Genomic DNA, 69,606 nt, shown 5'->3' with positions numbered 1-69,606 from the left:
AGACATTGAAACAACCTAAATGTCCATCAACAGATGAATGGATAAAAAAGATGTGGTACATATATACAATGGAATACTACTCAGCCATAAAAAAGAATGAAATAATGCCATTTGCAGCAACGTGGATGCAACTAGTGAAGTAAGTCAGAAAGAGAAAGACAAATACCATATAATATTACTTATATGTGGAATCTAAAATATGACACAAATGAACCCATCTATGAAACAGTAACAGAATCACAGACATAGAGAACAGACTGGTGGTCACCAAGGGGGAGGGGGTTGGGGGAGGGATGGAGTGGGAGGTTGGGGTTAGCAGATGTAAGCTTTTATATATAGAATGGATAAACAACAAGGTCCTACTGTATAGCACAGGGAACTATATTCAGTATCCTATGATAAACCATAATAGAAAAGAATATTTTAAAAAAGAATGTGTGTATATATATATATGTATATATATATATGTATATATATATATATATATATCTCTGAATCACTTTGCTGTATAGCAGAAATTAACATAACATTGTAAATCAACTGTACTTCAATTTAAAAAAAAAAGAGTTGCGCTAGATGGGAGCTGAGTTAGTTTTATTTCACGGAGGTTTCAATATTTCAAGGGTGAGTTCAGTACCTTCCCCTCCAGGGCTTTGGATCTAAGTACTGTCTCTGTCTCTGTCTCTCTCTCATTCTCCTTCTGTTTGCCAGACCTGCCTCCAGTTGATGCTTATTCAGCCAAACCCCATGGAGGAGAACTAGCAGGCCAGCTACTAAGGGGTAGCTTTATATTGGGGGCTCCTCCAGATTCTAATCTACCACATAGGTTTACCCAGTTGTTGAGCGTTTGGACGTTTTCTCCTTTCCCAGCAAAGTCCCTCCACCCGTCAGGCCTGCTCCTCCACTACCCAGTTTAGGCGGTCGCCCCCGCTAGGCAGTATGAAAGCAACTGCCAGTCTCTTCTCTCCTGCAAGGGCTTGATCCTCTCTGTAACATATTTCATTTATACTCTGCTTGTGTGTCCAGAGCTTTCCTATGGCTTTAAAGAAAGCATTTGTTTATTTATTTATTTTTGGCTGTGTTAGGTCTTCATTGCTGCACACAGGTTTTCTCTAGTTGTGGCGAGTGGGGGCTACTCTTTGTTGCAGTGTGCAGGCTTCTCATTGTGGTGGCTTCTCTTGTTGCAGAGCACCGGCTCCAGGCGCGTGGGCTTCAGTAGTTGTGGCACGCGGGCTTGAGTAATTGTGGCTCGCGGGCTCTACAGCAATTGTGGCTCGCGGGCTCTACAGCGCAGGCTCAGTAGTTGTGGCGCACGGGCTTAGTTGCTCTGCGGCATGTGGGATCTTCCCGGACCAGGGCTCGAACCCGTGTCCCCTGCACTGGCAGGTGTATTCTTAACCACTGCGCCACCAGGGAAGTCCCTGCCCCACTTACTGACTGGTGAGCTTGGGCATTTGTTTTCCACTTTCCTGGCTCCCCAGGAGGACCGGCCAGGGCACGGGCAGCAGATGCACCAGTAACGAACAGAGAGCTCACTTCCAAGCCCCACGTCCCCGCTGACCTCAGTCAGGTCTGGGTCCTCCTCAGCGGTAGCAAAGCTTTCCTGCTGCTCCAATGGAACAGTGTCCCTTCCCCCAGAAACACAGGTTTGAAGTTCATAACTGGTACACAAGGTCATCAAAGGGCTCTTGAGAGTGTGTAAGAGAAAGATCTGAGGTCAAGCAATCTTTCAAATCCTAGGTCTGCCACTGATCAGTCCTGTGACCTTGGACAATTACTTGACCTCATGGAGCTCAATTTCCTTATCTGAAAAGGAGGATGATAATAGCACCTGAGATGAGATGGTCCACGTATAACGCACACACAGTGCACTGACGTGTTCAGTAATATCCATTGTCTGCCTCCCTCCTTTCTCTCCCCTGCCCCGGGCCCGAGGAGCTACAGAAACCTGCAGACATGATCAAGCACCCCCCATCAGTGACCTCTGAAAAATCAGAGTGACATGAAAGGTGCCAATGGATAAGTGATGGAGAAATTTGTGCCCATTTTCAAAGAAGGGATTCAGGAACCTGCACACAGATAAGCCTAAATTTTATCTCTAGCACGATTCTCAAATTATTCAACAGCTTTATTTACAAGAGCTGAAAACAGCATCTGCAGGCTCTTCTAGAGGAAAGCAATGGTCCCCTTCCCCACTTTGATATTTGACTGGCATTTGGAGGAGGATATTAGAAGCACAGCATTTCTCAATTTGACAAACTTATCTCATGACGCCCTGGAGGTGAGGTTCACAGGTTATAGCACAATTGCGTATTTTCATAGGTGACTGAACAACTAATTATTCATAGAGTGGGCCTCTGATACTCAGCCACAGGGGACCATCCTGCCCAAAACTCTAGGCAGTGAGTTGGACGGGCCATAGTATGCATATTAATCAACCTCGAGGGTCACACTGGCTGGAAAGGATGGTGCGTTCATTGAATGATGGGATCCAGATTCAAAATTAACCCAAGAGGGTTTCCCTGGTGGCGCAGTGGCTGAGAATCCGCCTGCCAATGCAGGGGACATGGGTTCGAGCCCTGGTCCAGGAAATTCCCACATGCCGCGGAGCAGCTAAGCCCGTGCACCACAACTAATGAGCCTGTGCTCTAGAGCTCTCAAGCCACAACTGCTGAGCCTGAGTGCCACAACTACTGAAGCCCGTGCTCTGCAACAAGAGAAGCCACCGCAGTGAGAAGCCCGCGCACCGCAATGAAGGGTAGCCCCACCTCGCCGCAACTAGAGAAAAGCCCATGCGCAGCAACGAAGACCCAACGCAACCAAAAATAAAATAAATAAAATAAAATTAATTAATTAAAAAAGTTAAAAAAAAAAATTAACCCAAGAGCGTGGAGCAGGGACTTCCCTGGCAGTCCAGTGGTTAAGACTTCGCCTTCCAATGCAGGGGGTGCAGGTTTGATCCCTGGTCGGGGAGCTAAGACCCCACATGCCTCAGGGCCAAAAAACCAAAAACATAAAACAGAAGCAATATTGTAACAAATTCAATAAAGACTTTAAAAGTGGTCCACATCCAAAAAAAAAATCTTTAAAAAAAAAAAAAAGTGTGGAGCAGTGGATGCACTCTCAGACATTGCCACTTTGGGGAAAGATCTGTTAGTTTCTTATAAAATTAAATATATATCTTCCTATGAGTCAGCAATTCTAATATTAAATATTTACTCAAGAGAAGTGAAGATATATGTCCACACAAAAAAGCTTGTACACAAATGTTCTTAGCAGGTTCATTCATAATAGCCAACAACTAGAAACAGCCCAGGTATCCATCAACAGGACAACAGATAAACACACTGTGATATAATCATACAACACTAATCAATGACAAAAAGGAACAAACTACAGGTATAGGCAACAATGTGGGTGAATCTCAAAAATATTATGCTGATTTTTTAAAAGTCTGACACTGCAAGATTCTATTGATTTGAGTTTCTAGACTAGGCAAAACCTATCAAAACAGTGTTTGGGGGCTTCCCTGGTGGCGCAGTGCTTGAGAATCTGCCTGCCAATGCAGGGGACACGGGTTCGAGCCCTGGTCTGGGAGGATCCCACATGCCATGGAGCAACTAGGCCCGTGAGCCACAACTGCTGATCCTGCGCGTCTGGAGCCTGTGCTCCGCAACCAGAGAGGCCGTGATAGTGAAAGGCCCGCACACCGCGATGAAGAGTGGCCCCCACTTGCCGCAACTAGAGAAAGCCCTCGCACAGAAACGAAGACCCAACACAGCCATAAATAAATAAATAAATAAATAAATAAATAAATAAATAACAGTGTTTGCCTCTAGAGGGTTAAGATGGACATTGCCAGGGAAGGGGCACAGAAGAGCTTTCTGGGGTGATGACAATGTTGTCTATCTCGAGGGCAGTTTGGGTTACACAGGTGTTTGCATTTCTGAAAATGTATGTGTCTTTCGCTGTATATACCTTAAAAAAATAAACAAATATTGAACTCTAGTCAATGTACTTGCAGAAATGGTTGGGTGGGTGGGGAAGCTTACTGATATCTGCAACTTACTTTGAAAATCATCCAAAGGTAAGATGGATTGATAGAAGGGTAGAACGATGTATAGATAGATATATGATACAGCAAGCATAGTAAAATATAAATTGTAGAATCTAGGTGGTGAGTATACAGGTGTTCACTGTATAATTATTTCAACTGTTTTGCATGTTTGAAACTTTCATAACAAGATGTTCAAAAAATTAACCCAGCAGGATAGGGAGGTGGCTGAGAGCCAATAGGGTGAAATTGAATGTCAGTGAAGGGCAAGGGGTCTCTGCAGGTGTAAGTGCTCCTTTGCTTAAGCAGGGAATGAGAAAGTCCTGGTTCACCAGCAGTTCGTGTTCATAAGGAATGGGTTTCATCCAAGGTTATTATGAGCACATGTGCTGCTGCTGTAATTGATGTGGAATTAATAGATACTTCCATAATCCTTGCTCATGGAGGGCATCCCATCCTATTCCACACTGCTCACACCCCCTTGATCCTGGAGATCACACTTTCGAGGAGACCTTAGCAAATGAGACAGGATAGGCTGCATTTTATTGTGGTAACAAAAGATGCCCAAATCTCAATAGCTTCTCTCTCACGTGGGTTGGCTGTGGCTCTGATCCTTGTCACCTTTGCTGGGATCTAAGCTGACAAAGTAGCCTTCATCTAGAATATTCTGTCTGGTGGCAGAAGGAAAAGATACATGGCAAACCACAGACTGGCCCTTACAGCTTCTGCTGAAAGGGACATACAGAGCTTCTGCCCACTTATCATTGGCCAAAGCAAGTAACACGGCTCTACCTTGGTTCAGCTGGACACAGATACCCCATCCTCCTCCAGGGAGAGGTACAGCCGACTACGGCCAACAGTGATTTGCTCTACCTCAAGGACTCTACCGGCATGGTGAAAGGTCTGGGAAAGGTGAGGAGATGAGACCCACTCTACACAGCTCCAGAGGGTAGCCTGAGGACACTTCCAATGGCTGGAGTCACTGGCTTTGGGTCACAACAGGAAGCACTTTCTAACAAGAAGGATTGCCCACACTGGGAGCAAAGAGGGCACACGTGACCTGGGCACCTCCATGGCCCAGCACGGTGCCCAGTACTGAAGATCTGATTGCATCCCATCTTCCTTATCCACCTGAAAATACTGGGCCCAGGTGCCCACAAAGCAGTGAGTTCCCTGTGCCTGGAAGGATGCAAGCAGACCCCGATGGCTATGTGACATCCTGTGGATGGAAGCCCTGTGTTGGGAGGGTGGTCAGACAAGAGTGGGGCTCAGAGCTGCCAGCTGGGCTGCTGCAAAACCAAGTTTCCAAACACGCGTGCTTTCTGGGAGGGGCCGCAAAGCGGAAACCCCCCAGTGTTGAGCAGCTGCCCAGGGCCCTGAGATCTTGAATGCTGGCCAGGACTGTTATTGACCATCCCTGCGACCTTGAGCAAGGACCTCGCTGCAGGGGAGGTGGTGCTGAACTAGTGCACTTGTGAGTAATTCAAGCAGCGGGGCCTGGGCTGTGTCTCCAGGACTCTGAGTGCATCTGTCACGGCCAAGCGGTGAGAGCTCTGGCCAGCTGTCCAGTGCGGCTCTCACGACCCACTTAGGGCCTCATCCCTGAGCAGCAGCTCTGGGGAGCTCACGCTCCTACCGTGGGCCTGCCGTATGCAGACAGACTGGCCGCTCTCTCATCATTGATTTGCTTTCCAAAGGTATCAGACCCATCTCACCATCGTAATAACTTTTCTCATGAGAACAATCCCTTCTAGTTTGCAAAATGCAAACTGACAGAGCCTCTGCAGCCTCCAAACCTGTGTCCCGGTCAGGGCGGGGATCTGTCTTGGACTCACATTCGCCCCAGCCTGGGTGCTGGACCCAGCTGCCCATTCTGGAAGGGGATGCAAAAGAGAAGGGTCCACCTTGTAGCCCAGATGCCCGGCTGCCCCCTGGGACCACTCTGCTTGCCCAGCCGAGGTCATCGGATCCTTGGCTGGAAGGCCAGCTCTCCACACCACCTCCCACTCAGGCGGCGTTTAGCAGTTTACAAAGGAAGTTTACCTACCTCACAACTTCCTTAGAGAGGAGGGAAGCAGCTTGTCCAAGCCCACAGCACTGGTAAGCGACAGGCAGGGACGGGGAACCCCTCACCTCCTGTCTCTCTGAGCCCAGAGCACCACGGCGGCCCTCCCTCGTACTCCCCTCGTGGGCTGGCTCTCGGGCTGCCTATGAGTGGGTGGGAAGCCCAGCAGCCTCTTCCCCAAGCCCCCACCAACTCGCACATACCACACAGAGCTGCTTTAATTAAGAGGCAGATGAGATCCAGCTGCGAGGCTTTCACAGCACCTTCCCCTCCCTTCTGCCCTGGGGGTCCCTCCGGCTCCAGCCCAGCCCCCAGCAGAGCCATTGACCTCCAGGGTGGTGGATGTCGGCAGAGGGGGAGGAAGGTCAGGCCAGGCCTGGCTCCGGGCTGGCCGGGGCGGCGGAGCTGCTCACGTCCGCACATCGCTGAGCATCCGCATCGCTTGGCCTGCTTCCAGGGGCCAAGGCTCACACCCCTCTACTGGGGACGGCCGCCTTCTGTGCTCAGCCAGAGGGGGCCCATGAATTCTGGCTGGCTCGGCCTTAAGCCCGACCTCAGCAGAGAAGCACACGGAAGGCCAGGTCTCCAAGCCGTCCCCACCCCGGCCCCGGCCCGGGCACACGTAGTCAGAGGCCTGCACGTCCAATCCTGACCCTCGAGGCTGCTGTCCGGCATGGGGTCCCCTTATCCCCACCCTGCATGTCTGCGTGCAACTCTCTCACACACCCCTGCCACGGCTCACCTTCTCTCTGCAGCCCCCGTGCCCTTACCCACTCCGCCTCTTGCTTTCTGAGTGCCTGAGTTAGTCACGTGCCTCCGTGCAAGGCCCAGCCTCACCTGCAGGTCCTGGGAAGCCCACTCATAAGATTATTCCTAACTCCCAGGGATGTCCTTAGATACACATGTATCCTTAGAACTTTCTAGTATGATTCTCATGTGTTTGTGTATTCAGTTCACAGGAGTGATGTCATGGTATAGCCTCTGTCCATCACATGGTTTTTCATTCAGCACTGTATTTTTAGGATCTCCCGGTAACTGTACGCCACCTTGTTCCTGACGGCTGTGTGGCCCACACCTGTCTGTTCTGCTAATGTAGGAGCATTAATTAAAAAAAATTTTTTTTTATTGAAGTATAGTTGATTTACAATGTTGTGTGTTTCTGGTGTACAGCAAAGTGATTCAGTTATATATATATATTCTTTTTCAGATTCTTTTCCATTATAGTTTATTACAAGATACTGAATATAGTTCCCCGTGCTATACAGTAGGACCTTGTTGTTTACCTATTTGGACCACTGATTTAATCCCACTCTTCACTGTTGTAAATAACACCACAAGAAACATCCACATGCTGGTTCCTACAAACCCGGGTGGGAGCTTCCTGGGAGAAATACCCAGCAGGGGATTGTGGCCCACGGACTTAGGCATATTTGTAGCCTAGGGGCTGTCAGGTGCACCCAGAGTGACTGTACAGCCAGCCTGATGAGAGGAGAAAGGACATACCTGTTTAAAAAATTCTTTGCAACCTGCCAAGGCAGGAGGCAATGTTTCAAAAAAGGCAGGCTTGGGCGACAGGAGGGGCCATGGTGGTGTCTCTCCACCACCACAGAGAAGGTGGGAAATGAGGGAAAACGAGGGAAGGAGACAAGGGTGGGGTGGAGATGTGAACTGAGGTGCTATACGGCAGGAGGCAAGTGAGGAGCCCCCGGGACAAATCTGGGGTTGCCCAAAATGTCATTTTAAAGTTATTTGCTCTGCAGGACTTGGATGACCAACTGCTCAGAAGCATCCGCTGTTCCCATGATGCTTTGTGTGAGGGGGCTTCTTAGGGACCCGCAGAAGGTAGCTGTGGTATGGACCAGACATCATCGTGGGAGCCAAATTGGGAAGAATGGGGGACAGACCATGGGATTTGGGGTTCAAGGCCATCTTATCTAGATCCCAAGGGCAGGGGGATGCTCTTGACACCTGGCTGATACTACATGGCAGGTGTGGGCATTGTTGAGGATGTTGCTTCCCACATGACAGAGTGCCCTGCTGAAGACCCTGGGGTGAAACAGCCCTCTGCCCCATGGTAACCTGCACTGTTTCTGAGCCTAACTCTGTTTTGAATTAATGAATTGTAGATCATGTCACTAATCAGGTTTTCTTGGCCACCTTCAAGGCCATCGCTCACAAGTGTGCAGGACAACACAGGCAGCCTCTGGGTATCTACCTCTCCCTCAGTTCTTAGGTTGTCTTTTCCCTTTCCTGATGGTATCCTTTGAAGCACAGATTTTTTAATTTTGAAGAAGTCCAATTTATCAATGTTTTCTTTAGTTGCTTTTGCTCTTGGTGTCATATCTAAGAAACCATTGCCTATTTCAATGTCATGAGATTTATGTCCATGTTTTCTTGTACGAGTTTTGTTGTTTTGGCTTACATATAAATCTTTGGTCCATTTTGAATTAATTTTTGTTATGGTGTGAGGTAGGGATCGAAATTCCTTCTTTACATGTGTCCCAACACCATTTGTTGAAAAGACTATTCTTTCCCACATTGAAATGTCTCGGTACCCTTGTTAAAAATCAATTGGCTATAAATGTGAGCGATTATTTCTAAATTCTAAATTCTATCCATTGATTGGATTGTAACCTCATGTCAGCACCAGCCAGTCTTAGTTAATGTAACTTTGTAGTAAGTTTTGATATCAGAAAGATCAAATCCAACTTTGTTCTTTTTCATTATTTTGTGGGCTATTCTGGGTCCCTTACATTTCCATATGAATATCAGGATCAGCTTTTCAATTTTCTGGAGAAGCCAGCTGGAATTTTGACAGAGATTGCATTGAAACTGTAGTTCAGTTTGGGGAGTATTGCCACATAACAATGTTAAATGTTCTGATCCATGAACAAGGGATGTCTTTTCATTTATTTGGATCTCCTTTCATTTCTTTCAACAGTGTTTTATAATTTTCAGAGTAATCGTTTTTCACTTCTTTGGTTACATTTATTCCTAAATATTTTATGCTTTGATGCTGTTGTAAGTGGACTAGTTTTTCTTAATTTCATTGTCAGATTATTCATTGCAAGTATATACATGTCCAAGGAGATTCTGACGCCCTCCTTCTCTCCTGTTGTTTGGCCTCCCTTCGCTCTGGGCTGTGGCCCTGAGCCACCCTGGATTCCAGCAGCATTGCCCTATGTCACCAGGGTTTGGTTACAGGCCTCTGTCCCCAGCAGACCATGGCTCCCCAAGGGCCTCATCCCAGCACTGGGTCCAGTGCACAGGACACGCTCATCTAGAGAATGATGAATGAATCAACAAATGAGTAAATGAATGAATCAATCAGTGAATGAACAAACAGACTGACACATTAATACGTGCTGGGTGCTGGATTCTGCATGTTGTGACGCAGCTGCTCCCAGAACTCTGGCCTAGGGCTCTCCAGCTGAGTCCCAGTCCTTCCCAGGAAGTATTCTCTCTGTGCCCTCCACCCACGCTACAGGGAAACGGAGCCATGAGGGACAGTTTCCTGGCACTTTCCTGCAGGCTGTGAGGGGAAGGCTCACTGGAAGCAGAGTTGGGTGAAGAGAGAGGGAGCTTGGCCAGTACCTGGGGAGAGGAAGCCCTGCCAGTGGCCTGAGACCTCCACCAAGAACCAGGCAGGCTCCAGGCTGCTAAAAAGTTGAAATAACCCAAATGTTTATCAACTGATGGGTAGATAAACAAATGTTGGTATATTTATCCAGTGAAGTATTATTTGGCCATAAATAGGAATGAAGTACTGACACAGGCTACAACATGGATGAATCTTGAAAACATGATGCTAAGTGAAAGAAGCCAGTCACAAAAGACCACATATTGTGTGATTCCATTTATATGAAATGTCCAGAGCAGGCAAATCCATAGAGACAGAAAGTAGATTAGTGGTTTCCAAGGGCTGGGGGTAGGAAGTGGAGTGGGAGGTTAGAGATGATCGATCAAGGGTTTCTTTTGGGTGACGAAAATGTTCTAGTATTGATTGTAGTGATGATTGTATGACTCTGTGAACATACTAAAAGCCATTAAAGTGTGCACTTTGGGTGAATTATATAGTATATTATGAATTATATCTCAATAGATATAACTATATGTGAATTATATCTCAATTAAGATTTTTTTTTTAAAAATCTCCTTGGAGGAGCATTGCAGCAGTTTGGTCCTCTTTTCTAGACCACAAAGCTTCAAGAAGAGGAAGGAGCAGCAGATACTTGGGCCAGACCGCAGCAGCCCCACGAACCTGCCGGGTCACCTTCATTAGGCCACCTCTCCTCTCTGGATCTCATCTCCTCATCTCATGGATGAAGGGACCAGGTCATTTCTGAGGGCCGTTCCACCCAGATGTGCATTGACTCAAAACACTGGAGTCCTTTGAGCCAGCAGCCCCAGTTCTGGAAATCTCTCCTGGAGAGTTGAGCTCATGCAGGAGAAAGCACTATGCTCAGAACTGTTCCATGCAGCATTTTCTGTTGTGCTGAAAAAACAGAAGCCACCTGTTTCCAAAAACAAGGGAACAATTACATATACGGCAGTTGTGCCATTTAAAACAGGGCCTGAAAACACTGACAAACATGGGGAAATGCTGCAGCTGCGAGGTTTGGTGGAAAGGCAGGACCCAGAGCTGAGCGAGGACAGTGGGCTAAGGGGCCCCACGAATGTCACCAGAGAGGAGCAGGGACGATCGGAGCTGCTGTGTTGGGGAGGAGAGGGAGGGGAGACGGAGCATGGCTCCCTCCTTTATTTAGAAGCCTGTCAATATCAATGTCAATAAAGGTGTTATCGGTTCCTCAGTATGTCATCTGTGTGTCCAGGTTACCTGCAGGCACCTCATATGGCAGGTGGACTTGGAGGCAAGAAAGCCAGGATGCCCACGGCCACTCCCCAGGCTGTCTCGCGATAGGAGGTCGATGGGCAGAGCTCCCGCGGGGACAGTGGCCGAGGGCCATCGTGGGCTCCGGGGGAGGAGCCCTGCCTGCACACACTGCAGAGAATCCTCACCCAGCTGGATGAGCCCCCCAGGAGAAACTGGGGCTCCATCTGGGGTGAATCGCTGCCCCGCAGCAAACTGGAACCATCCTGTGGACAATGACCTTGGTGTCTCATTCTACGTCCGTCCTTCCCCCTCCACTCAGGCACCACCTGGGATCTGAAGCATCGGTGAAGGAGGCGGAGGAAGTGCTGGAGGGAAATATAGCTTCGAGGTCCAGCCCACACCCCATGCCCCGGACAGGGGCTCCCGCCCCAGACTTACCCGGCAGCTGGGGCGGTAGCGGCGGGGGGCTGGCCAGCACCCACCCAACACTGTCTCCTCCTGTCCTTTCACAGGCCCAGGTCACAACTGAACCAGAAAGCACAGGCTTCCCTCACCGCAGAGTCCCCACCTCCCTTCCTCCCCCAACCCCGCGCCTCCTGTGGGTGGCTCCCACCCTCACCCCATAGTCACAGGGACAGACGAGGCAGCCTCACCGCCTCACCTGGTGGTGGAGGACAAGGAAGAGCATATGAAGGAAGAGAGGGAGGGCCCAGCGTCAGTAGGAGCCCCCAGCCGGCTTGTGTCTTATATCAGGGATTACTAGCCTTGTCCGGGCTTACAGGCCTCAGCTGAGTGCTGCTTTTGCGGCCAGTGGCCCTGACAGCTGCCGTCCTGAGCCCTCAGAGACAGAGAGAGCCCAGGCGGCCGAGAACTTCAGTGGATGAGCCGGGGAGTGGGGCTGAGGCGAGAACGGGGGGCTGGGGGTTCTCTGGGTCAAGGAATGGACCCCTAAGAGTCTTGGAGAGGCTTTTCCACTTTCCACAAGCAGTTTCCCATGAGGGCCTCAGTCCCCTCATGACTCAGCCCTAGCCTGAGAGACAGGCCGGACAAGCCTCATTTTACAAACCGAAGAGCCACTGTGGGTCCTGCTCTGTGCCAGGGTCCACAAGGGCTGCTGGCAGTGTCCAGTCCAGGGAGAGACAGACAGGCAGACAGACAAAATGAGAAGGGTACAGCGAGGAAAACAGCGGCAGAGTGTGTCCGCGGGCTGCAGAGCCCAGGTGGGGGAGCCCTAAAACTGGGGCTCTTTCTGAGCAGTGATGCCCAGAATGGAGAAGGCAGGGGAGAAACAGCCAGGCAGAGGGAACGGCACCTGCAAAGGCCGAGAGCTGATGTCAAACAGCTTCAATTACTGAGAGCTACTAAGTGCCAGGTGCCCGATGTTACCTCATTCCATAATTCTGTGAGGGAGGTATTATCGTCCCATTTCACAGATGAGAAAACTGAGTCGTCTTATGGTACATGACTTGCCCACAGTTTCTCCTAAGATTTTTGTAAGTCAGGGTAGGCCCACTGCTATAACAGAGACTCCCAAATCTCCGTGGCTTAGCACAAATAGCTCACATCACAGTCCTGTGTGAGTCGGGCAGGTCTCGTCCGAGCAGTGACTCAGGGACCCAGGCTCCATTCACACCCTGGTGCCACCATCTTTAGCCCATGGCCTTTGAAGTTGCTGCAGAGGGGAAACTGAGTGGAGGATTTCAGGGAGGAGACTTTTGTGGGCCAAACAGAAGTGGCATGTGTCTCTTCTGCCCAACTCATCCCTAGGTCAAGGGGGCTGGGAAATGTGGTCTAACGGGTGCTCAGGAAGAAGAGGAGACCAAGGATATCAGAGGCATGGATGGCTCAGCCCTGAGCAATCAACCTTGAGCCCAGGTCCTCAACCATAGGCTTCTGCCTCCTGCTTACTTGGAGAACGGGGCAACTTGGGGGCATGGCAAGTAACTGGGGTGGCTCAGACTCAGGGAGTCGGGGAGAAATAGCCCTGGAGGGCTGCAGGCTGAACGTGAGTCCCCAGCACCAGCCAAGGGTGCACTTTGTCCTTGGGCAGTGAGGAGCCACTGACAGGCTGTAAGCAGAGAAGTGCCATGGGCAAGTCTGGGCTCCAAAGAGATAAGGCTGCCAAAGAGAGGGAGGTGGTGGAAGCAAAGGGTAAGGAAACCAGACCAGGAGGCCAAGTGAGCGGCCCAGGGTCCCTGGTGACCCAGAATCTGAGACTCTGGACCCCAGCTCCAGCGCTCATCCTCCTTTGTCCCAGCCCATCACGAAAGCCTTGGCCACGCGGTCCTGGCAGGGGTGCTAGGCAGGACGCCCGGCCCCATCCCGAGGGCAGCTGAAGTCCGCCCTGGCTCCGGGAGGGCGGGTTTGAGGCTGTAATTCTATTGCGAGCATCTGGGAGCCACTGGGGCAAAGGGACCAACAACCACGTTTTCTTCATTGCAGGCGCCAAGGACATCACTCAGGGCCTGCGAGAAGCCATTAACCCAGACCAAGTGTTAGGGAAACCATCTCCCCGCAGCCCCATTAGTCCAGGGCCTGGCAGTGGGAGATGGGGTGGGTGTGATGGGGCCACTGGAGAGCTAGGGGGGCCTCCCCAGGGGAAGCACGGGTGGGGGGGTGGGTAATCTAGCCCTGGACCTCGGCTCTTGAGTGACGGGGGAGAAGGACAGGTGTTTCCTCATGCGTATGGCCCACCTGGTGCCCAGGTGCCAGCTCCCGTCAACCTCCTCACACCCCGTCCTGCCCCTCGCTGCCTGGTGACAACCTCTCCCTCCTCCGTCCCCTCTAGACTCTCTCCTCTCCCCAGCCCACTCCAGGCTCCGAAAGGGGAGTGGGGAGGGCCCCCTGTGGGATCTTCCCCAGCCCCTGACCCTGACCACAGCTGCTGGCTCTTCTCCTCCCTCATCCTCACTCCACATCACATGCCTCCCAGCTAACTGCGGTGGCCGCCATAACCGCCCGCCCCAGTCCCCAGTACTGGCCATGCGCAGACTTGTCCTCAGGCTTGACTTGTATTATCTCACTTCATCTTCATGAACGACCTTGTGAGCACTGTGCTTCCCTAGTCCACCGAGGAGGGACAGCTGCCCAGAGAGGGGAGGGAGCTTGCCTGAGGTCACACAGCAACAGGGGGTAGAGCCAGAATTGCTACCTCTTCCCCTCCTGCCCTTCCTCAACCCTCTGTCCTTCTCTGCCACTGCTCTCCCGCTCCAGCCATCCCTCACCCCTTCCCTGGGGAGGAGAGCTCTGGCTCCTTGGTGGGTGTGGCAATTATCTGTGGACAGAGCCTGTTCCTCAGGTCTGGGAGGAAGGAAACCAGCCTGATGGGTGGACTCATGGCTCCATCCCACTGGATGGAAGGAAAGGGAAGGCAGGAGTAACGTCAAGGAAACCAGCCTCTGTCTAAGGGAGCTGCACGTGGTGGGCTGGTCCCTGCAGAGCCGAGGATGCTATAACCACACACACACACACACACACACACACACACACACACACACACACACGTGAACACTGGGAAACCATACGGCTGCCTTCTACTGGCACAAGCAGCCAGAGAGAGGTCCAAATGGAAGTAGGGAAGGCTGGCAACCGAGAGGGTTACCTGCAAGTGGTCTCTGGGGGCCCTCTCCCCCATTGCCCCGCCCCATGGAAGGGTGGAAGGGGAAGGCTGGGAGGGGCTTCACAAGAGGACAGGAGAGGTGTGAAAAGGCCAAAGGGAGGCCCAGGGCTGTCTCGGCCTAGGATCTCTACTCACTCCAGCCACTAAGTCTAACGAGGTCACGTCTTCAAACCTGTGCCGACATGAAAAATACTGATATTCTAATTCCTTCACAAACAGCTTCTGCAGGTGCCCAAGGTGTGACTTCACCACCTCCTCCATATGTGAGGCTTGTCCCACCTCGTCTCTGCCTTCTGCTGATGCATCCAGGAGACAGAGGTCCAGGGTAGTTCCCAGACAGAAGTAACTCCTGTAGCGCTAGTCCTGCCAGGGCAGGCCGCCTTTGGAGTGGGAGACCGGGGTGTGCACTCCAGCTCTCCAACTGAGGGGCTGTGCGCCCCTGGGCAGGTTGCTCGCCTCTCTGAGCTTCAGTTTCCTGGTGTGTAGATGGGTTAATATAGACTAACATTCAGGGTTTTGAGGATCCTGTATCCACCACACAGGCCACACCCGGGCTCGCAGTCCTCGGGAGCCGGTTCTGCCACGTCTGCCACCTCTGGCTCTGATTGCCCGGAATCCTGGCTGCCTCGGGGCACTTCTGTCTGTGACTCTGCCTCCAAGTCAGCTAGTGGAAAACTGAACTCGTTGATCTCCACACCCACTTAACTTTCACATTTCTGACCTGAGAATAATGATCATCCCAGATGCTGAGGCTAAACACGGTGAAATCATCTTTGACTTTGTCTCTCAGCTTAAATCCTACCCAATGGTAAGTCCCTCACCCAAATCTGCCTTCATCCCAGTCCTCCGTACTCAGACCAGGGTCAGGACCAGAGCCTGTCCCTGGCAAGGGCCCACTCTGTTCCAGCTACGGGGTGCAGGTGGGGATGTAGAGGTGGGTCCTTGCCCTCAGGGAGCTTCTAATCAAATGCAGGAAGCCCACCTGTCCAACCTTCCCCATGACACAGACAGACTGGGAAGGCTCCAGGGAGGTGATGGCATTTGGATGTGATCTTAAAAGACGGGGAACATTTGAATCCGTGCAGGAGGTGAGGAAGGGCATTCCAGGCTAGGGAACAGTGACTGTCCATTCGGTGCTGTTTTAAGGGCCTGTTACGTGCAGGCACCTTCTGCCCCGTAACTAGGACAGAAGACTCTGCTCTCGTGGATTTTACAAATTCAAGCACGATAAGTACTATAAAGAAAATAAAACAGAGTACATGGTGGAGAGTGACAAGGGGAGGCTTCTCTAAGGAGAAATTTGCAGAAGGTCTTAATGATAAAAAAGGAGTCATGTGAAACTGAAGGGGAGTGCATTCCAGGCAAAGGAAACAGCCAGTGTGAAGAAGACAAACCTGAGTCCTTCAGAGAACAAAATACACTTGTAATCTGGACAGGCTAGACATATAGACAAATAGGATAGAACCACGAGTCCAGCAATAAACCCATGTATCTACAGCTAATTACATTTTCAACAAGGGTGCCACGAGCATTCAATGAAAAAAAGAATGGTCTTTTTGACAAATGGTGTTAGAACAACTGGATATCCACATGCCAAAGAATGAAGGTGGTCCCTTACCTCACAGCATATGCAAAGATTAACTCAAAATGGATCAAATATCCAAATGTAAGTGCTAAAACTATAAAACTCTTGGAAGAAAACATAGGAGTACATTTTCATGCCCTTGGATTTGGCAATGGATTCTAAGACATGACCTCAAAAGCAGAAGCAAAAATAAATTGGCCTTCAAAATTTTAAAACTTTTGAGCATCAAAGGACACAATCAAGAAAGTGAAAATAATAAAACCTACAGAATGAGGAAAAGTGTTTGCAAATCAAATACTTACAGATCTGATAAGATTCTGATTTCTAGAATATGTAAAGAACTCCTACCACTCAATAATAAAAAGAAAAATAGTTCAACTAAAAAATGGGCAAAGGATTTGAATAGACGTTTCTTCAAAGAAGGTATTTAAATGGGCCAAAAGCACATGAAAAGATGTTCAATATCAGTAGTCATTAGGGAAATGCAAATCAAAACCACAATGAGATACCACTTCACATCCACTAGATTGGCCAGAATTTTTTAAATGGACAATAAAATGTGTTGCCAAGGATGTGGAGAAATTGGAACGTTCACCCATTGCTGGTAAGACTGTAAAATTGTACAGCTGCTTTAGAAAACAGTTTGGCAGCTCCTCAAAAATCTAAACATAGAATTGCCCTATGACCCAACAATCCCACTCCTAGATATACACCCAAAATAATTGAAAACAGGTACACAAATGTTCGTGAGTACTAATCACAATAGTCAAAAGGTGGAAACAACACAAATGTCCATCACCTGCTGAATGGATAAGCAAAATGTGATATATCCATACAGTGGAATAACAGTTAGCCGTAAGAAAGAACAAAGTTCTGATACCAAAGCATCCCATATTGTATTATTCCATTTATATGAAATATCCAGAATAGATAACACTAGAGAGACAGAAAGTAGCTTAGTGGTTTCCAGGGACAGGCAGAAGGGGGAAATGGGAAACAGCTGCTTACTGGAAATAAGGTTTCCTTTTAGGGTGACGAAAATGTTTCGGAGCAAGATAGAGGTGATGGTCACACAACATGAATGTACTAAATGTCACTGAATTGTGCGTTTTTAAATGGTTAACTTTTATGTTATATGAATTTTATCACAATAAAAAATACATTTTCTGACAAAATACTTATATTCAGAGTACTTAAAGAACTCCTAGGGACTTCCTTGACGGTCCAGTGGTTGGGACTCCACGCTTCCAATGCAGGGGGCACGGGTTTGATCCCTGGTCCAGGAACTAAGATTCCCACATGCTGTCTGGTGCAGCCAAAAAAAAATTTTTAAAGTAAAAATAAATAAATAATTTTTTTAAAAAAACTCCTATAAATCAATGAGAAAAATCAATTTTTCAAAGGGGCAAAAGACCTGAACAGACACTTCACCAAAGAAGACATGGCCAATAAGCATATGAAAAATGCTCAACATCATTTGTCAACAGGAAAATGCAAATTAAAACCAGAAGGAGAGGACTTCCCTGGTGGCGCAGTGGTTAAGAATACACCTGCCAGTGCAGGGGACACGGGTTCGAGCCCTGGTCCGGGAAGATCCCACATGCCACGGACCAACTAAGCCCGTGAGCCACAACTACAGAGCCTGCACTCTAGAGCCCGCGAGCCACAACTACTGAGCCCGTGCACCACAACTACTGAGCCCGTGCACCACAACTACTGAAGCCCGCACACCTAGAGCCCACAATGAAGAGAAGCCACTGCAATGAGAAGCCCGTGCGCCACAACGAAGAGTAGCCCCCACTTGCTGCAACTAGAGAAAAGCCCATGCGCAGCAACGAAGACCCAATGCAATAAATTAATTAATTAATTAATTTTAAAAAACCCAAAAAAACAGAAGTTGATATCATTACATGCTCACCAGCCTGAGAAAAAGACTGATAACAGCAAGTGCTAGTGAGGATGTGGAGCAACTGGAACTCTCAGACACTGCCGATAGAAGTGTACTTGGTAGGATAATTTTGGAAAACTGTTTGGCAATATCCACTAAAGCTAAATATTTGCTTATCATATGACTCAGTAATTCCACTCCGAGATATTTACCCAAAAGAAATGAGTGCGTGTGTCCACCAAAAGACATATCCATAAACATACTTATCAGCTTTATTCATAGCTGCCAAAAACTGGAAACCATCCACATGTCCATCAACAGGGAATGGATAAGTAAACTGAGGTACTGAACCAATACTGAGACAGCCTGGATGGCTTTCCCCAACGTTATATTGAGCAAGAAAAGCCAGACACAAAAGATCATATATGCTTTGATTACATTTATATGAAAGTTCTAGAACAGGCAAAACTAATCTACGGTGATAGAAGTCAGAATGGTGTTCTCTCCTGGGGATATTGACTGGGAAGGGGGACAAGAGACTTTCTGGAGTGAAGGAAATGCTCTGCACCTTGATCTGGGTGAGGTACACGTATGGAAACAGTCACTGGGCTGTGCACTTTTCTGTCTGACCTGAGTAATCTTTCAAAAAGCCCCTCTGAGTGCACAGTGGGGCGGGGTTCTGCCAGAAGTGAAGGGCATGTTAAAAACTGGCACATTCACCCATCAAGCGTCTCCATGACCTGGCTGGTCAGGCCTGAACCCTGGAGTGGACTCAGTCTGGGCCTCAGACAAGAAGGGTCTTAGGGAGCATTTTTTCTCACACTACCCCAGCCTCGGTGACGAGCCCCAGGCCCAGGGAGCAGGAGCGACGCATCCCGCGCACCTGGCAGCAGTGCGGGGCAGAAACCAGGTCCTGGCCCCCCAGCCCAGAGCTCACACCCAGCTGCAAGCTGCTCCCATAAGACAGCCTGGTGAAAGGTGATGGGGTGTCCTTTGAAAGTCACACAGGAGGGCAGGCGAGGGTCATTCCAAGACCTGAAAAATTTGGCATCCACATGGGGGTAGGAAAAGCATCTCCATCCTCACAGGGAAAAAGGAAGGCAGACCAGGCGCTCAGCACGGGCCTGGCTCATTGTAGGGCCCAGTAAACGGCATGTTAGGACCAGCAGGAGCCAGCTCTGAGGAGTCTAAGGAAGTTGGGGCCGCGACAGGGCCCACACTTCATCATACCATGGGTTCCAGCTCGAGTTGAGAAGAGGCTGGGGAGTCTAGAGAATGAGCCCCTTCCCTCAGGGGCACAGAAGAGCCTGGCGGGAGCTGGACGGAGCAGGCCAGGCCAGGCCTGGGCGCCCTGCAGTCCTGGGTGGCACACGAGCCCTGATCAGCTCCTAGACCTACAGCTTTGGGAACCGAGGCGGGGGGCACTTCTGTGGTTCCCACCACTGCCAGGTCCTCCTTGGAGCTGACAGCCAGGTGGCATCCACCCTCTGCCCAAAGATCCTGCTCAGCCCAGGGCCTGCCGAAAAGTCTGTGGGCCCTCAGGCCTAGGAGCGAGGAGGATGGAGCAGGAGGGTAGTGGGATGGGGCAGGGGGACCTGGAGTTTTGGTCCCCACCCTCCGTCGACATCTCTTCCCCCGGCCTGGAAGAGGCCCTGTCTGTTCATGAGTCTCAGCTGTTAAAAATAACCTGCCTCTCCATCATCCTGACAGCCGCGCTCCGGGACAGTGTGTTCCAAGCCCAAGCTGCTCTCCAGGGACTGGAGCAACGGGGCAAGAAGGGCTGTGGATGGTCCTAGCCAACTCAGGCCAGGAGAGCGCGTCCGGAAGCCAGGGTCCCACAGCCTGCGACAGTTCGGGCTCCCCAGCCACATGTCAGCCCTCCTGCCCCCCGAGATCCTGGGGGTTTGAGTCCAGTGATGGGAGTCCCGGGAGTGCTCGTGCCGTGCTGTGTTTTGCCTTGGAGCTATGGGATCAGGGGCCTCTCCTGGTGACCTGGAACTTTCTCCCCACTTGCCCGGAACCTGCCTATCACCACGTGGCTTCCTCCTCTGATTCCCAATAAACACCCCTGGCGGGGCCCAGAGGGGACTTTACTGGGGATCAGGGAGGTGAAGAAGGGACTTGGGTGCATGTGCAGCCATGCCCTTGCCCCTCAGATGCAGTGCTCCCTCTGCTGTGGCCTCCTCCCCACAAAAGAGAAAGAGAGGTGACAACAGCTCTCAGAGTTAAGAGCTCAGGGTCTGGAGGCAGAAAGACCCATGTTCAAATCCTGCCCCCCATCCCTGACTACAGTGTGACCTTGAGAAATGTGATTGATCTCTCTGTGTCCTGAGTCCCTTGTTGGTAAAACAGATGCTCATGGTCCCAACTTGTAGGGTTTCTGTGGGGGCTAAAGGAGTTCCAAATGTTGCTAACTGCATAGCGCCCGACACCCAGTGAGCACTCAGTGAATAGTGTCATCGTTAGAGCACCGTGGTTAAGAGCATCGGCTCTGGGATGGAACTTCAAATCCTGTCTCCTCTACTGACCAGCTGTGTGGTCTTGAGCAAGTTGCTTAACCTCTCTGATCTTTCATATCTTGGCCTGTAAAATGGAAGAATGCCACTTACCTCCTGAAGCTGTTGCAAGGCATCTTGTGTGGATGCTCTTAGGACGGCGCTGAGCGTGTGCTGAGCGCTCAGTAAGTGTGTGAGGCCCCTGGCAGGGGAGCATCAGGCTGGAGCCCCAGAAAGGGACAGGCAGGGGGCGGGGGTGGAGGAATAAAGGCAGCTCCTTGGGCCCGCACTTCTTCAGGAAGAGTTGGAGGCCTTCCTGACCACACACCGTACAGGCTGGAGGCTCTCGGGACATGCCTACCCTGGGCTCACCTTGCTCCACACCAGGGAGCCCCACAGGCTTCCTGAGGCTCCCCGAGCAGCAGACCCATCCCAGCCAGCAGGCTCTGCCCCACCCACCTTCATGCTATCCTGCTGCACCCAAGGGTGGGGGAGAAGGAGGGAGAGAGAGACAGATACTGAGGGAAATTAAGAGAGAGGCTCAGGATCCAGGGAAAAACAAAGAGAAGGGGAGAAAGGAGGAGATGAGAGAGAATGAGGGAAGGGAGGAGGAGGAAAGAGACCCAAAGTGAGACATAGAAGACAAAAGGAACAGAAAAATTCTGCAAATGTAGAAAACAGGAGTGACCTCTCCAAAAGGCCCAAATGGAAGGAGGGAGGTGAGAGGGAGGGGACCAGCAGCGGAACCCTGAGGTGGGGCTGCAGACAGCCTGACCTCCCTGCAAACAGTGCTTTCACCTAAAGATGGGTAATATGTTGTCATGACAACAGATGTAGCATTTAGGGCAATTACTGGTGAATAACAGAGGGAAGAGGGAGCAGCCCTGGCTGGTGCTGCAGCCCAGGGAGGGGGTGTCTACGGGGCAGCCCCAGGCCCCCATCTGCCCCTGCCCCATCCCAGACCCTCACCTCAGCCTCAGCTCAGCCAGGACCGTTCCAGTCCAAGAGTCTCCCCAGGGCAAAATTCTGAGCCACACCGCAATTCCCCAGGCCCTGCCTCCTTTCCATCCTGCCTAGCCTGACAGCAAATACAGGCAGAGTCTCTGCAACAGCATGTCACCTTAACTCTCTCCACGACCCTCTGAGCGAGGCACAGCAGGGGCCTCATTTTACAGATGACAATACAAGAGTCAGAGAAGTCGAGTAACTTTTCTGGGGTCACACAGCAAATAAGCAGTTTTCTGAAGGCCACTCTGCTCCTCAGCACAGGCCCTCCCCAGATGATTCCCAGGACGTGGGCAGGCCTATAGATGGGCTATCCCTGAACACCTCACCCTCCAGCACCTTCTGGGAAGGGTCAGACAGCATATGTGGGTGAGAAGAAAGAGGGGAACAAAACGTTCAATGCACTGGCTCTGTACAGACGCCATCCCATTTTGTCTCGAGATAATTCTTCTATTTTAGACATGAGAAAACAGGCTAAGAGAAGTGACATCCCCAAGGACCCCACTTGGTCAGGGGCAGATGCCAGCCCCAGCGCCCTGTTGATGGGCAGCTCTGGGGCTGCTCCAGGCCTGGTTGAGCCGGGGCAGGTGGCAAAGCAACTCGCTGGACACCCCAGGGTTCGAGGAATTAGGGAGCTTCTGCAGGGTGACTGCAGGGCCTGGGCTCTGTTTGCTGGGGGTCCTGAATCTGGAGGCTTGGAGACCTCAGAGGCCAAGGCTCCCATCCAGCTCCCTGCTGTCGAGGGCAGCCCCCATTAGGAAGCCTGTGTGTCCACAGGTGCCCCTTCTGCTTCCATCCTCTGAGCCATTGGCCTCACATCCACAGAACCTGCAGACAAACATCCAGTTCAAGGTCACCAGACCGAGCGGGTGGTGGGACATCCCAGCTCCCAGAGCCTAGGGGAAAGAAGGGAGTGCCGGGCTGCGAGGAGTGGGCAGCTGGGAAGTGCGTGCTTGGCCTCAGCAGAGGGCACGTTTGTTAGTAATCCCGGTCTCTGGGAGGAAGAGGCTCTGGCCTTTCACAGGCCTTCAGAGCTCTGCCTGGCTGGCGTCAGCATGACAGCAGGGCCCTCCTAACACCCCTCCAGGCCCATCCTGAGGGAGCTTCCCCGAGGATGAGACCCAGGCCCCAGCGTCTCCCTGAAACAGCCCCTAGAACCTGGAAGGGCTAGCCAGGGCCAAGGCCTGAACCAGCTGGGAGGGGAGAGAACCGAGGGGCTGGGGGCTCCCTGCAGCTGCTTACTGCTGTGGAGTGGAGCCGTGGGGGAGAAGGAGCGTGTGTGTGTGTGTGTGTGTGTGTGTGTGTGTGTGAGAGAGAGAGAGAGAGAGAGAGAGATCACTAAGGGAATTGACTGCAGTTGGTGAGGCGGGGCTGAGGATTTTAAGCCTTTCTAGAGAATTTATCAACAGACTTGATAAAACAAAGGAAAAGAAGAGGAACGGGACAAGGAGGAGGAATCAAGAAGACAGAATAAAGGGGCTGATGTCCCTGCACGGGGGTCCCTCCTGCAAGCTGCCTGTCAGCCCCGGACTCCCTCCAGCACCCCCACCCACCATGCAGGCCCGTCCCTGCAGGTGAGGGTGGCACAGAGCCTGGCCTGGCCACCTAAGGGGCTCACGGCACTCTCACAATTGTGATGGGGGGCGGGGGGTCACGGTGAACAGCCCCAGGCACCCAGGAGAGCAAGAGCGGTCCCGCATGGAGCTGCCAGGGCACGTAACCTCTGCGTGGTCAGGATTCACCCCAGCGGAGGCTTCTGAGTGAGGATGAGAAAGGAGGACGGGAAGGGGGGTGAAGGGAAGCGGGGTGTAGTACTCGTCACCAGCTGGCTCCAAGTCGAGGGGAGTTGGTATACAGAGGGGGGCAAGGAAGCCTGGGCAGAGTAAGAGGGGGCTGCATCTTCTGAGTCCCCACCCCAGGCCAGAGGTCAGGGCACCCAGAGTCAGGACACGAGGGGCTGCACCCATATCACCCCAGTGAGCTCTGCAGCCAGGGTGAGAGGCGGGCTCCACACTGTCCTCGCCCCTGAGCCGAAGGGCCGAGGGCGCCAGGCTCACCAGGTTACCCCTCGGCATCTGCAAAGCCACTCCCAATCCCCAGTGTGCAGGGCAGAGGGGGATGCATGTCAATGACAAGCCAAGCCCTAGAGGGGTCTGGAAGCCTGGCGGGTGGGCTGAGGTGGGTGTCATGGGAACCCTGATGACGTGTGGGGCAGTTAGTGCCAGCCTGCCCTCAAACCTCCACCCACACACACCGGCCTGGTACCACGACTGCGGACCGGCCCTTCCCCACTGCCTGCCCTGCCCCTGCCCCTTCTCTAAGGGCATATGGGCGGTGGTTGTGCCGTATCTGAGCTGAAGCTCTCCAACCTCCGCAGAGAGCCATGAGCTGAGTTTGGGAGACCTGCTCTGATTGTGGCTCCAGGCATCGCTGGCTATGTGACAGTCCCTAAACCGGCCGGCCCCGTTTCTGCACCTGCAGGATAGAGCATAGAGGTGAAATTGATGCCCCAGATTCATTCTTTTCCTCCTAACAGGGTCTTTGTAACCTGGTCCCTTTCTCCTTCACCCATGCAGTTCCCACCTCCTGCTCTCCACTGACCGGGTCTCAACGGAGCACATGGGAAATGGGGTGCTGGGCATGCAGCCAGGGGTCCGGGGACACCCACAGGTCCACAGAGACCAGTGGCACTCACCCAGACCCCGGGAGCAGCGGCCTGAGGGGCTTCTGGGCCGAGAGAAGAAAATAACCCCGTCTGTGGGCTGCCTCCTGCTGTGACTGTGTCTCCGCCCCTTTGCCTCCCCCTCCTCCTCCTCCTCCTCCTGCCACTCATCACTCATCCCCACTTCCTGGAGCCAGGACACCCGACATCCCTACTTATTTTTAGTCCGTGGCCTCTGGAGCAGGGCTGCTGGCCCCGGGCCTCCCCCGGCCCTATCCCCTGCCCCTGGGGGGCAGCCTGGGGCCAGAAGGCATCTCAGAACGTGAGGGAGCACACACCCAAGCCATAGGCTGGACAGTGCAACCCCCCCCCACCCCGCTCACTCCCTCCTGCACCCCCCTCCTGCCTGAGGCAGCAGCCACTGGTCTTCTGTGGAGTGTGGCCTCCAGCAGGCCTCCTCCCAGCTTCCTGCCCCCACCAAGGCTCACCCCCTGCTGCACTCCATCCCTCAGTGCTCTGTGACCTTGTACTGGAGGCCTCTCCGTTGCCCACTGGACCCCTACACACACCGCCGCTCCCAGGGTTCAGGGTGGTGTTGACTCTCTCTGCAGCCCTTCAGACCTGGTAGAGAGCTCAGCGCACCGGACAAGCAGGGCAGGAAGGAACCCAGATGTCCTGGCAGGCTCAGCACAGGGCCCTCCAAACTGCTTATTTTGGACTGTCCATCCCAAGACCACAGCCAAGATGGTTATGGGGGGCAGCAGGCATCACCGGGGACAGCCTCTGTCCACCTCCACAGTCCCAGCAGTTTCCTTCGGCCCCAAACTTGCACACTCCACTCACAGCCAGCCTGCCCAGCTCCCCAAAGATGGCTCAGCCAACGGCCCATATATCTCTACTGTTCTTCCCTCCCCGGGAGGAGTTCCAGTAACTATAGCTTTCTCCACCTCACCACGTCTCCAGGGACACTTTAGCACCCTGGAGACTGGTGTCAGGGCAGCTGACCGGCCAGCCCTTACATCTTCACTATTTGCCAGGCACTGTCAGTCCTGGGATATGCAGTGAAGAAGACATAAATATCCCAGCCCTCGTGGAGTTTATAATCCAGGAGGGGACAAAGATAAGGAAGGATAGGTAGGTGAAATAGCTGCTATGCCACTGGAGACAAGTGCTGAGGAGAAAACCTACAGCAGGGAAGTGAGATAAGTGCTTGGTTGGGGAGGCGGCCAAGAAGGTGCAGCGGGTAATGATGCTCATTGAGGGATGCGGACCGACAGATGGGCCCCCTTGCTGTGGAGCACTGTACAGGTGAAGGGAATTGAGGCTCAAATTCCTCTCCTGGAACACAGGCAGCAGCAACATCTGCTCAAACCAGGCGATCAGACTCACAAGCAGCATAACAGGCCATTCAGCTACTGGGGCTGGGTGACTCTTGAACAATCCTTGCCTTACTTTATACACTCTTGAGCAAATAAGACCTCCAAGTGCCCCCAGCATCCCTTTCCCACTCTTCCTGCCCATCTGCAGCCCAGGTCAAAGTGTGAAGGCCCAGGGAATTCCCTGGCAGTCCAGTGGTTAGGACTCGGCACTTTCACTGCCAAGGTCCTGGGTTCGATCTCTGGTTGGGGAACTAAGATCCCACAAGCTGCAAGGTGCGGCCAAAAAAAACAAGTGTGAAGGCCCAGGAAGTCCCCAGCCTCACCCAATCCCCACCGTGATGCCTGGCCTTGACCCCGGCAACCTGCCCCTGACCCCGGCAACCTGCCCCCAGACCTTCCCTCTGCTGGAACATGTGTTCCCATATGCAGCTTTCTCGGAATCTCTGGGGTCCTCCTGGGAGCTGACATTTGATACCTGGGTACCCCCTACTGCAGCAGCAGTGCAGGAATCCTAGAGGTCTCCAGAGAGGACTCCCTTTATCATCCCCAGTAGCTCCCCTCACATCACACTGGGTGGCCCAGTCCCCCATGCCCACAGAGGACAAGGCCAGGAGTCTCCCTAGACCTAGCTGCTAGGTTTGCACACTAGCTGCTATCGTTTGAGAATGCCTTCCTGGCACTCCCTATAGCCTCATCTCAGCTCATAGAGAGTTCTGGCCTCTGCTACTGATGTCTGTCATAGGCACAGTAGTAAGGGTGTAGACACAGATGTGGTGTATTTGACATTTGCCTGAGAACACTTCCCTCCCAGCAACACACTGAAGAAAGCCTGGCAGAAGCTCATGGAAGCATGGGGTGACAGAAGGCCAGTAGAGGAGATTCCATACACAGGATGAGGTCATCTTCCAGGGCAGAGTTCACCCTCCTTCTATCAGGCCACTGAGCAGTGAGTCAGGGGACACCTGGGAGACAGGGGCTTCTGCCAGCTCTCCTTGGAGAGGACCTGGGCTTCCAGAGGAGTAATCATAACGGCTCTGCCATTTGCGGTGCCCTCTCTGCACTCCCACACTCTACTAGGGCATTTTATGTGTCAGCTCTTCCTCTCAACACACCTCTCCAATCTTAAGGTAGTTAACGTTATCCCATTTTAAACATGAGGAAATGGAGGCTGGGAGAGGTTTTGTGCTTTGTCTGAGGCCACATGGCCAGTAGGCGATGGAGCCAGGTTTGACTGCGAATCCAAGTACTGCTTTCATGCTGCCACTGGGATGACCCAACCAGGCCCTCTCCCTGCCTGTCCCCTCTCTGTCCAGCCCCTTCTACTCATCCACACTCCGGGATGGGTCCCTGCCATCACCTCCCGGGATGCCCCGGTGCTTCCCCAGCTCTGCGGGACAGTTCTCCCGCCTGTAGCTCAACCAAGGCCAGGATGGAATCTTCCAACAGAATTTCTCTAGGAAACTATGGGAAAACAAAACAAAACAAAGCAGAAAAATTAAACACCAAATCAGAGATGCATTCCTGGAGCGCAGGGTTCCCAGCCTTAGGTGACTAAGGCCAAGGCTGTCCCAGATTGCTGGGAAATCTCACTCGCTCAACAGATGTTCCTGTGTGCCTGCTCTGTGCCATGCTGTACCTTTAGGCAGAGGAGTCCCTGCCCTTGCCAGGGAGGCCCCCCGGGCACATGCGTCCACAGCAGGGGTTACTTAAGAACCACATCTTCTCCTTGTGTCATTCTAGGCCATGACCCCATGGGAGCATGTTTTCCCCAGCAGCCCCCCCCTCCCCTGCCTCCCCCTCCTGGAGGACCTAAGCTCACTTCCTCCTCCATGACCCCCCAACCCCCAGCTCAAGTCCCCTTCCAGCCTTACTTTACACACAGTGTCGAGCACAGGCTCACTGCTGCCACCACCAGGCACATGCCCACCCCCCTGTTCCACCAGCCCCCAGCCTGCCTTGGGGGAATATCTTTCAAGATGGCCCATCTGAGGGCTTCCCTGGTGGCGCAGTGGTTAAGAATCCGCCTGCCAATGCAGGGGACACGTGTTCGAGCCCTGGTCCAGGAAGATCCCATGTGCTGCGGAGCAACTAAGCCCGTGCGCCACAACTACTGAGCCTGAGCTCTAGAGCCCATGCTCTGCAACAAGAGAAGCCACTGCAATGAGAAGCCCATGCACCACGACGAAGAGTAGCCCCCACTCGCCACAACTAGAGAATGCCCGCACGCAGCAACAAAGACCCAACACAGCCAAAAATAAAATAAATAAAAATAAATGTATTTAAAAAAAAAAAAGATGGCCCTTCTGAGACTTCCCTGGTGGTCCAGTGGTTAAGACTCTGCGTTCCCAATGCAGGGGCCCGGGTTTGATCCCTGGTCTGGGAACTAGATCTCACACGCATGCTGCAAATAAGATCCCGCATGCTGCAACTAAGATCCCGCATGACGCAACTAAAGGATCCCGCATGCCTCAAGGCACAACGAAGACCTGTCACAGCCAAATAAATAAATAATTTTTTTTAATTAAAAAAAAAAAAAAGATGGCCCTTCTAAGGTTCATGCCACCTAGATTTCCCTGGGACACAGATGTCATGGGCAGGACAGGGAGGTGGCTGAGGGGTGTTACATGAGCCTCAGGTGGGAAGGGGATGGAGGCCATAAGTGCCAGCAGAGGAGGAAGCCTGGTGGGCAGGTAGGGGAGCTGCTTCCTCAACAATACACAAGCAGAAAAAGACAGGGGTGAGGTGGGGGCCAGAGACCACTGACTCAGTTCCCCCTCCTCTCTCTGCCCCTGCCCAGGGGTTCCTGGGGAAGCACCCAGGACATCATTTGAACCATGCTCTAGTCCGACTCCACCAGACAATGAGGAATTCGAAGCTCAGAGAGGTGAAGGGATTTGCCTAACATCACACAGCAATTTGGCAGCCTGGCTGGGACCATGACCCAAGCCTCTGGACCCTGGCCAGTGCTTCTGAACCAACTGAGGAAATCCTTCAAATAGCTGCCAGCCCTGTGCCCACCCTAACTCCAGAAGGGGGTGGAGAGGCCACAGCTGGGATTTGCAGCTACAACAGCTGTGTCAAAGTAGTACCTGACAACGGGCACCCAGGGACCTAGTGGGGCCTGCTGCCTGTGAGCACCCGGCCCAGCCCTCTCCTGCACTGGCCCGGGGAGGGCCGGGTTTAAACCTCGCCTGCCCCCAGTGTCCAGGGACTCCAGGCCGCAGGCTCAGGCAGCCTCTCACGCTCCCTCCCTCCCAGCTGCAGCTGGGCTGGGGTGGGAACTGGGATGACACAGGGACACCCGGGCTCCCCACTGCCAGAGGCCAGCCCTTTTCCTTCTTCAAGCAGCCCAGGTCCCCATCCAGGTGGAGGTAGTGGCATTCCATCTGAGCCCTGGCTGCTCTGAGATCAGAGGGGCCCACCCCCCACCCCAGCTCCAGAAGGGGCATGCCCCCTCCCCAGGGAACTCAGAGGTCAGGGCCTTCGCACCCTTGGTTGGGGCCCAGCATCTCCTCTGCCTGCCTGGGAGCCAGGAGCCCCAGAAGGCTGCAGCAGGGCCAGAAATAGCCCCGACTTGCCAGGGAAGGAGGCTCTTTTTTGGTCCCCAGTGTGTTCCGATCCCCTTGCCATCACACTGGTCCACGGAGCCTGCCGGCCCCAGGAAGAGTCAGGACAGTCCCCAAAGGAGAGGCAGAGGTCAGAGGGTCAGCAGGAGGAAGAGGGAAGGCTGAGAGAAGGGGGAGCAAATTCCTGAGGACTGGGAAGTGGGAAGGGCCAGGGGAGGGGAAGGGAGGGAAGAGAGGGGAGAGAGGAAGGAACAGGGGTAGAACCCCAGGGGTAGAGGGTGGGTATTAAGAGGGGGGCGCCTCTCCCTTTGAAATCACTGCTATCACTAGATGGTCACAAGCCAAGCCAAGAGCAAGAGACTTTGGCCAAGGGCCAGGCGAGGGTGTAAGAAGATCAGAGCCAGCGGGCCCTGGGGAGGGTGCAAACTGACATCCAGACTTCTCCCAGCCCTGGCCTTCTGACAACAGCCTTCATCACACTGCTGCCACTGACGGACAGAAGAAAGGATGGATGCGGGAGCTCGAAGAATCCCAGAATCTAATTTTAGCTGAGTTCCCCCACCACCCCCCCATAACAGCCAGCAGAGCCTAGAAGGATGGGAGCTCCGCACCGCCTGCCCGGTGCCAGCAGCAGGGAGACTGCCCCCAAGCCGTGGGGTCTCTGCAAAGGAGACCCTCCAGCTCACACAGGGCAGGGGCTTTGCTGGGCTGGGGGCCCTTGGGCCTGCTCCCCTGTCTTGAGGAGGTGGGCGCTGAGGCCAGTGAGTGCCATAGTTGAGAGTAGGTTGGGTGGGTTTGTGTGCCGGCTCTGGATGACCTCAAAAAAGTCCCTCAACCTCCCTCGGCCTCAGTTTCCTCACCTGTCAAATGGGTACAGCAATCTCTCCGATTGATCTCAGATGATGCATGTCAGGCACTGGCCCTAATGACTCAGAGCGGTCATTATTCCTCTCACCACTGCCTGACTCAGGGGGCCCTGAAATGATCTGTCATTCCAGACCCAGTCTGCGTCTGCACTGAGGTACAAAGGTGAGGAAAACAGACCTGATCTGCCCAGGAGCCTGACTCTAAGAACAACTGATTAACTCCAGGAATCTCCATGTCCGGACCTTCCTGGGAGCTGGGCTGGGGGTGGGGCAGAGATAAATCCTCAAGCTGGGGAACTCGGGGACCACTGGGGTAATCCCTTGTGGGCAAACAGGGACACTGAGGCTCCGAGAGGGACCCAGCCCTGCCCGGGGGCAGCTAGACAGATGACGGCAGAAGCAGGGTATGGCCCCGGCCTCCCCACCACCTCCCCAGTGATTTTCACTGGCATGGAAATCCCACCCCAGTCCTGCCGCCCACAGTGACCAGGCCCTCTGAGCAGAACTCCCGGCCTGCACCAGGAACACAAAGTTGCCTAGTGTCAACCCCAGCTGGGTAGATGCCTCCTTCCCAGCCAGCATCAACCTCATTTGCAAGTGGTAGCTGGACAAGGTCTCACACCCCCTTCCCAGCAGCCCCCCACCAAAACACACAGATGGAGATCATGCGGAGGAAGGGGAGGGGCAAGGGCCTGATGAACCCACAAGCCCCCCTCCACCTTTAGTCTTGCTGGCAGGTCAGCCAGGCCCTCCTGCCATGGGTACCTTCTGAGCTGAGGGGTCAGGAGTGCATCTTGCAACAATGCTCCAAAGAGGAATTCCCAGCGCCCTGATTTCTCAGCAGCTGGTCTGAGGCAGGGGCTGTGTCTAAACTCTGCTTCAAGGGTACCCCCTGTGATCTAAGACCCAGATTCCCACAGAGTGGGTGCAGTTGAGGGGAGGGGTCTTCCTAAGCCCTCCCCACCATGTCTTCTGTAATGGTGCCTCCCTTTGGTCAGGGACACCTTAAGAAAGGGGCCTCCAAAAGGTAGAAGTGCCTGGCCAAGACGGCTCACCTGCTGGCTTTCTGTCCCTGCTCTCACCTCCAGGGCTTTCACCAGGATTACTCCTGGGAGAAGAAGGGCTGCATCCTCACCCCATATCTCTGCTGATCTGAGCCCAGCTCATTGACCCACTAATTCTCAGATGGGCTCAGGGTGAAATCAAAAGTGGGTGCTACTTACACAGAACAGCAGGAACAGGCTGTGAGAGAAGGAGAAGGCCAGGGTGGGAGCCAGGGGTCCTGGGATCCAGCTCCACCTGCACCACATATTACCCTGGGCAAGTCCCCAGGACTCTATATCTCAGTTTCTTCATCTGAGAACTGAATAAAGTAGCAAAATGGGGATGAGCCTAGCACAGGACCTGGCATGCAGCAGACTGTCAGCAGATGTTTCCTGAATGTGAGCCTGTTATTCTTTGAGTCTGGTTACAATCCCTTCAGTATGAAGCTGTGGTATGGTGGGCACAGAGTCAGACAACCTGGGTTCTAGACCCGGCTCTCCCACCACGTGGCTATGGAGTAGGGGGTGGGGCGGTCCAAAGCAAGTTATCTTTTTCTGGGCCTCAGTCTCTTCTTTAATAAAATTCAGGGATTGGACTGAGCTGTCAGGAATGGAAAACCTGTGACACACACACCATCACTTACTCATTCCTTAGCAGTGACAGACATGAGCAGTCTATCACAGCACTGCTGCCAACTGAATCCATCCAGATGCAGCTTCAGAATCCCCTGGCCAGCCCCAGTTTCCTCTTCTGTAAAATGGCCACACCCAGCAAAGTTATGAGGATTAAACAAGACAATATATTCAAAATGGACTGCCAACAGCTCAGCTCTAGCAGGAGTAATTTTCTGCAACCATCTCCAGAGATTGGGTGGGGAGCTCTTCTCCCATGCCAACAGCAGAGAGTGTGGTCCAGTAAAAGGAGCCTGGGCATGGATGACCTCAGGCGAGCTGTTGCATCCTTTTAAGCCTCCATTTCCCTGGAATAAAATGGGCTGATACTTACCTTACAGGATTAAATGAGGTAATCAGAGGAAGCAGCAGAAGAGCCATGGGCTCAGTAAACGGGAAGAAGTGAGCTACCTTGATCCGCCCTCCTCAGGCCCGGGGCCTTAGCGGTGGGTGCACAGGCTGGTGGGAGGCGCTGGGAGCTCCTCAAGGCAGGGCCTGGCTTCCTTGTAAAGTCCTCAGTGAAGCCCTGTGTCCCCAAGTCCACCAGTGATGGTGGATACATGGGAGTCTCTGGTGGTAGCCTCTGGCAGAAGCCACGGCCCCCTTCAAGTGTGACTGCTTGGCTGTGGCGGGGGTGGCCTCCCCCCACCGGATCTGGGCCCTCCCCGCCCGGGCTTCATCCCTCCCTGGGGTCCTGCCACTGGCATCGGCCCTACCCCACCCCTGCCGCCTGCTCCTGACAGCAGCCTGCTGCCTGGCCTCCCCTGCCCACAGAACCAGGCCAGCCGTGTTCGGGGGCCAGAGACTACCTTCTCTGCGGTGACAGGAAGCCTGGTGGACTCAGCTCCTAATCCAGCTCACAGGGTGCCTTTGGGGCCTCAGACCCTTCACCTGGGAAGTGAGGAGACTGAGAGGAACCATCTGCAGGCCTTCCAGCTCTGAATCTTAGTGCTGGAGAGCCTGACACAAAGCAGCTCCATCCCACTCTCCTGCCCCTTGCTGAAGGCAGCAGCTTAAAACATTCCTCAGACCCCCTCCCTCCCCCTCCCCCTCCTCCCCCCCTCCCCCCCCCCCCCCCCTCCCCCCTCCTCCTCCCCCCTCCTCCCCTCCCCCTCCCCCTCCTCCCCCCTCCCCCCTCCTCCCCCCCCTCCTCCCCCTCCCCTCCTCCTCCCCTCCTCCTCCCCCCTCCTCCCCCTCCTCCTCCCCCTCCTCCCCCTCCTCCTCCCCCTCCCCCTCTCCTCCTCCTCCTCTTCTCCTCCTCCTCCTCCTCTTCTTCCCCTCCCTTCCCTCTCCCTCTCCCCTTCCCCCTCCTCCTCCCCCTCCTCCCCCTCCCCCCTCCCCCTCCTCTCCTCTCCTCCCCCTCCTCCCCCCTCCCCTCCTCCCCCTCCCCTCCTCCCCCTCCCCTCCTCCCCTCCTCCCCTCCTCCCCTCCTCCCCCTCCCCTCCTCCCCTCCCCTCCTCCCCCTCCCCTCCTCCCCCTCCCCCTCCTCCCCTCCGCCCCCTCCCCCTCACCTCCCCCTCCCCTCCTCCCCCTCCCCCTTCCCCATGTTCCTCCCATCCCATGTGGGTGGTGTCTGACCACCTCTGCTGGCCCCCAGCTGTTGTGCCTGCTCGCCCATCAGGGCTGGCTTCAGGCTGACTCTTGAACTGCCACAAATTCACCGAACACAACATGATTTGCGTGTGCTTTCTCCTGCCCAGAATACCTTCCTGTCTTCCCTCTTGGTATACTCCTGATCTTCCCCCAAGACCCTGCCCAAAGGCCATCTCCTCTGGGATGCCCTCCCTTCCTTCCCTTCCCAGGCAGCCAGTCTCAGGCTCCCCGGGCGACTCTCACCCCCACTGACTTGTAATGATGGATAAGGGATGCTGAGTGGACAAAGTAGGCAGGCAGGTGGGTGGGTACCAGCCAGCCGCACCCAGAGGAGCAAAGGGCAACTGGCCCTGGGAGGGCGCCCATGCGCAGAGTCTACTACTCAAGTAGGTGAGGAATAGCTACTTCTGGCAGCCCTTGGACAATGAGGACACAGCTTGCTTACTACAAAATATCCTTTATTGATAAAATAGCTCAGACTTAAAAAAAAAAAAAACCTGCATATCACAACAAGGGAGTCACAGGCAACAATAGCAGGGGTCCCATGGGGCACACACAAGACCAGTCAGCAGATGTCATAAGCCAGCCCCTCCCCTGGGCCCAGCCTCCCCAGCCCTGCCCGAGGCAATGCACTGGCCTCACACTGGGACCAGGGAATGAACTGGACAGCCTCCCACCCCAGGAGGGACTCTCTTTGGTCCCCTCCATTCTCTCCACCCCAGAAAACTCCCTCAGCATCCCTCCAAGTCTAGCCAGGCCCATCAGCGTGCCCGCAGTGCCTGTGCTGCTCAGCCCCGCCCCCAAGACAAAATGCTCACCGGCTTAATGGTGAAGCCAGGCACTCGCATGGGGAAGACTGCAAAACATCCCCCACATGCTCCCAATTGCTCCAGGTGCCAGGTCTGGGGTGGAGGAGGGGACCAGGAGGGAGAGGCCCCTGGAGGCCCATCAGTGGGGTGGAGCAACGTGGCTGGGTCTGAGATGGGCAGATAGTACCCACCCGGGGTGGAATCAGTTATGCATCAAAGGAATCTATCTGGGGCTTGGAGCCCTGCCCAGGAACTCCAGTGGAAGGCTCCCCTGGGAGTCCATGGGGCTGCTTCTCACCTGCTCTAGCCCCAGCACCCCACCACATGCTCTCATCTCAGACCATTCCCATGCGGTGGGTATTTTTAGCGATCCTGGGGAAACAATGTGCCTGCTTGATGACAAAAGACTTCTCCCCCATTGGGGGGTCCAAGCCAATGAAAACCCTCTTGGTGTTGCAGGTGAAATGTCGAGAAGTTGTCATGCAGCGTAATAACTCAAACCTTTGCAGGCATAAGAACACATTCTGGAAGAAATCCTTTAACTAAAGTCGTGGTTCTGTCTGCCACTCCCCACTTCCAGTTTGGGGTAGGAATTCACACCCCAGGCACAGAACAAAAGTCTATAGGAAGACAGGCGGTGGTAAACCCAGAAAAGGGGGATTTTTATATCACCGAATAATCACATTTTCTGGTTCTCTAGTGCGTTCCCCCACGGAGCTCAAAACTTTCTGCGAAGCCTTTCATCTCCCTGCAGCAAGTAGGCGGCAAGCTATTGTTGCCCTGGGTTTTGCAGGCAGTGAATGCTAGTGATCAGGGCTCTCCCGTGGAGGCAGAGGCCAGACCCCCAGACCACCCCCACTGAGGCATCCACGCACCCACCAGCCTCCCAGAGGGGCGCTGGGTGAGGAAAATGATCCACAGTTCTGGAGTTACAACTCCAAAAGCAGGGGGAAGGAGAAGAAGGGCCCAAAGATGGTGCCAGCCCATAAACCCCCACCCAGGCTCTAATGGGGACCACGGGCACACAGCACAGATGCCCATCGTCATTTCTGCCTCTTCCTCAGCAGCAGGCCCTCCTGGAAAAAGCAGAAGGCTGGCTCCCTGCTCTTTTCAAGGGGAAGATGAGAAAGAAACAAAACACCACAAGCAAGTGATCAACCAGAAAACACAGGGTCCTCAAGGTTTGCAGGGGTCTGGGGTTCTGGGAGGGAGCCTGGCCTCGGCTACATTCAGGAAGGTCCAAGCCTCATCCATCTGCCTGTGCACAGGCAGGGGGTGGAGAAGATGGCCCCCCACGGCCAAGCCAGCAAGGGGAAGCTTCAAATAGACCCTGCCCCTCCGAGGGGGTTCCCGGGATGAGGCCTGCAGGAGCAGGGAAGGGACCAGAAAGCCCTACGGAGGTGGCCACATAAAACAGGGCAAGAAGCAGGGTGGCTCTGGCACCACCTGGCACCAACCCCGCACGGGCAGCGGGCAGGCGGGCTCACCAGGCCGTCTGGGTCCACTGGCGGCAAAGGATCCTTCGGAAGGCACGACGAAAGTCCTGGTTGAAGATGGTGTAGATGACAGGGTTCAGCGAGCTGTTGCAGTAGCCGATCCAGAAGAAGAACTGGAAGAGGCCGTGGGGCACCTTGCAGTGCTGAGGGCAGATGGCACCCAGGCTGTAGCTGAAGAAGAAGGGGAACCAGCAGAGCACGAAGACGCCGATGACCACGGCCAGCACGAACGTGAACCGCTTCTCCCGGGTCAGCTGCGTCCGCCGCCGCCACCACTGCCCCCCCGCAGTGCCCTTGCCCCTGCCCAGGAGCACCTGGCCACGTAGGGTCGCCAGCAGCCGGGAGCCCTGGGGTTGCTGCAGGGGGGGGCTGCAAGCTGAGGCGGGAGACGCTGACAAGGCCTTCGGCTCACACCCCTCCTCCTCCTCCTCTTCAGCCCCCTCCTCCTCTGGAGATGTCCCACCAACACCTTCCTTCTGACTCTGGCCTGAGCTGGGACGGGCAGGCCAGCTGGGGGGCAAGGCGGGGGTCCCAGGGTCTTCAGGGGTCTCCCCCTCGTCCTTCTCCCCAGTGGGCTGGGAGCATCCATTGGCCTCTCCAGCAGTAGCCAGTTGAGAGGCCAGAGTTGGCAATCTGGCTGAGGCTGAAACTTCCCCAGGGACAGGGCGGGGCTGCTTAGACCCACGCTCCCCAGGGCCCCCCTTGGCCCTGGGACCTCTGCGGTGGCTGCGCTTGGCGATCAGATAGATCCGCAGGTAGACAAGGATCATGATAAGGCAGGGTGCAAAGAAAGATCCAATGCTGGAGGCCAGGATGTACCAGGCCTCCTGGTTGAGCTTGCACTGAGGGCGCCCTCGGGGCTGGGGACCCGGGTCGCCCTTGTAGATGAGGGGCGGCAGCGAGATGACAGCTGCGATGAGCCACACGGTGAGGATGACGCACTTGATGCGGCGCGGGGTGCGCTTGGAGTTGTACTCCAGCGCGCGGCTCACGGCCCAGTAGCGGTCCAGGCTGATGGCGCACAGGTGTACGATGGAGGAGGTGCAGAAGAGCACGTCGAGCGCCAGGTACACCTCGCACCAGGTGCGCCAGAAGTACCAGTAGCCCAGCAGCTCGTTGGCCAGCGAGAAAGGGATGATGAGCGTGGCCACCAGGATGTCGGCGGCAGCCAGCGACACTAGGAACAGGTTCTGCGGGGCTCGCAGCGAGCGGCTTGTCAGCACAGCCAAGATGACCAGCGCGTTGCCGAAGATGGTGAAGAGGATGAGGAAGGTGATGACCGCCGCGATGGCCGCAGTGGCCTGCACGGAGTAGGGCTCCTGGTGGTCCATGGCGGGGCCGGACGTGGCCAGAAGGGGCGCTGCTCGCCCAGCGCGTGCACAGCCGGCGACAGCGCTTTCCCACCCAGGTCGGCTAGACGAGGGGGTCGCCCCCCTGACTGCGCTGAAGGTTATGGAGCCCCATGGCCAGGTCGAAAGGGGCCAAGAGGGCGGGGGACGCCTGGGGCCGGCCACCGCCCTCCTACATCCTCTTGCACCGGCGCCCGGGATCCCTGCCGTCTGCCCCGGAGAAGTTTACCAAGATGTCCCGCTGCCGTCCCCGCCCCGCCCGGAACCGAGGGAAAGTTGGGCGCCGCCGCTGGGAAGCTGCTGGACTCACGCTGGGGCGCGGGGCCCCGGCCGGCCGGGCAGGGGGCGCGCCGCCGGTTCTCGGAGGAGGCAAGGAGGACGAGGCCCGCTCCGCTCCGCCGGCTCTAGCCCGGAGCCGCGTCTGCAGGCATCCCGCCGCGGCAGGGGAGTGGGGAGGAGAGAGAGCGCGGCTGGAGGAGGGAGGAGACCGGAGGCGGGAGCAGGAGGAGGGAAGGGAGGCGGGGCGGGCGGTGAGACCCAGGGTGGGTGGGAGGTGCGCCTCGCTGAGGGGTGGGCGGGCCGCAGGCTCCCGGCGCCCCGGGCCTCCGCCTTGGCATCCCTACCCCGTTTTCCTCCCGGCCTCCGCTCTGCGGCAGGTCAGAGGGGCCCGGCGTCTGGGGTCTTCCGGACCAAGGGAAGGATGCTGGCAGAAGTGGAAGGGTCGGTGCACGCGGGGAGCTGGGACGCGGCGCTGGCGGGTCCGCGGACGCCGAGGCGGGACGTCTCTCCTGCGGACTGCGGGGCTAGGACCGAGCCCCGGGTCTAGGACGGTGGGCGCGAGCAGACCTCCCCTCCCACCACCCAAGAGCCCCAAGGAGAGGGTGGGTGGGTGTGTCGGGGCGCCGGAGCAGAATAAACCACACCCCCTGACCGGAGCCCGAGAGGAAAGAAGCCCAGCGGAGGGCGTGAGGTGAGCCGAGACTGCTGGGAACCCCTTCCCCCAAATGCTTCTCCGCACCGACTGGACTCCGTCGGGCCTGCGGAGCCCGAGGAGGCGCGCGTGGCCAGGTGGCGAGCGCCCCCTGCCGCCACCCGCCTGCCGAGCTCGTCTGCGACCAGCCAGAGTCCCGCCTCCTGCCGCGTCCCGGGGCCACTGAGAAGGCTCCCAAGCCCGGGGCTGGGGGCAAGCGCGTGCTCAGAGCCTGGGATTGACGACTTCAGCTTTCCTGTTTCTCCTGCAGCTGCCTCAGTTTCCTCCATTAAGGGCAAAGAGGTAAGAAAAAAAACTGGCTTGGACCCAAGTCTCAGCAACAACTGAGACTCAGGCGGGGGGGGGGGGGGGGGGGGGGGGGACTTGCAAACTCCGACCTCGTGACCAGTAGGAAGAGGATGTCCCCTGGTGCAGAGCAAGGAGACCTAGTCAAGGGCGGGGTCTTTTTGACTCAATTCAGAGAAAATATTGGTCTCAGGGGCAGCTTCGAAGGGAAGAGCTTCCCTTTGCATTTGTAGGGACCCCCCTCCCTGCTCCAGTCCTGCTGACTCCGCCCCCACCCCGCAAGCTGCGCACCCCCCTTGGAGTAGCCCTGGAAAAAGCAGTTGGGGCGAGAAGAAATTCCCGGCTAAGCACACACCGCACCCTAACCTCATTCTGGCCTCAAAGAGCTGCACAGGACCGGCGGTCGTCACACACCTTCCCCCTACCCATGCTCCCTGTGGCCACTGCCACCAGCGCCAGCCTGGGCAGCCTCAAGGACGCTTTTTTCACCTTTTCCAGAGCCCCTAATGCTGTAACCCCAGCCTAGACCCAGGCCTTACATCGCTAGCCCACAGCTGTGCATGGCATCCTCTGTATAAAGCATCAATCCACTTCTGAAAGTAAGTCTCCTCCAAAGGACATGACCTTGATCCAGCATGCCTGCTCCATCTCCATGGGAGCAGAGAGTATGACCTCAAGGTGCCCACAATGTGTCACCCCTACCCAGGCTCAGACAGGTGGTACCCACCACCCCCCAGCCACATGGCAGAACTGAGGGACATTCTCCTTGATCCTGGGCTCTCCCTGCCTCTTGCCAGCCTACCCAGCTCCCCTGTTAGATGAGAGTGCCTACAGCCTGGTGGGGTAGGTACTACCTAGGCTAGGTTTGGAGAGGCGGCCAGCCTCCCTTGCCCCCTCCAGAGAGGTTTCATGAATGCATCCTTCGACTTGCTGGGCTTCCACCCCACGGTCGCCAGGGATGGAGAGGTCTCAGAAACCCCTTCCCTGAGGAAGGACAGAGGGGTGGCCTTTGGAGCTGGGGAAGCAGCCACTTAAGCAAGTTCCTGCCTGTCCCCATGGTTCCCTGTCCCACGGCAGGGAATCTGAGCACCCTGGTGGCCCAAATGGGCTTTGAGAAGGACCATTTTTCACCCTCTCCCACCATTCTCAGGCTGGGGGGCCAGTGGGTATCTCCCCAGACACTGCAATCAGCAGCAGACTTTTGTCTGTTGGCTTGTTTTCCTTGAAAGGCCAGGCCTCCAGGACTCTGCAGGAACTGAGGCCAGGGCTGCTCATACCCACCCCACCCCATCCTTTCCCCCCTACAAGTCAATGCTGATTCTCACCTGGGCCTTCCCTGAAGGGGCAGCACCAGGCCCTGCTGGGTACCAGCCTAGGTTGAGGACAGCCAGAGAGAGTCCTTGAGGCTCAGCCACCACCCAGGCTCTGTGTCGCCCACTGCTGCCTCCCAGCCCCACCCACCCCCAAGACCAGCGGCTGGCTCTCGGGGCAGTGGGGACTGTTACATAACTCGATTCCCGTTCCTCTCTGTGGTCTTCATCTCCCCCTCCACACACAGTCCCCAGCTGCCTGCTCCACCGAGCCCTGCATGAATCAGAGCCTCGGGCCCCAGCAGGGCTTCCTTCAGCCCTTCCCAAACTAGATCTGACCTTCCCTCATCATCCTGCTCCACCAGGGCTGGCAGAGTTCAGTCCCAGATCTACAACCAGCCAGCAGCAGGAGCAGCCTAGATTACTCTCAGCCACGTTTGGGGGGAGGGGGAGGCAGTGACAGGCACTGGCCCACCTTCCGGGCCACACCAGGCTACCTGCTGGTCCCTGGACGTGCCCTGAGCTCCCATATCTCTAATCCTTTCCAGGGGCTGTTTGCTCTGCCAGAAACGCCCTCCTTACCCTTCCTTCTGTGCTTGGTGGACCCCTACTCTGTCTTCAAGGTCTGCTCACCTGTCACCACCTCTCAGGCAGAGGGAGTTACCCTGCCCTCCCTCAGTGCCAATTTCACGCTCGGAGCAAGATGGAGTCCGATGGTTTGTTGCACCACCCCCTCCATCAGAGCAGACATCCCTTCTCTGTCCCCAGTACCTGGCCAAGATTGTTGAAAGGTGAAGAGTAATGGTAACAGGCATCAGCAGATGACATACACATGAGTTTTTCTTAGACAGGTGGTACCCAAATGAAGGTATCCCCAAGGGATGTCCTTGGAAAGAGGGGCCATGGGGGAAAGGTGACCTAGTAGCATCTTTTCCAAAGAAAGGGGAGACAGTTGTCCCATCCCTGGCTGTGAGAGCACAGCAAGAGATGTGCCACCTTAGTTGAAAGCCCTGAGGGCTTCCCTGGTGGCGCAGTGGTTGAGAATCTGCCTGCCAATGCAGGGGACACGGGTTCAAGCCCTGGTTGGGGAAGATCCCACATGCCGTGGAGCAACTGGGCCCATGAGCCACAACTACTGAGCCTGCGCGTCTGGAGCCTGTGCTCCGCAACAAGAGAGGCCGCGATAATGAGAGGCCCGCGCACCGCGATGAAGAGTGGCCCCCACTTGCCGCAACTAGAGAAAGCCCTCACACAGAAACGAAGACCCAACGCAGCCATAAATAAATAAATAAATAAATAAATAAATAAATAAACAAACAAACAAACAAACAAATAAATAAAGATTTCTGAAAGCCCTGGAACCACTTCTCCAGGTCTGAAAAGTGAGACTGGCCCCACTGCCTCCTGGGCCAGGGTTCCAGCAGCTCAAGGTGCTGCCCGCCCTCCCTGCCCTGAGGGCCCATGGGGATGATCCCCAACCAGGCTTCACCCCCCAGCTTTCACCAGAAGCTCCAGCCTTTCAAATCCCTGGGACTCTTACCCCAGACCACCCTGTATGACCCAGCCTCCCCACCTCCCCAGACCCGTGAGTCGTGCCCTCTGTGATGTAAGTCAATCATTCTCTCTCCCTCCATCACAGCTCTCCTGACAAAACCCCAACCCTGGTCAAACCTAAATCATCCACCCTGCCTTTGACCAAGCAGCTGCTTTTTCCAGAGCAAAACACGCACTGCATCGACTGGCCTCGCTTTACATTCATGACCGCAAATCTCCAGACTTTCCTAGTGAGCTCACTTACCCGTGCTTCACAATCGGCACCCCCCTCCTGCCCGCCCCCTACCCGTAAGCTGTAACTTTGCTTTGTACTTAAGAGAAAACGGAAGCCATCCGGCAGGCACCCATCCCCCAAGCGCACCTGCATCCGAGCTGCATCTCCGCTCTTAGGGCAAGTCCTTGTCATATGCCCTGGACCCCAACCCCTCTCATGTCCCCCAGGACTCTGCTCCTTCAGTTACCCCCTCACCAGCTATCACTCCCCCACTCTAAGGGCCAGCCCCCTCCTTAAGAAGCCCTCTATGCCCCCCTGCAGCCGCCACCTTCTCGTTTGCCTGGTCATTGTCTCTAATCCCTCACATTCTCCCCTTCACCCTTGTAGGGCATCTGCACCCCACCCTCCACTGAATCTGCTCCTGGTGGGTCATTTGTGACTCCACGCCACCAAGTGCCAGGCTCCTGAGTCTTGCTCTGTTTCTCAGCAGCGTTTTATACGATGGACCCTTTCTGGGGGTCACTCTGCTCCCTCCTCACGGGCCACTCCTCAGTTTCCTTTCCTTCTCCCAAATCCTAAATCAGTGATTCTCACAGAGTGATTTTTGCCCCTTCCCAGGGACATTTGGCAACGTCTGCAGACATTTTTGACTTTAACCACAGGAGGAAGGGGGTAGCTACTGGCATCTAGCGGGTAGAGGCCAAAGATGCTACCAAACATCTTACAAGGTCCAGGACACCGCCCCACACACACAGTGAAGACTCATCAGTCACGAAATGCTGTTAAGGCTAAGAAACCGTGCACAGAGTGATGCAGCGCCGGTTCAGTCCTGGGATCCTTTTCTTTTGCACCTGAACTCTTCTTGGGTAATTTCATCCAGCCCCTGGCGCCCACCTGGATGCTGATGACTCTCCAAAGTATCCCCTGCCCTGAACTTCAGGCTCACTCAGCCCACACACTCCCTGACCCACCCATTTGACATCTAGTAGCCTCAGACTTCACACGCCCACTTCCCCTGAACCAGGTCTCCCCCCTCAGTTCTCACTGCTGAGATGCCCTCACTCCCTACATCCAACCGCAAGTGCGCTTGCCTCAACCTCCAAAACATACTCCCAAAGCACCCACTTCTACCCCTTTCCATGACCCCCATCACTTTCACTTGCACAACTGCAGTGGCTATCAGCTGTTCTTCCCCATTCCAATTCGTTTTCCAGGTAGTATCCGGCATGACTTTTTAAATTTTAAATCAGATCTTGTCACACCCTTCCTTAAAACCTTCCAGCAGCTGCTCCCTGTTGCTCGTGAAAGAAAACCTTCCCTTTCTGGCTGACCAGGCCCTTCCTGTCTCCCCCCCCCATCCACGCACACACATCCCATTCGCACTGGCCTGACACACCTTGCTTCTTCCTGCCTCAGGGCCTCTGCACTGGCTGCTCTTTCCCTGGATGTTCCCAGGGTAGCAGCCTCCCGCCGTTCAGGTCTCAGGTGAAATGCCAACAACCTATAGAAATGCTCGCCCTCCCCCATCACTTATCAATCCCAGATGCTTTATTTGCCTGTTTACTGTCCATCCCTCTCCCTGTCACCGAATAAACTGAGAATAGAAAACATGCCTTGTTTCCCAAGTTATTCCCAGTGCCTATAACAGAGCCTGCCTGGCACCTAAATTCAATAGATGTGTGTTGCATGAATGAATAAATTGATGAGCGAGCCCACATAGCTGTGTGGTTGGGGATTGGAGAATAGGCTGTAGACCCTGGGAGGTGGCAGCTATCCACCGGGCTCTGGTTGACACCCCAGGGCCCCATACATATCGCACCCTCCATGCTGGGGCTCCAGGGGCTGGACCAGGGCTGGACCATCACAGGCAGGATGGGGCTCATGGAACAGGCCTGGGCCCAGAGCTGGCCTGGGGCATGGGCTCTGTAGTGATAGGGAAGGAGAGGACAAGGACGGCTTTGTCCCTGATCACCCCCAAAGAGAGAGTAAGCAGTCTTCCCCGTGAGCCATCAGGATCAGCCAGCCCCACCTCCCTCCCTGGAGAACCCAGAGTCCGAGATCAAAAGCCACATCTTAATGGAGGCAGCCTCTGAGCTGGGAGGGCCTCACAGCACACAAAGCACATCACTTCCTCTGACCCAGCGTGGCCACCAAGAAGCCCCAGCTGCGTATCAGAGGCCTGGCTTGGCTATTCAGAGACCCACAGGTCGTGATACAGCCCCACTTATTTCTGAGAAATGGGTATGTGTACTGTCTCTATCCTAGGGTTGGCCCAAAGTCTTTGCTTGGGAATCTCCCAGGGGAGCGGTCACCCTGCCGTGGCCAGAGCCTCTGCTCCCAAACTCTAAACTCTGATACCCCGCGTCCCACGTTTGGGAGCAAGACTAGGGAGAGCACCCCCAACCACGATCCTTCCCTGACACTGACACCTGAGATCAGGCCCATGTTCAGTCTCAGAAAATCCTTGACTCAAGACTGAAACCCAAGATAGACTGAGGACAGGGGCTCCAGGTCCCCTGACACAGTGAAGAGGTTGGCAGAGGGCACGCCTCAGCCCTGCACGGCTGCACAGCCGTGTTCCCCTGGGCACAACCATTTGCTTCCCTGAGTCTCTTCCCTCCTCTGGAATATGGGTCTCACCACCTGAAGGTCCCAGGGCAATCGGGAGGGTTCAAGGCACTCGGGTATGAGGTAGTCAGCACCAGACTCCTGGAGCAAGTTCCCAACTTTATTTCTACCTTTTCCCAAGACACCTGAGGGACCTGGTCCCACTGGGACGGGCACGGGCTCCTGCTTCCCTTCTACCCCAAGCGGGCCCCAAGGACAGCACCACTGGGGGGCTCCCAGCTTGCTCACTGGCATCTCTGGAGACTTCCTTTGCCCCGAGAACAGCCCTCACCGGGGAGGCCAGGAGCCAATGAGGAGCGGGCTTGGCTGAAGGCAGACCAGCAGGGGAACCCGACAGCCCCTTCCCACCTTCCAGGGCCTCCTCGGGCCAAGTCCCCGGGAGGGGCGGGGCGGATGTCGGATAGAGACCAGGTTCCCAGAGACAGCAATGCAGAGTGACAGCAGCTTTGGGTCCTGACTTCAGGGTCCTTGTGTTCTGGCCGTTTCCCACGTGCAGTCCTGGAGGGCTGCCACCTCTTTGTCTCCCTGGGCGGCAGGGGAGGAAGTTGGGCTCTGAAAGCCTCCTGGAGGGCAGGGCTGGAGGCTTGACTGCAGAGCCACATTCCCAGCACTCAGACGTCAGGGAGCGAGGCTGCTCCCAGGGTCCCAGCCACTGGGTGCCCCTCCCCCAAGGCCGACCCAAGGGAGAGGGAGAGGAACCCTCAGCCCATGCGGGGGGGCTGGGCCTCAACTACAGGAGGGCTCCCAGGGGCCTTCAGGGAGGACCACCCCTCCAGATCCCTGCCCTAGAGCCCTGGAGAGGTCATCTCCCATTCCCAGACTCCCCCAGGGCTGGGGCAGGAGATGGCAGCAGGCAGAGTCAGGGATCCCCCGGCAGGCCTGCCTTCCCCCGACAGACCTAGAGGGTCCCGCTGTCCCCAGGAGCTCTTGGGGGAGCATGACAGGGAAGGAAGGGGCAGAGGGATAGGCTTGGGCCTTAGACAGGGTAGCCAGAGGGGCTGGAAGACAGGGGTGCTGCCTAGAGGGGCCAAGGGTTATACAACCTGGCCACCCTGAGCATAGAACGCCCTCCCCACTTGGGGGCAGAAGCCAGAGGCTTGACCTCTGGGTGTCCTTATGAAGCGTTTTCTGGGTGCACGGGCTCCTGGCAGAGCAGGGTTCCCCAGAATAGCCTAGACGATTGCTGGCTGGTCTTCTGCTTCTAGAGATGAGTCTGGGGGTACAGCGGGCACTTGGGCCTGCCAGGACTGCTCCAGGGCAATGCCAGGAACCACTGCTCCAGGCCTTGACCTTAGGGAAGAAGCTGGGGGCTGGGGGGGCCTTGCAGAGGCGTCCACACCAGAACTCCTCAGGGCGGGGGCCTTCCACACACGTGGGCTCTCTTCAGCCCCGAAGCCACCGGGGTCAGGGCTCCTGGATTCTGCCAACAGTGCCTTCAGGAGCTGCTGCAGGTATGGTCTAGAGGCGGGAGTGGGGCTCCTACCATCACTGTGGGTCTGGAGCCCTAGAGGAGGAAAGACTGGTTACCCCAGAATCACGGAGAGGCAGTGTATGGCAGCTGCAAGAGCCAGAGCCCCCTTCAGCCTCGGCCACAGTGACCTAGACCTCAGCTCACGGGATGCGACAACCCGCCATGCTCCTGCTATGCTACTGCCCAATGCCTTCGAGACCCTAACTCCCAACTGCCCCTTAGAGACGAGGACCACAGAGCCATCCCACTCCCTCCCCGCTTGGCCCCAGAGGTCACCAGCAGAAGGTCAGGCCACTGGGATCTTCCATGACCTCCCACCCACACCCCCGGCTGCTCTGATGGTCAAACCCCAGATCTAGCATTGCAGCCCTCGTCACCCAGACCACCCGGGGCTGCTCTGTACAGGGCAACACCTCACCTCTCACCCATATCCGAGGCCTATTCCAGAACCTTTCCTACACTTGCAGCTACGCCCAAACCCAGGGCGCCAGCAGGACACACGTGAGCACCACCAGGCCCGCGCGCTCAGTGGGGTGGGTCTTGCTGGCCCTTCACTGCCCCGCCCGGACCATAGCTGGCTGCCACCGGCTGCTTTGTAAGACTCTTCATTTCAGGCCCAAGTGATCTGGCCAGTCGGCCCCATCCCCCCTTCAGCACTGCCCTCATCCCTGTCAACCCTGCCCACCCACCAAAGGCTTCCCGATGAGCCGTATCTTCCGTGCAAGGACACTGACCAATCTGAGCTGACATGCTTCAACCAGTGACTTCACAGCCCAGTCCCTGCCTGCACCTGCCAAGACCACACCCGCTAAAGTCACGGGTCCCGGCTGCCCACCCTCTGACGGCCGCCTCCTTTACTTCCAGCCCACTCGCTTCAGTATCACGATCCTTCAGCCCCGCTGAGCCCCCGAACCCCTTCTTCTTGCTCCACAACCTCCTCACTTCCAAACCCCTCTCCTCACCTGGCATGGCTTCCACAGCCCTCGGTGCAGCCCCTCCCTTGGAGACATGCCCAGGCGCCTCGCCCTCTGTCAGAGCTGCCCACAACACCCCAGTCCTAGAGGACCAGGTGACTAACCTGCACCACGCCTCTGCCAGCAGCCCAGCACCAGCCGTGGCCCGGCCATGTGTCTCTCACGGGTTTCCTCTCCTGCTCTCCAGTCAGCAGCTCCACACCTTTTCCTTCACATCCATCCTCTTCTCCCCAGCCTCTCGGCTGGAGACCTCACCTCACTCTTTATGCCGTCAAAGCCTGGAACGGAGCCCCTCATCTGCACATCAAGATCTGCATGTGGGGCTTCCCTGGTGGCACAGTGGTTGAGAATCTGCCTGCCAATGCAGGGGACGCGGGTTCGAGCCCTGGCCCGGGAGGATCCCACATGCCGCGGAGCAACTAGGCCCGTGAGCCACAACTGCTGAGCCTGTGCTCTAGAGCCCACGAGCCATAACTGCTGAGCCCGCATGCCACAACTACTGGATCCCGCGTGCCTACTGCCCGCGCTCCGCAACAAGAGAAGCCACCAAAACAACAAAGAGTAGCCCCCGCTCGCTGCAACTAGAGAAGGCCCACACACAGCAACGAAGACCCAACGCAGCCAAAAATAAATAAATAAAATAAATTTAAAAAAAAAAAAAAAAAAAGATCTGCATGTGAACTCGGATCTGATCCCATCTTCTTCCTTCCCATTAGGTCCAAGGAAGCTCCCCAGCTCCCAACAAGAGCAACTCCTCCCTGAATGTTCTAGATATTTTTCTGCCCACACCCCCCCGAATCCATTCCCTCTTCTCCACTGGGTCATTATTTCAGTATCCAAACTTGCTGTGTGTCCACCATCTTGATAAACTTTCCATTGACCCATGACCCCTTCTAGCCACCTCTCAATTCTGTTCCTCATGTTAGTCAAGCCTCAGATAGTTACCCACAAAGCTCTTGCCACGTCTCCTTTAATTTTTAAAAAGGTATGTAATGTTTGATATTATACATAGGAAAGAATAGTCTACGAAATGATGCTGGAGCTAGATAGTCACATGCAAAATACATAGGATTAAATCTACATGACCTCGAGTTAGGCAAGTCCTTCTTAGATATGACACCAAAAATACAGTGATAAAAGAATAGATAAGTTGGACTTCACATCAAAATTTTAAATGTCTATATTCAAAGGACACCATCTAGAAAGTTAAACTATAACATGTGAGGAAATATTTCCAAATGATATATCTGAAAAGGAACATGTATCTGGAATATATAAAGAACTCCTACAACTCACCAGTAAAAGACAACCCAACTGAAAAACGGGCAAAAGAGTTGAACAGACATTTTTCCAAAAATATACAGATGACTGATAAGCATGTAAAGAGATGTTCAAAGTCATTAGGGAAATGCAAATCAAAACTACAATGAGGGACTTCCTTGGTGGTCCAGTGGTTAAGACTCTGCGCTCCCAATGCAGGGGGCCCAGATTCGATCCCTGGTCAGGGAACTAGATCCCGCATGCTACAACTAAGAGCCCGCACACCGCAAATAAAAAGAGCCCACACACAGCAGCGAAGATCCCCCATGCTGCAACGAACACCAAGCACAGCCAAATAAATAAATAAAATTAAAAAAAAAAAAAAACTACAATGAGATATCACTTCACACCCACTTGCGGTGGTTATAATCAGAAGAATAAGTGTTGACATGGGCTTGCCGAAAGTGGAACCTTCATACGTTGCTGGTAGAAATGAAAAATAGTGCAGCCAATTTGGAAAACAATTTAGCAGTTAAATATGGAGTCACCAAAGGACCCAGATATTCCACTCCTAAGTATATATCCGAAGGAAAAGAAAATATATGTCCACATAAAATCTTATACATGAATGTTCACAGTACCATTATTCATAATAGCCTAAAAGTAGAAATAACCCAAATATCCTTTGATAAATGGATAAACAAAATGTGGTATATCATTCAACAACAAAAATGAATGAAGTATAGCTGACCCTTGAACAACACAGGTTTGAACTGCATGGGTCCACTTATACATGGATTTTTTTTTTCCAGTAAAATATTCTGCAGTACTACACGATACATGGTTGGTGTATCCAAGGATGCGGAGGACTGACTGTAAAGTTATAGGCAGATCTGACTGCACGAGGGTCAGCACCCCTAATCCACGGTGACCAAGGGTCAACTGTACTGATACACACGACAACATGGATGAACCTTGAAAACATGATGCTAAGTGAGGAAGCCAGTCACAAAAGATCACATACTGTATGATTCCATTTATATGAAATGTCCAGAGTAGGCAAAACTATAGAAACAGGATGTAGATTAGTGATTGCCTATGGCTGGAGTTGGGGGTACACACATGCAACAAGACCTAGGAGTAGGGTCATGGGGTATATACACTTCAACTTCATAAGATATCAGATTGTATTCCAAAGTGGTTGCAGCGATTTACACTCTTATAGCAGAGTATGAATGTTATCATTGCTTCATATTCTTATTAGTATTTGGTAGTATCTGACTTTTAAATTTCTACCAATTTAGGGGGTATAAAAAGGTACTGTGGTCTTTATTTGCATTTCCCCAATTATTAATGATGTTGAATATCTTGTGTTTCCCAATTTGGTTTCTTCTGTGAATTGCTTGTTAAGTCTCTTGCCCATTTTTCTACTTTGTGGGTTTTTTTCTTACTAAGTTCTAAAAGTTTTTTTTTTTATATACTTTGAGTACAATTAGTTACAAAAATTCTCTTCTGATCTGTAACTTGTATTTTCACTTTTATGTCTTTTAATAAATAGTATTTATTATGATCAATGTAGTTGGATTTTTTAATTTTTCCAGCTTTGTCTCATGTTGCCTGTCTTATATGAAAAAATCCTTACCTATTCCAAGGTCATGAAGACATTTTACTATATTTTCTTCTAAAAAGTTACAGAGTTTTTTTTGGTTTACATGGAAGTCTTGTATACAACTAGAATTTCTGTGCATGATGAATTAGGAATTCATTTTTTTAAATGAATAACTAGGGACTTCCCTCGTGGCACAGTGGTTAAGAATCCACCTGCCAATTCAGGGGACACAGGTTCGAGCCCTGGTCCGGGAAGATCCCACATGTGGTGGAGCAACTAAGCCCGTGCACCACAACTACTGAGCCTGCGCTCTAGAGCCCGCGAGCCACAACTACTGAGCCTGTGCACCACAACTACTGAGCCTGCATTCTAGAGCCCACGAGCCACAACTACTGAAGCCCGTGTGCCACAACTACTGAAGCCCACGCACCTAGAGCCCGTGCTCTGCAACAAGAGAAGCCACTGCAATGAGAAGCCGGCGCATGGCAACAAAGAGTAGCCCCTGCTCGCCGCAACTAGAGAAAGCCCACGCACAGCAACAAAGACCCAACACGGCCAAAAATAAATAAATAAAGTTTTTAAAAATAATAAGAAAATAAAATGGATAACTAGTTGTCTTTAGAGCTATTTAATGGCTACCCTATTCTTTCCCTAGTGATCAATTCCCCTTTATCAAGTGTCCACTTCTGAGGAGGATTCATTTCTGAACTCTCCATTCTGTTTCAGTGGGCAATTATCTACGCTTGTACCAATGCTACACGTTTATATAAAGGTATTTTATATACATTCTGTGTACATATATGAATATATGCATTTATACATTTACATGCTATATATTTATATATATAAAGACATTTTATAATCTACATAACTTCATGTCTGCCAGGGCAGTCCCTCCACTTTTTTCTCTTCAGGAGTGTCTGGGCTATTATTGGCCTTTTGCGTTTTTAATACAGATTTTAGACTCACTTGTCAAGATCTCCAAACTTATTGGGATTTTCAGCGGGAATTTATTGAGTCTGTAGATCAGTAGAGAATTACATTTTTATATTGTCTTCCTTTTAATATGATACATCTCTGTATTTACTTAAGTATTCTTTAATGATTATAATAAGGTTTTTTTCCATAAAAGTTTTATATAGCTTCTGTCAGATTTACTCCTTAGGGCTTTATCTTCACTATTATAACGGTATCTTTAAGAATTATGTTTTCTAACTATTGACATACAGAAATAAAACTGATTTCTATATATTGATTATATTTACTTTTTAAAATTCTTATTAGTTCTAGTAATTTGTTTATAGATTGCTACTTTCAATGTAGTCATCTATGAATAGTGGCAATTTTTGCTTCCTTCCCGAACCTCAGACTTTTAATTTTGTCATACCACAATGGCTAAGACTTTCACTACATTGTTGAATAGATGGGACAATAGTGGAAAAACTTGTCTTGGTCCCAATTTTAATGTTTTGACATTAAAAATGAGTTTTGCTCTGAGTTTTTGGTAAGTACGTTAAAGTTAAGAAAGTGACCTCTATTCCTATATCTAACAGTTTTATAATCGTCAGTGAGGGTTAATTTTTTCACGTGCTTTTTCTGCATCTCCTGTGGTGAGGCCCTGGTGATCTGCCCCTGCTCACCTCTACAGCCTCACCTCCTAGCACTCGACCCTCGCTGACAACACCTCAACACAGGAGCCTTCGTTGGCTCCCCAAATCACTCTGTCCCGTCACTCACCTTTTGCACGGGGGTCATGGCCAAGCGGGCTGCAGTCATAAAACCTGAGGACCCGTGCGATGTCAGAGGTGCTCAGGTTCCATCGCTGGCCAATTTGGACGCTGGAGGCCCAGAGTGGCGTGATGGTGGGCATCCCGCGCCGGCTGAAGGCGAGCCTGAAACCCAAGCAGGCAGGGGCCTGAGTCCAGACCACGGCAGGAGCTGGCATGGCAGCGCAGAGGGAAGGAAGCAAAGAAAGGGGCTCCTCACCTCCCATAGTGCATCACTGACGAGTAGTCATAGGGCACCAGCATGTTGCTGCTCCGAGATTTGATGAAGTTCATTTCAAAGCCTGAAAAAATACTTGGCGATGTGGGAAGAGGGCCAGGGGAGGAAGGGTAGGCGATAGGGGCTTTCTGGAAATGTACAACCTACCTGAGCCTAGGGGTCCAAAACTACAGCCAGATGTGCATCTCCCCACCCCCGCCATTGATCCCTGATCCCTGTCTCCTCCGTGCCCTGGGAGGGTTCCAGACCTGCACCAGCTGATGTGCAAGCACAGGGACTTGGTGGCTGGCCCGCCATCGCCTCCTAAGACTTCTCTCCACCTCTTTCTCCTCCTCTCAAGCTCACCTTGTATGAGACTATCTTTATACGACCTGCAGCTTCCACGAAGTCACACGCTGCTCAGAGTGTCTTGGACGCCCCCTACCGGCGACATAAAGTGCCTACTCCCCACCCCAGCCTTAGAGGCCCTTGAGCCCATCACTTGCGGTGGGGATATCCCGTTCCCAGAAGCAAAGCCACCTGCTCTCCCTGCCTCGGGCCAACAGCACCCGCACCCTACCCCCACCCCCAGGTGTGGAGTCCAGCCCTTCGCCATCGGCCAGAGCAACTGCTTCTCCCTGTCACTTGGCTCCTCCAGGCCTGGGAGGGGCTAGGTTCCCTCCCTCAACTCCTGCCCCTCACAGTGAACCTCTGAAAGAAGAGCTGCGCCCTCCAAACCCCCCAGGCCCAGCCAGCCACCTTCACGCCCACCCATGGTCACCAGCAGCCTCCTTACCACTAAAATGGAATTCCAACCCCTTTACATCCCATCACCTGCCTGAAAACACCTGCCCAGTAGAGGGCTTAGTTCTTCCTTTTAAAAACCTTTAAGTTATTAAACATAATTTTAATAGACAATAGATTCATCTGGTTCAAAAATCAGAAAACGTTAAGATTCATAATAAATCTCCCACTCCATCCCCCTCCTGAGTCCCCGCCTCCCCACCTCCAGTTAATTACTGTTATTAGTTTGCATATTTTAGCAGTTTGTTCTGTACATATTAACTAAGTACAAATGTATTCTCATTTTTGTCCATTTTTAAGCAATTTTTTCCATTAGGGTAGCTGGTGTTTAACTTGTTTTATTGTTAAGAAACAAAAGCAAAACAGCTTTTCAGTTTATTAGTGCTGTTTGTTTTCTAACTCATTAATTTCTGCTTTTACCTTCAGTAATTCCCTCCTGCTTTCATTTTTTTCTTAACTTGGATTGAAATGCCTAATTTGTTCTCTATGTTTATTGATGTATTTGTCTACACGTTTTCCCTGTGCATTGCTTTAGCTATGAACCATTGGTTCTAATGTGTTTTCATGTTTTAAGAATTCCTGCAATTTCTTTTACTTCATAGCTAAAAGAAAGGTTTGTTGGTTTTTAAATTTTAATTTCCAGTTGGATAAAGTTTTTCATTTTGATTTATTATTAGTTTCTACTTTTTACATCATGATCAAAATGTTTGTATTAACTCTACTTTTTCAAATTTGAAGTTCTTATGGCTATCATAAGTTTTTACCAGAATTCCATGAGCACTTAAGCTTTTTTTTTTTTGGTCGCACCATAACCAGGGATTGAACCCGTGCCCCTGGAGTGGAAGCGCAGGGTCCTAACCACTGGGCCACCAGGGAAGTCCCTCCATGAGCACTTAAAAGGATTAGAGTCTATTTTCAGGCTATGGTGTCACTGTCTCCTCCCCACTTCCCTAGACTAATCTCTGATCTCAAGCTCCAACCTCCGTCCCCCTGAGAGGTGCCACCCATCTTCCCATCCCCTTCTTGGGGTGGAGGGGGCGTCCATGCATGCATCTTGGGCTCCACCCCTGACCATTTCACCTGGCTAACCCCACAGCAGCAGCAAAGGCGCTCACCCCAGAAGCCTCCGCTTACAGGAAGCCTTCCAAACCTTCTTCTGTTTCCATACCCCCAAACCCAAGTCATCACTTACCTCCTCTGCTCCCCTCCCTCTCGAAGCAATTGTCTGGACTCCCCTCACCTCCTGCAGCAGGATGTCCCCCTCTGCCAAAGGTCAGGGTCCCCGCATTGCTGGAGTCGGGTCCCCGCATTGCTGGAGTCAGATCCCCGGCACCATACCCCACACCCAGCTGCTGCTCCCTGGCATTCAGTGCAGTGGCCCACTCCCCAGACCAGCCTCAGCTTTCCCACTGCCACCTTTTACAGCCTGGCCTCCCTGTACTTTCTGTCCCAGGTGCCCATCAGCACCCGTCTCACACACACCGAGCCCCACAGGGCTGCCCTGCGCCTCTTGCGTCTGACACTTGGCCCACTACCTCCAGGACTTCTGTCTCAGCTCAGCGCCCCAGCTGGAACACGGTCTCTGCCCCGACTCCACACAGCAGTGTCCAGAGCATGAGGGGCAGCTGGTTGAGTATGAGTGAGCAAGATTCCTAAGACCATCAACTCCATCCCCAGGTAACTGCCAGTGTCCGTGAAGAGAAACGAGGCACAGAGCAAATCGCTGCCCTAGCTCAGGGTAACTGTGGGTGGCAGTGAAGGCTCAGGGCCCAGAGCTGCAGCATCTGGACTATTCTCCAGGTCTCGGAGGCAAGCAGGAACCCCACCTTCCCCATGGGAGACAGGCAGGGAGTGGGGAAGATGGACGACCACTCCCAAATAGCCGGGCAACTCCTCAGGCCTGGACCATGCCTCCTGCCACCTTCTCCCAGCAGGACTACCTCTCCCACCCCCCCACCCCCACCCCCTGGCCTAGCCTGGCCTTTCATAATCCGGCTCACCTGGGAGGATCTCATTCCAGTTGACACGGATGTAGCGGTCCCGGTCGGCTCGCGAATGCTCGTGCCAGAAGCCCAGCACGTGCATGAGCTCGTGCAGGACGATGCCCAGGCCCCTCTGGAGACAGCTGGGCCCCAGGGATACCACTTGCATCCCTCCACTGCATCCTATGCTCGAGAAGCACCTGCAGGGCCGTGAGAGTGCTGGGTGGGCACCAGCCCAGAGAATCCGCAGACCCAGGACCCTCACCCCTCCTCCCAAGACCTGGGATAAGTGGGCACCAACAGCTAGTCCCCATCCTGGGCTCTAGTCCCGAGCCTGCTGGCCCCAAGTCCCCTTACTGCCTGGCCCTCTGCGAACCCCCTTTCCAGCCTGCACTGCAAGGTGTTGGTGGGAGCCGATACTAACGTGGATGACGGAAGCAGCTCGTTATGTGAATGTCCGGACGTGGGGAGCCCCAAGTCAAAGCTCTCACCCACATTCTCTTAGGCCCCTAGCAAGCTAGGAACGCAGTATTGCCATCACCCCCATTTCAGACAGAAGGCAGAAGGGGCTCAGAAGTTAGGGGGCTTTCCAGAGTCACCTGGTTCCTGCACTGTGGAACCCAGATCGGAGGCCAGGTCTGTCTCATGAAACCTGCACTCACTCCCCAGGCCACAAAATCTCCCCAGAGATGGAGCTGAGGGCTCTTTAAAGGAGAGTCGAGCACCTCCTTGCCCACGTCTCCTCCACCTCCTGCCCTGAGTATCTGTAGGTCCAGCTCGCACTGGGTAAACCACTCAGATGGGCAGGGGTACTCTGGACCCGGGACAGAGGCCCAGACACAGGTTTTTGACAACAGCTTTGTTAATTCCAGGCTGAACTGAAGACAGCTGTGGCTCTCACCGTGCACATGCACGAGTACACACACTTGCACACATACCCGGAAGCACTTACCCAGACATGGGGACGATGGAAATGAAGTCCCTCTGGCCCTCGTAGGCAACAAACCTGATGCACGTGAAGCGTTCAAACTCAGCAAACGCCTCCAGGATGACTTGGCGGCTGGGCTTATCTGGAGAGGAGACACCCTGGCTGACGCCCCAGCGCAGCCGCTAGAGCCCTCGCAGCCCCTTGGAAGTCTGCACTTGGGGAGGGAACCAAGCTTCAGATCACTCCCCCAAAATGGAATATCTAGAAAGGGCAGTGCGTTGGTGTGGGGAGAAGGAAGCAGGGTTCCAGACAGACCCTGGCTGTGCGACCTTGGGCAGATCACTGTCCTCTGGACCATTTGGTCTTGAAATGGATCAGACAGTCCCTAGATGTACCTTTCCCATCAGCTCCTCCAGGATTTTAACCTCCCAGCTCAGGGGCCAGCAGGGATAGAAGCGCTTCTGGTAGAAGGGCTACTTGGGTGGTAGCGGTAGAAGGGGCGCAGAGATACAGGGGAAGAGGGAACAAAAACCCAGAGAGGAGCCTGGGCTGCATTGGGAATGAGGGGCTGGCTCACTCACCATACTTGCTGGAGAGCAGGAAGGGGACCTCCACTACGCCGCCGTTCTTGGGCCACTTGTTGTTGGTCGCCGAGAACAGCCGGAAAGGACTCTGAGGAGAGAGGGCGGCTCAGGGACCCAGGTCAGCCAAGCTTCCCGCCCCCAAGCGTGCCACACCTCCAGCCATGGGAGCCCAAAAGATGTGAGCAGCAGACCCCCCTGGGAACATGAGGGTGGCTGGTCATTAGAAGTGGGATAGAAGATGGGAAGTCAGAGGGCCAGCTCCGTGAGTTACGACGCACAGCACAACCCTTTCTTCTACATAACATAGAACTTACAACTTATTCTATCAAGAAGAGAAACAAGACAAAAGGAAGAGGCTGGGGCCTCCCTGGTAGCGCAGTGGTTGAGAATCTGCCTGCCAATGCAGGGGACACGGGTTCGAGCCCTGGTCTGGGAAGATCCCACATGCCGCGGAGCAACCAGGCCCGTGAGCCACAATTGCTGAGCCTGCGCGTCTGGAGCCTGTGCTCCGCAACAGGAGAGGCCGCGATAGTGAAAGGCCCGCGCACCGCGATGAAGAGTGGCCCCCGCTTGCTGCAACTAGAAAAAGTCCTCGCACAGAAACGAAGACCCAACACAGCTAAAAATAAATAAATAAACTTGAAAAAAGGCCACAAGCAAAATTATTTAAAAAAAGGAAGAGGCTGGCTAGGAATCCCAGCACCCCAGGGGGCCTAGTTCAGAGGGGCTCAGCTCCACCAGCAGCCCCCCCCGACCCCGCTCCTTCCTGGAGCACAGCAGCCCACAGAGCTCCTCTGAACCTGCAGGTGGGAAGATGGGGACACGGTCCTCCTCGGGCTGATTCTAAGGCAACACCCATGGCCTTAGCAACTTTCTTTATTCTTCTGCCAACTCTGAAGCCTGGGCTTCAGAGCACCCCAGCACGTCCTGCCCCACTGGTACCAAAGGTTTTACTGGATCCTGCTTTTACCTCCGGCACTCACTGGGTAACTGGGAACAGGGGCCTTGCGCTGCCCCGGGGGTTCCCGCCCTGCCCCAGGCTGGCCTTCAGTCTTCGGCCCAGCCTTATGCTGTGCCATCAGTGGACAGCCTCAGACCTTGCTCACACCAGGCCACTGTCCTATTCCGGAGACTTCTGCCCACCCTCGCCCCAATTTAGGCAAGTGTCTCCTAAAAGATGGCAATGCAAGTCGCCCCGATTCCCATCCAGGCTTCTCCCTTTCTGAGCCTGCCCCCACCCCTGGGCAGGATGGTTTCTGTGTTACTTCTTGTTCCGTCGTCCCGAGACCATCGCTCCCACCCCCGATGTTCCCCACAAACACCTCCCTATAGCCCCACCAGCCACTCTGCCAACCTGTGCTTACCTCTTCCTTTGTCCCGATACTCCCTGAGCACCTCCCCCGGGTAGGGTAGCAAGCTGGGTCTTGAAGGTCCAAACCCCCTCCTTCAGGAAGCCCTCTCAGGCTGACTGCTGCCACCACCCCAGAAGTCACCCTCCCTCAGGCTGGCTTATTCCTAACAGAACATTCGCTCTGACTTTGGCAAGAAGAGCTACGAGCAGCAAAGATGGATCCCTCACACGTCACCCCCCCGTGATGCCAAGGGGTGGACTCAAAGGCCTCTGACACTACCTGTGAGGTTATTTACACCCACGTGTGTGCACGCACGCTCACACTCACCGGCCGGAGGATGTCCCCCTCGAGGAGGAAGCTGCTCTCTGGGGTTTCCTCTGGGATGAGCCCTGGGAAGGAAGGGAGGGGTGCATGTGGGTCCATGCCCTCCACAGCACAGACTCGAGGACAGGCCCAGGAGAGACCTTGGCTGCCAGGCCAAGCAACCCCAGGGTCTGTCCTCCTTCGGGCTCTGAGGCCGTCACACAGGCAAGTGACCTCAGGCAAGTCACACAGCCCCTGGGTCCCAGTCTACAAACGTGTGCAACGCTTCTCAGCCTGATCGCACCCTTCCCCTGCTCAGACGGTGCACTTCTCCTGAGATCCACACAAGCCAGGTCCAGGGACTTCCCTGGTGGTCCAGTGGTTAGGACTTCACGCTTCCACTGCAGAGGGCACGGGTTCGCTCCCTGGTCAGGGAACTAAGATCCCGCATGTGAGCCCATGGCGTGGCCAAAAAAAAAAAAAAAAAACATCCAGTCCCAGCTCCTGCGTCTGAGGCCCTCTGCTCTCAGGAAGATGCCATTTCTTCCAGCTGTCTTCATCCTCCGCTCCAGCCCAAGCCACACTCCTCAGAACACGCCCTGGGCTCTCCCGTCCCACCTCACCCTCTACCCATCGGTGTGATACTCAGGACCCTTACAGTGGCAAGTGACAGAAACGCCAGCCTGCACCACCATAGGAGGGTGGGTACTGGCTCCTGTCCTCCCCTTCCCCCCTCCCCCTCCCTCCAACCTCGTTTTCTGCCACAGCTGGCAGCCCTCTCCACAGCCTCTTTACTAGGATATCAGCCCCAGCAGGAATCTTAGAAGAGTGCCTGGCATCCTGGAGGTTGGGTTCCCCAGAAGCAGAGCCTGAGCCAGGGAGCCATCTGCAGGTGATTGATGGTGGGAGCAGGGAGAGCTGGAGAGCACTGGGGAAGAGCCCCAGCCGGACCCCATAGGAGCTCTGGACCCCAAGTGGCACCACAGACTTATCCCACCTGGAGGCATGGGGCCAGACCCACGTCCTGTATGAGTCGCTGTGGCTGGGCCGCCCTGGGCAGGGGAGGGCATAGCTTCCCAGGCATCCCTGGCTGAGGGTCTCCAGCTGCGAGGCCTTAGCAGCCAACATTCCCAGCAGCTGGGGAGGGTGTAAGCCTCCCGGTAAAGGGCTTTATGGCCGGTACTACACTAGGCTCACAGGTAGCTGGGCCACCAGCAGCCCTAGCAGAGAGAACCCTCCACAGCAGCTGGAAAGCAACGCCAAGGAAGCCTCAGATTGGTCTGAGGATGGCCAGAACCAGTCACAGCGACCGAAAGGTGGCGAACTGCCCTGCTCAAGCTTCCCACAGAGGAAGGGGAGGGGCAGACCACATCCGGCAGATTCCCATCCCCTACGGCAAGGTCTCCCCTACCCCTTACCCCCCAACCCCGTTCTGAACGCCAGTCTTTACTTCTACCGGCTTTGTCCCAGGTTATCTATACGTTCTCATTCTTCAGCTGAAATCCCCAGGCAGGGAGGCCTGAGACTCACACTTCCTGGTCTTTGGACCTCCCCCCCCCACCCCCCCACCCCCGCCAGCGCCTCACACCTGCAGGTCATCCTGCACCCGTTGGCTGACCTGTTTCCAAACAGCCACTAATGACTCTATTCAACGCCAGACCTGGCCTGATAAAAGTACGGGGCCCTCCATTTTTTTTTATAAACCTCTGGTTTTCCCCCTTCTTATAAAAGTAACAACCCAGTAGAGAAGATGCAGAAAAATAGACTCAAGAAGTTGCCCGTGATGGTGGTGGTGGGATGAATTGGGAGATTGGGATTGACATATATACACCAGTACGTATAAAATAGGTAACTAATAAGAACCTGCTGTATAAAAAATAAATAAAATTCAAAAAAAAAAGAGAAGCTGCCCGTGGAGCCATTACTCTCCAAGACCCACTAAGAAAGCCGGCTCATTTCCTCCCAGCTTCTTCTGCTCTCTGAGCATTCAGCACAGTTTTCACACGCCACACGGACAACTTCATACCCCAAGCCCCAAGAGAAGACACAGTGCCCTCACCTTGGTTAATCGCAGGGATGTCCTTATCCCAAGACGTCTGGGTCTCCTCAGGGGTGAGGTCTTCTGAGAATCTGGTCCCACAGACTCCTGAGCAGCGAGAGGCCGAGGGCACTCCTAGGATGAAACCTGGCCCAGACACACAGGTACATATGCACGATGGCCAGAGTGCCCCCAGTGGTGACACAGGATGACAGGACATGGGGTGGGGTGGGAGTGGGGTGTCAGACGGCAAGACCCAGGCCCTTCACAAAGATAGGTCTCCAGGAGGGAGTCCTGGGAGCCCTCCTGGCCTCCCCTGTCAGCCCCACCTGCTGCTGAAGCCTGAACAACTTTGAGGAAGGAGCTCCCTTAGCGGGACCAAGACTGGACTTCAAAAGGCAGCCCCTGGCTCTGGGAAGTCTGGGTGTGTATGAGGCAGGGGAGGGAGCAAGAAGGAGGAAGATGGGGACAGACCTCAGTCTCCAACGCTGACAGCTGGGTGCGGGCTAGCCTCAGACCCTGCCCCCTGCCCCCCTCGTCAGCCCAGGGGTCTGGAAATGGGCTCAGCCTGGGCAAGCCTGGCATGGCCAGCAGGGCGTGAACGCCTGGAGTGTCACTCCTGCCCTCTCCTGCCAGGCAGGCCCTCTGCTCCCAGCGTCCTCAGGAGGTCCTCCCCGGGCCCCCCAGGAGCTGGTTTCTAGGAACATCCCTGGAAGCCCGTTCTCTGAGCCATGCAGATCAATTCACATCCTCTGCGGGCTCCAGCCACGCCCTCTGGCCGCCCCCAGGACTCCGCAGGCTAGAACCAAAACGCCAGGGGCAGTAGGGCGAGGCGAACCACTTACCCGGCAAAGAGAGCAGAGCTAGCACCCGTGGCCAGAGGCCTCGCCCGCTCATGCTGCCGGAGATGGGCCGCTCTGGCCCCTCAGCTAGCAGGAGCACCAGTTCCCACGAGATGAGGCAGCCTAATTACAAACTTATGGTCAACGCTCCCCCCCCCTTAAATAGAAGCGTTTCCAGCCCTCACCTGCAGCCCCTCCCAACCAACCCCACCTGCAGCCCCGCCCTCTCCTATCTGGGCTTGGCCTCCCAGCCCAGGCCCGAGCCTTCCGGACCCTGGTCAGATCCTTCCCGGCTGGGCTGAAGTGGGCGAGAGGGTGGGGAGGAGCCACGCGCTAGGCACCCTGCGGGGGGTCCCACTTGGGGGTGTATCTCTTCGCAGGTCCCCTCCCACCACCAGGGGGCAGAGAAACGTCGCAGAAAAGTGAGAGCCGGCAGTGCTGGGTGGAACCTCATCCTCAAACCTGGGGAGGCCCCTTTCCTGCCCCTGCCCTGTGCTCAGACGTGGGGAAGACTACCTGAGACCCTGAGGCGCCCCCAGTCTGACTGTGGAAGGAGGAAAATGTCACTACGTTTTTATACGCTTTTATTGTAGTATACATACAGAACAGTAAACAATCACAAGAGCAGGGAGCAGTGAAACTCACAAACTGAACTCCAGGGACAACCAGCGCCCCCAGAGAAGCCTGCCTTGTGGAAAAGTGGAGCTTCTGGACACCTAGACCCTCACGTGGGTGCTACCCCTGTCACTCCCACAGCAGCCTTACAAAGTCAGCATTTTATCCCCGTTTCACAGGTGCAGGAATTAAAGCTCCTTACCCATATTCCCCCTCGTCTGTACCCCTTGGCCTCTCAAAAGGCCCATCCTCGGAGCCTGGTCACCAAGTGCCCACCTGGATTTAAATCCTGGAGTTGAAGGATCTGGGGACACCTTCCCCTCCAACGTCCGGTGAAGGGAAACGACAGAGCCGAGGTCGCTCGGCATCTTGCCCTGGCTGGAATCCAGTGTTTCTCAAAAGGTAGGGGTCGGAATCATGGGGAGAATGTGATGAAGACAGGTGGCCCAGCTGCCCAGGAAGGGTGTTAACATTCGTAGGGATGGACAGAGCTGACTGCTTCGGATGAGTGCTCGGTAAAACAATCATAATCATAATCACCCTGCTCGGGTAGAGAAACAGATTCGTAGTTAAGAAAGGCAGTTTGTCTTGAGGGCATTGTGCTCAGTGAAATAAGCCAATCACAACCGGACAAATGGTGTATGAGTCCATTTACATGGGCTATCTGGAGAAGTCAGATTCAGAGGCAGATGGTGGAACAGTGGTTGCCAGGAGCTGAAGGAGGGGGAAATGGGGAGTTGTTGTCTAATGGGTACAGTTTCAATTCTGCAAGACGGAAAAGTTCTGGAGATCTGTTTCACAATAATGTGAGCGAACACACTTAATGTTACTGAAGTGCACACTTAAAAATGGTACAGATGGTACATTTTGTTACATATTTTTTACCACAAGTTTTAAAATTCTAATAAATAAATTTAAAAGGAAGGGAGGGAGGGAGGGAAAGAAAAGAAGGGAAAGAAACGCAGTTTGCTTGAAAGGCCAACTTAAAAACACAGGGAGGGGAGGGTGCAGTGGTGGGGTGGAGACAGGATGCGATGAGGCAGGGGCAAGGGGCGGTGGGCAGCAGCCTCAGCCACCAGTCCTGTTTCGTGTGAGAAGTAGCTGGGGGGCGGGAAGGCTCCGATGACTCAGGGCCCCAGATGCCCCCCACCCTCCCCGAGCTGGGTGTGGGCCTTGTGGACAGGTCCAGACAGACCCACTCAGGGCCTGCAGAAGCCCTGATAACAACCCCTAGCTCTGCTCAGTCCCCGCCAGGGAGCACCTCACCCACCCCCAGAGCAGAGGAAACAAGGCACAGCGGGCAGGCTTCGTCCCTCATTCGGCCGTGTGGAGTGGGCACTCACCCCCGCCAGACTCCGGGCACAGGGCCAAGCAGACCACAGGCCCTGCCCTCACCAGCGGCCAGGCTGGTCGAGGTGCACAACTACACACCTGAAAACCTTCGCTTCTCGGACCTTCAGTAACTAACATTTCTGGGCTAAGCCTTTATCTGGATTGACTGGAGTAACTCTCAACACCACCCTAAGAGGTGGGAGCTAATGACAAAACCCCATTTTACAGACAAGGAAACTAAAACACAGAGAGGTAAAGCCAAACAGGCCCCCTAACTGTCAAACTACACTGCCCCGCTCAGGTGTGCCCTGCCAGCCACTCAGAACACCCGGAGCAAGAGTCGCCGTTCTGCAGGGGTGACGCCTGCACCGAGTTTGGAAGGACAAAATAGAGTTAGCCAGATGACACTCCGAGCGGCTGGGAGCATCAGAGAGGAGGCTGATGCGGGAGCCGCCCTCACTGAGCTGTCCCCGAGGGCCTCAGCACCCCCTGCTCTCGGGCAAATCACAGCACCCCCTTTCCAGCACCCTCCACGTCTGGCTCAGGCTGGGCCCATGTCTCATCGGCGGTCCACGCTGGCCACGTAACCAATGTTCAGTGAAGACACGGTAGTTGATGGGTGTGAAAAACAACTAAGCCCATCCCAGGTGACCTGTCCTCCGTACCAGACACCAGGCCACATGCTTTCTGGGGACAGCAAGGAGCTCTGGCTCAGGGGCTGCCATGACCCCCGGCAGGGACAGGCATTCTGAGACCTGGGGACCCAGCCCGGAGGTGTGGGAGAAGAGGTGACAGGCTGCACTGCCCCAACGTGGGCACACGTCACACACAGCCCAGGGAAGCCACACGCACGGGCACATGCAGACATGCAGGCATGTAGGAACATCCGGGACACATAGGTGTGTGCAGGCCAAGAACAGACACCCACGCCCAGAGGAAGAGCCACACACGTGGCTGCACACACACACACACACACACACACACGTCCATCCACATGCTCCAAAAATGTAGTGGGGTCTGACCAGGGCAGTGCTGAGTCCAGCTCTGAATGGTAAACACAGTCTTCTCCCCAACAGGACCAAAGCTGGTAACTGGAATAAGGCTGGAGCCAGCCTCCCAGAAACCATCACTTTCAGCTCTGGAGACAGAAGGCTGCCTAGGAAAGGACACCAGCACAGGGAGGACCGGGCTGCGCGGTGAGGTCACCCCCGCACCTTCCTCCTTCCATTTCCCAGACCCCGCCACACAAGGGAAGGGAAGGTCTGATTAAGAAACAGCTTTGGGGGACTTCCCTGGTGGTGCAGTGGTTAGGAATCCGCCTGCCAATGTAGGGGACACGGGTTCGAGCCCTGGTCCGGGAGGATCCCACATGCCGCGGAACAGCTAAGCCCGTGTGCCACAACTGCTGAAGCCCGCACGCCTAGAGCCCGTGCTCCACAACAAGAGAAGCCACCGCGATGAGAAGCCCGTGCGTCGCAACAAAGAGTAGCCCCCGCCCGCCGCAACTAAAGAAAGCCCGCGCACAGCAACGAAGACCCAACGCAGCCAAAAATAAATAAATAAATAAATTTATCAAAAAAAGAAAAGCAACAGCTTTTGAGCACTTCCCCAGGCACTGACTTGACATCAGACACTTGAGAAGTTGTTTCTCAAACAAAATAATATTTTATTGACACATCCTCAACCTCAATGTTCCGTATAAATATAAAGTGCTAAGTTTCCCACCCCCGCCCACAGGGCTGGGAGGAAGTGGGGGGAGGGAGTGTTAAATGTCAGTTGAACACAAATATGTTTCCAGCGCCAACACAGGCGTGAAACGCTCACGTACACACGCAAGCAAGAGGTCCAGACACAGCATCCGCATCACTTCCCCGAGCCCCACACAGGGCTCAGGCTCCAGGCCCTGGCGTGGACCACCCCACACGCAGGGCTCCTGGTTGTCACAGCTTGTTCCTTAGAGCCCTCAGGCTGCCAAGGGCTCCAACACGGTGATCGGACCAGTGGGAGTCATGGGTGTAGAGTCCAGTTGGTTTCTGTCAGAGGACAGGGGAGGAGGGAAGCAGACACGCCCTCCATCCTCCTTCCGGAATGAGGAATGACGGGCGGCCCTCAAACCCCCAGCAGAAGAGCACCAGGTGAGAAAGTCCAGCATCCCTGCATCCAGCGTGCCCACCTGGGGGCTTTTTGAACGCCAAGGAAGAGGCAGATCTCCCTGAGGTGAGGGGGACAGTGGGGAACCGGGGCCCCCACTGTCCCCAGGAATCAGGCAGCTCTGTGTGCCTCCGCCCTGGGGGGGGAGCCAGCATGGTGGGACCCAGCCTCAGTGACAGAGCACCTGAGTCTCAAACTGCAGCAGCTGCCCCATGAAACCGAAGTTGGGGGAGATGACTCCCCGGCGTTGCTTAACAAAGTCGAAGGCCTCGTCCAGCCTCACGCGGTGACTCTGTATCAGGTACGCCAGGCAGATGGTGGCGGAGCGCGAGATGCCCGCCTGGCAGTGCACCAGCACCCGGCCTCCGCTGTTCTTCACCGAGTCTGCAAGGGAAATGGGCGAGGGGGGTCAGACGGGAAGGTGGGCAGGGAAGGAGACAGGTGCCCCAGCCCCTTCCCCTGGGGCTCCACCAGGCCCTGGGGCTGAGGCCCGCCTCTTACCAATGAAGCCAATGGCCTCCTGGAACCAGGCGCTGATCTCCACCATCTGATTGTCCTCCACCGGGATGCTCTTGTAGCGCAGCAGGCCCTCGAAGTGGTTGGGGCAACTGGCTGAGACGTTGAGGACGGCTGTGATGCCGCAAGCCTGCAGCCCCTGCAGGTCCGACGAGTGGCTGCAGCTGCCCAGGTACAGGTAGGGCAAGATCTCCACAGGGCCACCCTGCACGGGAAGGGGAAGGGACAGTGGTGAGGTCTCAGCCCAGGCCTGGAGGGCTTGAACACCAGCGGGACAGAGACAGGGCAGACTGGCCCAGGCAAGAGGAGCTCTTAGCCAGGGATCCCTGCCTAAGGATCAGACTCCGGAATACCAGGAGGACCCAGGGGGACATACAGAGATACACACACAAAGATACACACATTCCCCTCAAACCCCCAAAGGATGCTGCTCACAGGACATAGGCAGACTCACAGAGATGCACACCAGCAACGCCCGCCAGGCACACACAAAGGTGTGCTCCCATTTGGGGGCGGAAACACACACACACACACACACACACACACACACCCCTAGGTGACCGTGGACATGGACAGAATCCTTCCCCAGAGGCGCCTACCCTGCATGACACTGACAAGGAGCCCTGATCTCAACTCACCTGGTCATACGAGGGAGCCCTGGGGTCGGAGCGGCTGTTTTCGGGCGGCATCGCGGGGCCGGGGGACTCAGAGCACAGATCGGGGCAGCAGGCTTGAAAGCTGTCGAAGCCTCCTGCAAGGAGGACCAAGACACGGTTAGCCGGAAGGGCCCGGCGGGGGTCGGGGACGGGGCGGGGAACGAGGGCGGGCCGGCGCTCACCCGGCAGGAAGCACACGGCGGTGGGTCCGGCGCGGGTCTCGTGCAGCAGCGCGGCAAGCAGCGCGTGGGCCGGGCCGTCGGGCTGGATCTCTGCCACCGAGGCGCTGCCCTCGTCCAGCACCACGGCCCGCGCCAGCTCCCCGCGGGCCAGGCGCGCCCGCAGCGCGCGGTCAGGCAGCAGGCAGGCGAGGGCGGCGGCGGGGGTACCGCGCGCGCGGCGCCGCAGCAGCGCGTTCCAGGGCACCGGCCGCGCGGCGCGCACGTGGCGGCGGCAGAAGGCCAGGAAGGGGCGACAGTCGAGCAGCAGCGTGCGCTCAGCCTCCCGCGGCTCCCGCAGCAGCGCGCCCAGCGCCGTGCAGTCCAACTCTCTCGCCGCCTCCAGCCCCATGTCTGCCGACCCCGTGCAGCCTCCTCTCCCCTCTTCCCGCACCTCTTCCTCTCCTTCCCCCTCTCCCCGCGAGCGCTCCGGGCTGCCGCGCTGCCCGAACCGTCTGTTCCGGGCGCTCTGTCCAGCGCTGGGGCTTAAGTAGCCGTGGGCCGGCCTCCCGGGTCACCATATAAGGGCAAAGCAGGAAGGCGTCGGCGCCGCCCCCGCGGCCTCAGGCGGGGCGCAGGCTGGGCGGGCCCGGGACTGGGACCGGCTCTGGGGGAGGGGGTGCACTGGGAGAGGAAGCCGGGCACCAGCTCTGAAGGGAAGGTGTTTGGCCAAACGCCCACCTCCCACCTTTGCGCCCCAGGACTCTTCCTGAGCGCTCCCACCCCTGGACCTGCTTCGCGCCGCTCGGTCCTCGGGCACCCGGCTACTCAGATAGATACAGGTACGCATCCCCGGAGACCTCGGAGCCCGTGGTGCCCCTCGCCCTGCTTCCTCTCCCTTTTCCCTGTTCCCTTAACCTCCCAGGGTTTCCCCCCTCCTAGGAATCTGCTACAACAAAAATTGACTTCTGTCTGTTGCCACGGATGATTTCCGCACTGGAGGATGGGGAGCCGTGCTTTGATGTACCTTTTCTCTTCTGCTTAGAGACCCTGGGCCGGAGGGGCTTTATTTCCCCTCCCCCTCCCCCATTTCATGGCTGAGACCACCACTCGGGGTTTTGCAGCTGCTCAGTGCCCAGAATGTCCTCTGAGCCCAAGACCCTGAGCACTGGCATGAGGAGGACGTCTGGGCCTTGGCATGGGGGGAGGCGGGGGGCCCGGGACGACTTTCCAGTTATTAGTGGGACAAGGGCTTCTTCCCCTGAAGCCCAGGGAAACCCCAGGGGCCCAGGGTGAAGCACTTCCCGAAGTCACAGGCCAGCTCTGAAGGGGAACTTTGCTGACGCTGCTGGGCTCTCCTTGGGGCCTTGTGGGAATTTCAGGAGCCTCACCAAGGGGAAGAGGGAGAAGAACTACCAGAATCTGCCTCCCCCACTCCCCCCGCCACGTCCTCCCTAGGCCTGCAGCGGACCCCCTGGACAGCAGGGACCCAGGACTGGACTGGAGCAAGGCGATGACCGTAAGACTGGGAAGCTAGTTAATCCGCATCCCTTCTGCCTGCCCCCAACTCAGCTGCCAGCCCTGGGGCCGGATGTGGTGAGCCCCAGGTGTGTGTGGGGGGACCTGGGCCCCTGCACTGGAGCAAGAGATGTTGGCAGCTGAACTCCTCCGAAGCAGGGACATTCAGGTACGTGGGGACAGTGCCCTGGAGTGGGAGCCACCCCCATCCCCGCCTTAGCTGCATGGGATTTTAGAACCCAACCCCCTAGGCTCCCACTCCCCTGAGTCACTACTCTGTGCCCTTTGTAAGACCCTTCCAGCCCTACTGCAGACCCCTAGGTCCAGACTGTCTTGGAGGGCTACCACTAGGACCCGTCATGGACCCCCAAGCCCTCCACTTGGATTGTAAACTGTAAACTCTTCCCCGTGGTGTGTTGATGTGTCTGTGTGTGTGTGTTGGAGCATCATCTGTTGCTGGAGACAGAGCTGGTAGCTTGTGTGTGCTGCGAGGGAGAGGGGATACGGGGGAGAGAAGCTGCAAGGACTCCAAAGAGTCTTGGGGCAGTTCACCCTCTCAGGCCTCAGTGTTCCCACCTGTAAGATGGGAGTGTATAATAGACCAACTGCTCACCTACACTGGTTCCGAGGCTCTGAGGCTGTGGCAGTGCCTGGACACCTGCAATGTTCCGTCCCTCCCTCCCAGGCCAGTCTGGAGGCTGATGCGGCAGAGCCCACAACAGAGCCGAGGAGTCTGGGCCACAGATCCCAGCGACTGATAAGGACCCTTATCGTTGGCATCAGCCCGGCAAATGACTTAGTGGCTGACTCCAGGGGTAAATTACAGAGCACACAAAAGGATAGCAGGTCCAGTCTTGCTGACCCATGGGGCTGCTGTCACCTGCTCTGCTGGGAGACATGGGCTTCCAGCTCCACGGGGAGGAGCAGAGAGGACTGGCCAGCTGGGATCCTGGCTCAGTCCAGCCGCGTAGGGGCTCCAGACCCTGGACTCCCACGCCGGGCTGAGCCTCTTCCCCCCCTGGGGAGAATGGCATGCACCTTGCTGGGAAGTCCCACGTGGGAGTGGGAGTGTGTTGGCAAAGGTTTGCGCTAGTGACACAGTGCCCAGTTGCCCTGCCCAGCGCTCTGGCCAGGACCAGTGACTTCCGCCCAAGGTGACTACATGTATGTACCCCCATCAATGCCACTGGCTTTGGGGTGTCCCCTTTGCAGCTCCGGAACACAGGCTCAAGGAGGCCTGACTTAGCCATGAAGGAGGGGCTCCCCTTGGCCTCTTTCCCCTATTCCCAAACTAGGGAAACGCCCACCCCCATAACTGGGTGAAAGCCCAAGCTCGGGGTAAGGAGAGAGTGGGAAGAAGATGGAACCCAAGTCCCACCCCCACTTCTGCTCTGACTAAAGATCCCCCCACCCTTGGTGAGTCATGGCCCCGGCATGTCTCTCCCCCTCTGCCGCCTCCCCAAGGACCACCATTCCCCAGCAGAGACGAGGCAGGGGTCTGGACGCGTGGGTGGAGAACGTGTGAGGAGGGGTCTCCGTTACACTGGCTGCCCCACAGGTCGCAGGTCCCGGAGGGATGACCCCGCTCCTCTTCACTAGGTGGTAAAGGGACAGCAGGGCCCAGGGATGGGGGGATGGTGCCATACTCGGGTTTTGGGGGGCTTTGTTTCCCTGGCCTGGCTGTTACAGAGCCGACACTATCAAGCAAGTTTGGGGCTCAGCGTTTTTTTTTAATTAAAATACCCAACTGGAACAAATGATGATTCTGTGCCATTCTTGTTTGTAACCATCTATTTCGATGGCTGTTTATGTGTCACTAGCCTCCTCCCTTTGGGTTTTGGGTCTTTCCCTGCCCCCCACCCCGCCCCCAGCCCCATGCAGAGCGGCTTCCCTTCCACAGAAGCACGAAGCTCTGTGCTGACGTCGCCTTGCGTTGTGTTGTGTTCTTGTGTTGTCCTCCCTCCTCCTTCCAAACCCATACCCCAAGCAGATACCCCTGGGAGAGAGGAAGGAAGGAATGGTGTGACTATGATCCTTAGGTCCAGGCAGGTATGAAGGTGAGAGTAACAAGTGACAGCCACCCCCAGCCCGCCTGAGCCGTGAGTCAGGATGATGACAGGCTTCCTGTGCCAGGCCTCTGCCGAAGGGGCATGGTGGCCACTCCCACAGGCTCCTGCCAGGCGAGGACAGTGACTCCACACTCTGCGACGATGGCCCTGTCCAGCACGGCGGGGAAGGCGGGGAGGGGCCCGTGAAGGAGAGAGTCCCCTTGGGCAGCCAGCCCTCAGCAAGGTAGACTCAGAAGTGGCCACATGTGGCTGAGGGGACTGGCGTCTGTCCCCACACGCATGTGTCCCATCACTGGGGCAGCCTTGCTGAGGACCCTCTCCTGGACACGATGGATACATGAAGAAGAAAGTCTCCTAGAGAACAGACTTGTGGTTGCCAAGGGACGGGGGGATGGGGAGGGATGAATTGGGAGTTTGGGATTAGCAGATGCAGACTCATATATAGAATGGATAAACAACAAGGTCCTACTGCATAGCACAGGGAACTGTATTCAATAAC

General features: G+C 54.9%; 3 protein-coding genes and 1 long non-coding RNA gene across 4 annotated transcripts; 1 reads left to right on the top strand and 3 right to left on the bottom strand.

Annotated features, from left to right (window-relative positions):
- Window positions 1–33,771: 33,771 nt before the first annotated feature.
- Window positions 33,772–37,424, bottom strand: ADRA2B (adrenoceptor alpha 2B). Its single transcript, XM_036874036.1, has one exon. The coding sequence runs from the start codon at window positions 36,960–36,962 to the stop codon at window positions 35,619–35,621; it is 1,344 nt and encodes a 447-aa protein (XP_036729931.1). The 5' UTR covers window positions 36,963–37,424; the 3' UTR covers window positions 33,772–35,618.
- Window positions 37,425–37,569: 145 nt separating this feature from the next.
- Window positions 37,570–38,840, top strand: LOC118906244. The gene is made up of 3 exons (XR_005022455.1): window positions 37,570–37,950; window positions 38,222–38,253; window positions 38,490–38,840. It is a non-coding gene; the product is annotated as an uncharacterized LOC118906244 (long non-coding RNA).
- Window positions 38,841–45,134: 6,294 nt separating this feature from the next.
- ASTL (astacin like metalloendopeptidase) lies at window positions 45,135–60,147 on the bottom strand. Its single transcript, XM_036873775.1, has 9 exons — window positions 60,096–60,147; window positions 59,272–59,397; window positions 57,237–57,298; window positions 55,555–55,645; window positions 54,998–55,115; window positions 54,064–54,245; window positions 51,263–51,344; window positions 51,014–51,168; window positions 45,135–45,466 (listed from the first exon to the last, which is right to left on the bottom strand). Exons 1-9 carry the CDS (start codon window positions 60,145–60,147, stop codon window positions 45,135–45,137), a joined length of 1,200 nt encoding a protein of 399 aa, XP_036729670.1.
- A 3,537-nt stretch (window positions 60,148–63,684) lies between these two features.
- On the bottom strand, window positions 63,685–66,023 carry DUSP2 (dual specificity phosphatase 2). The gene is made up of 4 exons (XM_036873274.1): window positions 65,545–66,023; window positions 65,345–65,457; window positions 64,692–64,911; window positions 63,685–64,574 (listed from the first exon to the last, which is right to left on the bottom strand). The coding sequence occupies exons 1-4, from the start codon at window positions 65,930–65,932 to the stop codon at window positions 64,360–64,362; spliced, it is 936 nt and encodes a 311-aa protein (XP_036729169.1). The 5' UTR covers window positions 65,933–66,023; the 3' UTR covers window positions 63,685–64,359.
- Window positions 66,024–69,606: the final 3,583 nt, after the last annotated feature.

The sequence above is a fragment of the Balaenoptera musculus genome, chromosome 13, assembly GCF_009873245.2.
Source record: "Balaenoptera musculus isolate JJ_BM4_2016_0621 chromosome 13, mBalMus1.pri.v3, whole genome shotgun sequence".
NCBI lineage: Eukaryota > Metazoa > Chordata > Mammalia > Artiodactyla > Balaenopteridae > Balaenoptera > Balaenoptera musculus.
Note: the sequence above shows the minus strand (reverse complement) of the source record. Positions and strands in the feature narration are given on the sequence as shown.

Excerpts from the sequence above, each read along its gene's own strand:
- ADRA2B (XM_036874036.1), bottom strand. The coding sequence starts at position 36,962 with ATGGACCACCAGGAGCCCTACTCCGTGCAGGCCACTGCGGCCATCGCG.
- ASTL (XM_036873775.1), bottom strand. The coding sequence starts at position 60,147 with ATGAGCGGGCGAGGCCTCTGGCCACGGGTGCTAGCTCTGCTCTCTTTG. Across the intron at positions 51,345-54,063 it reads CTGGAATGAGATCCTCCCAG|GCTTTGAAATGAACTTCATC; the intron begins GTGAGCCGGATT and ends GTATTTTTTCAG. Across the intron at positions 51,169-51,262 it reads TCAGTGATGCACTATGGGAG|GCTCGCCTTCAGCCGGCGCG; the intron begins GTGAGGAGCCCC and ends CTTGGGTTTCAG.
- DUSP2 (XM_036873274.1), bottom strand. The coding sequence starts at position 65,932 with ATGGGGCTGGAGGCGGCGAGAGAGTTGGACTGCACGGCGCTGGGCGCG. Across the intron at positions 64,912-65,344 it reads GGGCTCCCTCGTATGACCAG|GGTGGCCCTGTGGAGATCTT; the intron begins GTGAGTTGAGAT and ends CTTCCCGTGCAG. Across the intron at positions 64,575-64,691 it reads GGAGGCCATTGGCTTCATTG|ACTCGGTGAAGAACAGCGGA; the intron begins GTAAGAGGCGGG and ends TTTCCCTTGCAG.